At 43.8% G+C, this 72,089-nt stretch overlaps 1 protein-coding gene and 1 long non-coding RNA gene across 2 annotated transcripts; one reads left to right on the top strand and one right to left on the bottom strand.

The window, feature by feature from the left end:
* Positions 1-19,308: 19,308 nt before the first annotated feature.
* LOC140420941 (POU domain, class 3, transcription factor 4-like) lies at positions 19,309-27,644 on the bottom strand. The gene is made up of 2 exons (XM_072505128.1): positions 25,878-27,644; positions 19,309-21,816 (listed from the first exon to the last, which is right to left on the bottom strand). Exon 1 carries the CDS (start codon positions 27,444-27,446, stop codon positions 26,289-26,291), a length of 1,158 nt encoding a protein of 385 aa, XP_072361229.1. The 5' UTR covers positions 27,447-27,644; the 3' UTR covers positions 19,309-21,816; positions 25,878-26,288.
* An 18-nt stretch (positions 27,645-27,662) lies between these two features.
* Positions 27,663-57,049, top strand: LOC140420942 (uncharacterized). Its single transcript, XR_011946640.1, has 6 exons — positions 27,663-28,261; positions 28,581-28,658; positions 29,150-29,252; positions 36,965-37,117; positions 38,456-38,640; positions 50,310-57,049. It is a non-coding gene; the product is annotated as an uncharacterized lncRNA (long non-coding RNA).
* The last annotated feature ends 15,040 nt before the right edge of the window (positions 57,050-72,089 follow it).

The raw sequence follows: 72,089 nt of genomic DNA on the forward strand, positions 1-72,089 counted from the left end.
TCTACATCCCTAGAACTATTAGGAGGCCTATAAAAAACTCCCAACAGGGTGACCTCTCCTTTCCTGTTTCTAACTTCAGCCTATACTACCTCGGAAGAAGAGTCCCCATCTAGCATCCTCTCCGCCACCGTAATACTGCTCTTGACTAGCAGCGCCACACCTCCCCCTCTTTTGTCTCCTTCTCTGAGCTTACTAAAACACCTAAACCCCGGAACCTGCAACATCCATTCCTGTCCCTGCTCTATCCATGTCTCCGAAATGGCCACCACATCGAAGTCCCAGGTACCAACCCATGCTGCCAGTTCCCCTACCTTGTTTCGTATACTCCTGGCATTGAAGTAGACACACTTCAAACCACCTACCTGAACACTGGCCCCCTCCTGCGACGTCAAATCTGTGCTCCTGACCTCTATACTCTCATTCTCCCTTACCCTAAAACTACAATCCAGGTTCCCATGCCCCTGCTGCATTAGTTTAAACCCCCCCAAAGAGCACTAACAAATCTCCCCCCCAGGATATTTGTGCCCCTCAGGTTCAGATGTAGACCATCCTGTCTGTAGAGGTCCCACCTTCCCCAGAAAGAGCCCCAGTTATCCAGAAATCTGAATCCCTCCCGCCTGCACCATCCCTGTAGCCACGTGTTTAAATGCTCTCTCTCCCTATTCCTCATCTCACTATCACGTGGCACGGGCAACAACCCAGAGATAACAACTCTGTTTGTTCTAGTTCTGAGCTTCCATCCTAGCTCCCTGAAAGCCTGCCTGCCATCCTTGTCCCCTTTCCTACCTATGTCATTAGTGCCAATGTGGACCACGACTTGGGGCTGCTCCCCCTCCCCCCTAAGGACCCGGAAAACACGATCCGAGACATCACGCACCCTTGCACCTGGGAGGCAACATGCCAAACGTGAGTCTCTCACGCTCCCACAAAATCTCCTATCTGTGCCCCTGACTATAGAGTCCCCAATTACTAATGCTCTGCTCCTCTCCCCCCTTCCCTTCTGAGCAACAGGGACAGACTCCGTGCCAGAGGCCCGTACCCCATGGCTTACCCCTGGTAAGTCCCCCCCCCCCACAAGTATCCAAAGCGGTATACTTGTTTCTCAGGGGAACGGCCGCAGGGGATCCCTGCACTGACTGCTTTTTCCCAGTCCCTCTTACAGTTACCCACCTATCTCCAATCTTTGGTGTAACTAATTCCCTGAAGCTGCTATCTATGACCCCTTCTGCCTCCCGAATGATCCGAAGTTCTTCCAACTCCAGCTCCTTCTCTGGGGACTGTCTCAAACCAACCGTTATCAAGGCGGTCCAGTACATGTAAGGCAAGAACACCCTAAAAAGATCAGGCTCTCTTGAACAACACTGCAGCAGATCAGCCCACGTGGAAGCAAGCATTGAACTTTGTTTTGAGGACTATCTAAGAGACATTTTGAGGCACCCACATGGTCTCCTGCCTGTCTCAACAGTGCCCACATGTCCTTCTGTCTGGGGGAGCACAACAGAAGCCGCCTTTAATGAACAAGAGGCCTGAGTCACGTTTTGCCCCGAGACTGAGTAAAATCCAGTCCTCACTGTCTTCTCTTTTGATCGTATTTACTAGGCCACTGAACGACAAAAATATTATTTACCATAACCTCAGTATTTCCATTGAGGCTGAATCAATGTTTTTTATGAAGCAATAAAAGGTTCCTTCTTATGAAGACAAGTGTTTGGACAAGCTCCTAGTGTACTCAGAGCCACGATGAATACAGAATATTTAAACTAATTTAACCTCTCATATCTCAGCCGGCCCAATGCTGGCTGCACTTAATATAGTTTCCGAGTTACTTCAGGCACCCTTGGAGTGTGAAACTTTATCCTTTTATTTATGGATTTCTGCCAGAAAGTGGGATGCAACAAAGACCAATTTCTCTCCCCATCATGGTTTTTAATCTCTTAGCAAATGCTTGCTTTCCTCCAAATCATTCTGGTGCTGTTTAAAGCCTTCAGCAAAGACCCTTTTTGAGAGCAAAATTGAAAAGTTAGGTGGAACAAAGATCGGGAAAAGGTACAACTAATTTGTCTTGGATGATTTTTCCGATAAATTACTGAGACCAAATGACTGAAATTGAGAGCAGTTCACACAAAGATCAAAAAAAAATCTAATTGTACACCTCTACTTGCTTTTAATAAACAGTTCATATGAATAAACATTAACATCAGCAGTGAATTGGGTATGAAAATAATGAAATGATGGAAGAAATAACTAATTATATCTAATTAATGCCATATTTCATGGCTAAATAGTGGTGTTCCATAGATGGAGATGTACAAGGAGAAGGGGTTAAAAGCTGATCATGGCTGTCTGGGAGGGGTGGTGGTGGTGGTGGGGTGTGGTGGGGGGGGGGGGGGGGGGGGTTGTTGAAGACATAGGATGTAGGAATATGAGGTTATACAAGTGATTACAAAATAATAATTTTGCTTGATACAGAAACATAAGAGCCATAGATGATGTTATCTTAGTTACTGATTATTATACATTGATGGTAGCAAAGAGCTTATGGGTTGAACCACAGGGTTAAGTATTAGTGTTGAGTGGATATTTTCAGATTAAAGTGAAATATCCATTGGTGTGCTCCAGATGTCAGTATTGGAACCTCTGCCCTTTTTGATGCATATTAGTTACCTGGACCTGGGTAAATAGGGCACCATTTCAAAGTCTGAACATGACACAAAACTCAGAGAGACAGTAAACCGTGAGGAGCATTGGACCAGCTTTAGAGGATGTTGAGACCGATGTCAGTTCCTTGTTCTTGCAGTGGTGAGTCATCCTGCCTGTTGCACGAGAAATTGAGATTCAATTCCCCGATGGAGAGGGTGCCTTTTTTCCCGCGATATTAAGTGCAGCAGATAGGGTAGATAGACAAAAGCTATTTCTGCCAGCTGGGGAGTTTTGTACTGGGCAGCACAATCAAAAGGTTAGAGGCAGGCCCGTTCAGGAATGAAATTTGGAAACACCTCACAAAGGGTGGTCGCGGTTTGAAACTCTCTTCTGCAAACAGTCATTAATGCTAAATCAATTGTTAATTTTAAAACTGAGGTTGATGAATCTTGGTTAATCAAAAGGGAAATGGGCGAATGAGGTTAGGTCACAGATCATCCATGATCTCATTGAATGGTGGAACAGCTTGAGGGGCTAAATGACCAACTCATGCTCCATTATGAAATGGGTGAACACTTGGCAGATGTACCTTAATGCAGGTATGCGTGAAATTATGCATTTTGGTAGGAAGACTGAGGCAAGACAATGTAAACTGGATGGTACAATTTTAAAGGGAATACGGGAACAAAGAGGTGTATGTATGCAATCTTTGAAAGTGGCAAGACAAGTTGATAAAGCTGTTAAGAAAAACTTTGACTCTATGATGTACAAATGCAAGGAAATACTGCTGAGCTTTTCTAAATCATTGGTTAGACGTTAGCTGGAATATGACTTCAATGTAAATAAGACAGGTGGAGCCAGTGGAAATCAAGTTAAACTTTCAAATTAGATAGTTGGAAATTTTATTTATTCCAAATATTTATTGTGCAATAATTAAACTGTTAAATTCTGAGATGGGCATGTTGGTGTACAGAACAGAAAAAATATTGACTCCTTTCTTATGTTCTGAAGTACAAACCACTTTATCACCATCAAATTCTGCTCCATTAGGCTTGTTCAACCAGTGGATGTGGACCATGAAGCCCCCCATCACTAATGGACCCCGCCAAAGGTAGTTTTCAAAGTGCCAGTAAGTGCAGTTGAAGATGCTGAAGGAAACCGCTGCTCCAAGCTCATGTTTGCTGCTGATAGGCTCATCCGTGAGACTATCGGCAGTAAATGTGGGAGAGAAACAGTCAATGATTCGAGGAGCAGAAGCAATACTGGCAGCAGAGAGAGAGAGAGAGAGAGTACAGAGAGGCTATCGTGCCAGCCTGACTGGGTGGGGAGGGAGATACTCCTGTTGGGCCAATAGATGCTGAATGTGATGGTGTGGGCAGGGAAGGGACTGGTGTGCGTGATGAGAATGAACATATTCACGACCAAGAGGTGTGAGAGAGTGAGTGAGTAAGTGAATGAGTGAGTAGATAGTGAGTGAGTGATTGAGTGAGTAAGAATGAATGAATGTGGGAGAGTGAGAGAAAATGAGTGAGTGAATGAATGAATGAATGTGGGATGAAGTGAGTGAGTGTGGGAAAGATAGAGTGAGTGTGAGAGAGATGGAGTGTGTGTGGGAGAGATGGAGTGAGTGTCGGAGAGATAGAGTGAGTGTGGGAGAGATAGAGTGAGTATGGGAGAGAGAGAGTGAGTGAGTGTGGGAGAGAGAGTAAGTATGGGAGAGAGAGTGACTGAGTGTGGGAGAGACAGAATGAGTGTGGGAGAGATAGGGTGTGGGAGAGAGAGAGTGAGTGAATGTGGGATAACGAGAGAGAGTGAGTGAGTGTGCAGGAGAGAGAGTGAGTGAATGTTGGATAGATAGAATGCATGAATGTGGGGGAGATAGAGGGTGCGCTCTAATGGCCATGTTGCACCTGAAAAGCAGCTCTCTGCAGTGCAGTGTGGCAGATGAAAGCCGGTAGACCACACTTCCGGGATCTACCCAACATGCCACGCCTTGCGAGATCCAATGCTCTCTTGCGAGACCTTCTGATGTGAATCTCACCCATTGTGGGCAGGTTTACTTTTTGACAAATCTGCATATTAGAGCGAGGCAGTTAGCTGAGGCTTTAGGATTATTCCCCTTCGTCTTGGAGACCTTGGGCAAGTGTTGTTTAGCACTGGGGGATTGGAGGCGCCCAGCTGCATGCCCTTTGGGCAGGGTGGTGCCCTGGAACTGCTGGTGCAAGCTGGGCACTCTGCAAGTGCAACTTAGTATCCTGGCAGTGCCAGTTTTACACCCTGGCAGTGCCAGTTTGACACCCTGGCAGTGCCACCTGAGTGGCAGCCTGACACTGCCAAGGTTCCCAGCTGGCATTGCCAGCTGGAATGGGGACTGCCAGGGTGCCAAGCTGGCATTATTTGTGCATGTATGATCAGCCTGGGATGCCCAGTGTGGGTGTTCATTGGGAGGGGGCAGGGACCCTCCATTGTGCATTCGGCTGGGGAAGGGGGGGGAGGCTAGAGATCGTTTTGGGGGCCTTGGAGGTCAGGACGCCTTTTAAAAATGATGTCCCGATCTCTTGCTACACTTGCTACACTATAAAAAACGAGGCTATGTGTGATCTTGATTACGTGGTCCCCTTTCAGGCCCCTTATACAATGCGAGTGCAGGGGAACACGAGGCTAAAAGCGCTCATTAGGGGGCTTTGTTCCCTTTTGCGAGCATCGCGCCCAGAGTAAGTGAATGTGGGAGAGAAAATGAGAGAGTATGGGAGAGATAGAATGAATGTGGCAGAGAGTGAGTGTGATAGTGAGAGAGTGAGTGAGTGTGGGAAAGAGAGTGAGAGTATGGAGAGAAAGAATGTGGGAGTGGTAGAGTGTGACCATAGGAGAGAGTGCGTGCATGTGGGAGAGAAATAGTGAATGAGTGTGGGAGAAATATAATGAGTGCATGTGGGAGAGTGAGTGAGTGCGAGAGAGAGTGTGAGTGATTGCGACTTTCCTGACTGTGGTCCCAACCCTCAACGTGCTCCCCACAACCCCAAACTCCCAACGATCAGAATTCTGTCCAACTCAGCCCCAAATATACCCAATGACTCAGTCTTCCTAATCCCGCTGAAGATAACCCCAAAGACCAATCATAACCTCCGTGAAAAGAAACCCTTGCCCCACACCCATCCCAAATGGGAGACTCCTGTGAAAGGTTAGGTGTCAGGGTCTGTTACCTTTTCAATACAATGGCATACAGCTGCATTATTTATACTGACATTGGCCCAGTGATTGTTCACGCATAGGGGTGGCCATATTCATGTTACTAGTTGTATGTAACAAATGTAAACTGAGGTCTGTTGTTAATGGAGAAGACTGTGGCATACCAGAAATGAACAATAATCTGGGGTACACCAACGTATATTTTATTCCAGTCTAAAATATAACCCCTGCGGTTCTACTTGTGGGCTCATTGCTAGCATCAATGAACAATAATCACTAACTAAACCATTCAATAATGCACCCTAAGTGTGATGAGAGCAAGAAATACACATGCAATCTCCATGGTAAATTGAACGTGCGTTATTACATTTTTTACTGTGACGTTCCACAATGCCAAAAGGTGTGCTTTTAAATATCAGAATAACAGCAATATTGAAGGAATATATTAACTAACCAAATCAGTAAAATGTTATGGTCATATCAACCCAATTGTAAATTTTGTTGGAGAATCATCAATTCGTTGTTTAAACCAATACAAAAATCGGGGTATTTACATCCATTAAGAACTTTCCAATTCCAGTCCACGCTAATCAGCACTGTCTATTTAATATTCAAATTGTAATGTCCTTTTATACTTTGCGCTGCCAGATCTTTTCCTGCTCTGTATGCGTCTGTGTGTCTGTACGTGGTTCTAAAACCTTTCCCCCTCGTATTAAATAAGATAAATCACCAGCGCTGTAGAAACCACGCTGGATGCCTGGGTCTTTGCCCTTCTTTCCAGAAATGTTGATAGGCACCATGAACAAGAGCCCGTAGCCAAGAATATTTAACGCAGAGCGAAATCTATCTTTCCACAACTTGCTTTTGTGACAGCACAAAAATGCAATCATGCCTGAATATGCATTAAAAACACAATTTAGATCCACAGAATGATAGCGAATCAGGCAAACTGTGTACTAGTGTTCTCTCGCACTGAGAAACTGTTGAGCCATGTCTCACGTTGCCTTGTTATGCTTCTGGAGAGCCTGCTCCATGTCAGGTCACTATCAGTAAGGTGAAAAATGCTTTCTAGTTCTCATATGGCTTTAAACCAAATACTGACAATTCAATGCATTTTTAAAATTCAATGAAGATCTCTATCAAATTTTTAGCGAAGGCACATGCATAATTTTCCAGGTCCACACATTTTGAAAGGAGTCAAATGTTTTGAAAAGAGGAAGTTTGGATACAACTAAGGACATTTTTTAAAAGGTTATTCAGGCAATAGTGCGCATAATGGGACAGAGGGTGAGCTCGCCAATACGCAGCATAAATTTACTCCATTTCTAATTGTGTGGGGAGATGTAAAGATTCTCAATAGAATTTGTTTGCATGTTGGCATCTCTTTAAAATCACAAGGGGTAGTTTGATGCCTAGATTTCTAGCTGCACCGAGAATTATATTGAGGCTAATTGTAATAGTTTACTCTTACTCATGACTTTCCAGACTGATTCCCTCTTTTTCCAGTAGTGTCAGGCGGATTAAAAATGTCCTTTTACCCCAGTAATTTTCTGCTGAATTAAACACAATGGGGGACAGCAGTTCAACCGTGCCAAACTGCATCTATCCAGAAGAATGATGCCATATTGTAGCTACCATACCTCATTTACAGAACATAAAGTACAGTCACAAAAGTACACATTGGAAGAGAACAATTGCGTTTTCATCAAGTGCTGACCAGTTCTGAACTTGGGGCAATCCTGGGCTGCTAACCACTGGAGAAAGGTCAAGGCTCATTAGTACACAAGGCATGGACAATCGTTCTAAGGAAAAGGATTTGAACTGATCCAGCACCTTTCAGAAGCCCAAATCATTGCCAAGGGCTTTTCAGCCAATAAAGGCTTTCTGAAGTTTCGAAATGCTGTTGCAATGCAGGAAATGCAGCAGTCAATTTGCATGCAGAAAGTTCCCACCCTGAACCACTCCCAACCCCCCCCCCTTCCCCACAAGCCCCGCACATCCCAACCCCTGTCACCAATCCAAAAGCAATGAGATGTACAAAGAACAAAGAAAATTACAGCACAGGAACAGACCCTTCCCAGCCTGCACCAATCCAGATCCTTTATCTAAACCTGTCACCTATTTTCCAAGGATGTACTTCCCTCTGTTCCCCGCCCATTCATATATCTGTCTAGATGCATCTTAAATGATGCTATCGTGCCCGCCTCTCCCACCTCCACTGGCAAAGCGTTCCAGGCACCCACCAACCTCTGCATAAAAAACTCTCCCTTAAACTTTCCCCCTCTCACCTTGAAATCGTGACCCCCTTGTAATTGACACCGCCACTCATGGAAAAAGCTTGTTGCTATCCACCCTGTCCATACCTCTTATAATTTTGTAGACCTCAATCAGGTCCCCCCTCAACCTCTGTCTTTCCAATGAAAACAATTCTAATCTATTCAACATTTCTTCATAGCTAGCACCCTCCATACAACCTCCTCTGCACCCTCTCTAAAGCATCCACATCCTTCTGGTAATGTGGAGACCAGAACTGCACGCAGAATTCCAAATGTGGCCTAACCAAAGTCCTATACAACTGTAACATGACCTGCCGACTCTTGTACTCAATACCCCGTCCGATGAAGGCAAGCATGCTGTATGCCTTCTTGACCACTCTATCGACCTGCATTGCCACCTTCACGGTACAATGGACCTGAACTCCCAGATCTCTCTGTCCATAAATTTTCCCCAGGACTCTTCCATTGACCGTATAGTCCGCTCTTGAATTAGATCTTCCAAAATGCATCACCTTGCATTTGCCTGGATTGAACCCCATCTGCCATTTCTCTGCCCAACTCTCCAATCTATCTATATTTTGCTGTATTCTCTGACAGTTCTCCTCGCTATCTGCAACTCCACCAATCTTAGTATCATCTGCAAACTTGCTAATCAGACCACTTATACCTTTGTCCAGATCATTTATGTATATCACAAACAACAGTGGTCCGAGCACGGATCCCTGTGGAACACCACTAGTCACCCTTCTCCATTTTGAGACACTCTCTTCCACCACTACTCTCTATCCCCTGTTGCCCAGCCAGTTCTTTATCCATCTAGCTAGTACACCCTGAACCCCATGCGACTTCACTTTTTCCATCAACCTGCCATGGGAAACTTTATCAAATGCCTTACTGAGGTCCATGTATATGACATCTACAGCCCTTCCCTCATCAATTAACTTTGTCACTTCCTCAAAGAATTCTATTAGGTTTGTAAGACATGACCTTCCCTGCACAAAAGCATGCTGCCTATCACTGATAAGTCTATTTTCTTCCAAATGTGAATAGATCCTATCCCTCAGTATCTTCTCCAACAGTTTGCCTACATTGACGTCAAGCTCACAGGTCCATAATTCCCTGGATTATCCCTGCTACCCTTCTTAAACAAAGGGACAACATTAGCAATTCTCCAGTCCTCCAGGACCTCACCCGTGCTCAAGGATGCTGCAAAGATATCTGTTAAGGCCCTAGCTATTTTGTCCCTCATTTCCCTCAGTAACCTGGGATTGTTCCCATCCGGACCTGGGGACTTGTCCACCTTAATGCCTTTTAGAATACCCCAAACTTCCCCCTTCCTTATGCCGACTTGACCTAGAGTATTTAAACATTCATCCCTAACCTCAACATCCATCATGTCCCTCTTCTTGGTGAATACCGATGCAAAGTACTCATTAAGAATCTCACCCATTTCCTCTGACTCCACACATAAATTCCCTCTTTTGTCTTTGAGTGGGCCAATCCTTTCCCTAGTTACCCTCTTGCTCCTTATATATGAATAAAAAGCTTTGGGATTTTCCTTAACCCTGTTAGCCAAAGATATTTCATGACCCCTTTTAGCCCTCTTTATTGCGTGTTTGAGATCTGTCCTACTTTCCCGATATTTCTCCAAAGCTTCATCAGTTTTAAGTCGCCTAGACCTTATGTATGCTTTCTTTTTCATCTTAGCTAGTCTCACAATTCCACCCATCATCCATGGTTCCCTAATCTTGCCATTTCTAGCCCTCATTTTTAGAGGGATAGGTCTGTCCTGCACTCTAATCAACCTTTCCTTAAAAGACTTCCACATTTCAAATGGGGATTTACCCTTAAACATTGAATGCTCCCAATTCACATTCCCTAGCTCCTGCCGAATTTTGTTATACTTGGCCTTTCCCCAATTTAGCACTCTTCCTTTAGGACCACTCTCGTCTTTGTCCATGAGTATTCTAAAACTTACGGAATTGTGATCGCTATTCCCAAAGTAATCACTGACTGAAACTTCAACCACCTGGCCAGGATCATTCCCCAATACCAGGTCCAGTATGGCCCCTTCCCGAGTTGCACTATTTACATACTGCTCTAAAAAACTCTCCTGGATGCTCCTTACAAATTCTGCTCCATCTACGCCTCCAACACTACATGAGTCCCATTCAATGTTGGGGAAGTTAAAATCTCCCATCACGACCACCCTATTGCTCCTACGTTTTTCTATAATCTGTCTACATATTTGTAGCTCTACTTCACGCTCGCTTTTGGGAGGCCTGTAGTAAAGTCCCAACAATGTTACTGCACCCTTCCTATTTCTTAGGTCTACCCATATTGCCTCAGTGTTCAAATCCTCCATAGTGCCCCCCTTAATCACTGCTGTGATATCATCTCTGACCAGTAATGCAACTCCTCCACCCCTTTTACCTCCCTCTCTATCCCTCCTGAAGCATCTATACCCTGGGATATTTAGTTGCCAGTCTTGCCCTTCCCTCAACCAAGTCTCTGTAATACCAATAACATCATATTCCCAGGTACTAATCCAAGCCCTAAGCCTTACCTGCTACACTTCTCACATTGAAACAAATGCACCTAAGACCACCTGTCCCTTTGCGTTCATCATCTCTTCCCTGTCTACTCTTCCCCTTAGTCACAATGAGTTTATTATCTAGTACCTTACTGGCTTTAGTTGCTGCCTCTTTACTGACCTCTAACTTCCTAATCTGTTTCCCACCCCCCTGCCACATTAGATTAAAACCTCTCCAACAGTGTACAACCAGTTAATCTGTTTCAGTGATTCTGGTTGAGGGATAGATATTGGCTAGGACCCCAGGATAATTCACTTACTTTTCTTGGAATAGTGCTGTGATACCTTTTCTTAAATCCACCCGAGGGAGTAGATAGGACCTCCATCTGAAGTCACATTGGAAAAAGGGCATCTCTTCCAGTACTGACTGATATCTCAGCCTCAATTATGTGATTCGTATTTCTGGAGTGAGACTTGCAGTCACAATCTTCTGAATCAGATGTGAGGGTGCTACCATTGAACTGTTTGCAAGACCCAGAAAGAAGATTTCCAGTCCATCTGGCAGCTTAGATTATAACCAGAATCCAAAAGGTACAGGCATATTCAAAAACATTACAACAACAGACAAAATTGTTTTTTCTGCTATCAACTTCAGCTGATTCATCAATTACCTTCCTTCCATCATGAGGTCATGAACAGGGATGTTTGTTTATGACTGCACAATGCTCAGCACCATTCACAACTTTTCAGATAGAGAAGCAGCCCATGACTATCTGTAGCATAGAACATAGAACATAGAACATTACAGCGCAGTACAGACCCTTCGGCCCTCGATGTTGTGTCCTAGACAATATCCAGGCTTGGGCTGATAAAGTGGCATGTAATATTTGTGTCACACAAATGCCAGGTAATGATCATCTCCAACAAAAGAGAAATTAAGCATTTCCCCATGCCATTCAATGGCATTACCATCAATGAATCCCTCACTATCAACATCCTGGGGGCTACCGTTGACCAGAAAATGAACTGGACAAGTTATGTATATACTGTGGCTACAAGAGCAGGTCAGAGGCTGAGAATTCTGAAATACACCTCCTTACCCCCAAAGCCTGCTCACCATCTACAAGGCACAAGTCAAGAGTATGATGGAATACTCTCCATTTGCCTGGATGAGCACAGCTCCAATAGCACTCAAGAAGCTCAACACCATTCAGGACAAAGTATCCCACTTGATGGGCACCATCCATCACCTTAAATATTCACTCCCTCCACCACCAATTCACAGTGGCGGCAGTGTTTACCATCTACAAGCTGCACCAAGGCTCCTTTGACAGCACCTTCCAAGTTTACAACATCTGCTGCCTAGAAGCACAAGGATAGTAGATGCATAAAAACCCACACCCCAAGTTCCCCTCCAAGCCACACACCATTCTGATTTGGAACTATATGTTCAATCCTTCACTGTCATCGAAATCTTGGAACTCCCTTCCTAAGAGCACTGTGGGTGTACCTACATAATATGGACTGCAGTGGTTCAAGAAGGCAGCTCACCGCCACCTTTTCAGGGGCAATTGAAGATGGGCAATAAATGCTGGCCTAGCCTACAATGCCAACATCCTACCTGAGAATACATTTTTAAAAATAGTGCTGTGGTAATATTAGTGACTTATTTGTCTTTTTACAAGTTTATATTTCCGTATGTTAATTTCTAAGGCTGAATCTTCCCAGCTGTGCAACTTTCTACCATCTTTTGCATAAATATGCACACTTTAAGGCACAGTTGAAGTATTTTTGAGCACTTCCTATCTATTAGACAATTGCTTAGTCACAGGTTTGCTACAAATGAATTGTGTTTTAGAGGATTTATAAAGTATTGAGGTTCCTCACTATGATGTGAATAAGACTTGTCAGCACTGCTGCCCTCTCTGACTACATTGTATCAGATAATTGAATTAAAGGTGGGGGGAGAAGGTATGATCTGAATGAAAATTCACATTATCCAAATATTTTTAGCTAGCAAATGGAACTGAAGATCTAGAAGATAAAGGTGCAGTACATGTGTGTGGCAACTGGAAATGTGGGACATGGCGTGTAATGATATAATGATTGTCACAGAATGTAAATAGCTAATAGCTTTGTTGTAGTACTGAGTTAACAAGGTGCTAATTGGTTAATTGGGAGTGAACTGGATATAAAACAGACACTCAAAAGGGCTGTAGGGTGTAAGAACCAAAAAGAATGGTGATTGGTTTTGGACCTGACAACAGATAGTTTCATTCTTCACAAACAATACACAGAACTACCACCAAACTCTAGATTATGATTAATTTTTAAATTAAGGTATTGAGGGAAAGAGATCTGAATTATTTTTTAAAATCACTTTGCTTACAAGAGGCAATGAGAGATTCTGCCTATCAGAAAAGGCAAAACAGGCTTGAGGCACTTCTCTCCACGGAAGAGAATGCTGAATGAGGGGTGACCCAATATATGTTTTTAAAAATAGGAAGAAGACATTTCATAATGTATATATAGAGATGGTTCCACTTTAGTGGAGTCCAAAACGAAGAGCTACCAAAGAAAATAGTCACTAATAGATTTAAAAAGGAATCTGGGAGAATATTGATTGTCCATCGAGTGGTGAGAAGTTGAATTTGCTATCATATAAAGTAATTGAAGAGAATTGAGGGGAAGCTAAATAAGCATCTGAGGGAGAAAAAAATAGAAGGATGTGCTGATATCATTATATGATGTTGGGTGGGAAGAGGTTGTGTGGAGTATCAACCTTGTTATACGCCTGTTGGGCAGAATGATCTGTCCCTGTGCTGTCAATTCTAATTTAATAAGAGTTTTGTTTGCAAAGTAATATAACATAATGAAATAAATGGTTGACTCCACTATTGTTCATGATTGTCAAATGATGTTAAATACTATTTCATGTGCAACCTCACTAAATGCAGGGGCATTCAAGGATTCGCCAACAAACTCTGCATCGGCAGATTGATTGCCTAAGGTTTGACTCCTGAGAGGCGACAGGTAGAGGACGGCTAGTTATTAGTGCAATCAATAGACTAATGAGATAGCTAAGTGTGCCTCGCCAATTTACATAGGCTGATCTTTGGGTGCAACTTCACTATGTAGTTATTCAGAATTGATTTTTATGCTAACAAATTGTGTTTGGTGTTCTGAACCTTTGAAGCACTTCAAGGTGTACAATCAGAAAGAAGTTGAGGAGCCAATTCTTGTTATCTGTTCTTATTTTCTGGGTGCAACGAGAGAAAAATTCAAAGTTTTGTGTAGTGGCTTTATAAAGGACCTTGCAAGTAGTGAAATGTCTGTCTTCCCTTTTCAATGATGACATTATATTGTGTAGTAGCTGCATACCAAACACAACAAGGGATCATCCGACCATCTTCCTCCATTTCTTACTTGGTTTAATTTCCCTCCTCATCAGATGTTCCCCCGATGTTTGCTCCCAAAATGTTCAACCATTGATAGGGATACAGATGAAGCCAATCTTTCAGTTGGAAAGTATGATACATGAACATAAGATTTTAATCTCTCAATCATGTGAAACTGTTTATATAAAGACTGCTGTTGAAGAGAGTTGTCTAACTTTAGCTGTAATCTCATACAGATGGACAATATCAGACTTTATCGACTGCAATTATTATTGGCATGCATATTATGTTAGTGTATATGATGGGAGTTTAATATTAGTACAATGAAGTATAACATATACAGAAATATAACTTGAATTCAAATTAATAACTTGCACTCTCTTTTTGCAGCCATAAATTTGAAAATTATGTTCACTTTTATTTTCGTGGATATTAGGAATTGTTTTCTAGATCTGCCTGTGCCTTTATCCATTCACCATAGACCTTTGCTTAACCACCTGTGCATGTACCAGCCTTAGAAGGCATTAACACATCTCATTAAGTTCTGACATTTTGAAAATGTTGGAATATATATTTGTCCATGACTTTTTAGTGCTTACTTCAGTGGGCCAATATTCTTTTATTTACTTTTAATGGATATTTCAACAAAAGAGAAACCTCTATCCTTGAGATCTGCATAGATATTAAATTGCTTTTAATTTTGCTGCATTCAACCTCACTACAAACTAAACCACACTTGTTCACAAAGACCAAGTGGGCCATTTCCAGTTGTTAAGCTATTTAATGTATCCTATTACATGCTGTATTCTGTTTGATGGCTTAACTTACTACAGTGGTGGCAAATTACTATGCAAAAAGAAGACAGAAAATTATGTTCTAATGGCTGAGTAGTAAATATGTGCAATTATTGTGCTATTACTGTACAAACAGTTTTAATAGCCAAGGATTGATATAGCCGGCTAAATTCTTCATACATATGCCTCATTTATAATGAACAACACTGCAAAGTGGCTTGGAGAACTGGTTAAAATACGTTTGTGTTCTGTAAGATCATTAATTGCCTCCAAAAATTCCACCCTGTAATGGGAAGGGTCCCAACTCTTCAGCAGAATTTGTACAAATTATATTCAGGATATGTTGGCACTGAATAATATTCAGAGTGAAACAGGAAGCGAATGGAAGAAGTACAGAATGAGTGCAATCATTTGTGCATAATCCCTGCCCCCCCCTCCCCCCATTTATTTGGCTACATTAAAGCTTACAGGAACAACGATGAAACCAACCTGACTTAATATATCACCATGAAGAATCATACTAATGCTGATTTTTAAGTGACTTTGTTACCTGTTTGAAATGCATTTTTAATTACTTTTTTGCATACAATTTAAAAACAGTATTACTGTAATAAATTCATAAAGCACTAGGTATTACAAGTTTATTACTAAATATTGTTTTTTACAACATGCAATGTAAATACAAAGGAAGAAATAGTATTAAGATTACATGCAGAATGGTTATCGTTTAATAGAAGTCTTGGCATTTGCCAGGCTTGTGATAATTCTTTTGTTTATGGAACCCGTTACATAAGGAATGAATTTTAGAATGATCTCAAGGATGTAATTTGTCAAGATATTCAGTGTGGTTGAAGCAGTCAAGTCAGTTTATCTCTTCCCCCCCCCCCCCCCAACCCCACCATCATTCCCATAATGACTATCAAATCTGACAACAACAAAAATTGAGTTTCCTTCGGCTTCTCTGTATGACACAGGACACAAATTCAGAAACATCTAGTATTTCTTCCAATAAAAACCTTGAGAATGTTATTCATGAGTTTGGAGGAAGATAGCAACAGGAGTTGGCCATGCAGCCCTTTGAGGCTGCTACCCCATTCAATTAGATCACAGCTGACCATCTACGTCAATGCCACTTCCCCAGCACTATCTCCCTCTCTCTTGACGTAATTAGTACAATGCTGTCATTCGGAACAGTTTACAGCTTTGAAACGTGGGATTTCTCAGTATTCTTGATTTTATTCACGGGCTGCTAATTACCATACTGTCATATTTTAATTATTAACTGCAAATAATTTAGTGGGTATATTTTTTAAAAAATCATTCTCATAATGTGAGCGTCACTGGCAAGGCTGACATTTATTAACTTCTCCTTAGTTGCCCCATGAGGATGATGAGAGGCAACCGCCTTGAAACAAGAGCGGTTTGCTGCAACTGAATGCAATGCTAAGCTCCACTTCAGAGGGCAATTACGAGTCAGCCACTATGGTGTGAGACTGGAGTCAAATATATCTCAACTGGGTAAGGATGGCGGATTTACCTCCCACGATATAATTGGTAAGCAAGTTGAGTTTTGAAGACAATCTGACGGACTTCATGGTCAGATTTACTGATACCAGCTTTTTATTTCCAGGGGGGAAAAAAGCGGATTTCAAATACACAAACTGCCGTGGCGGGATGTCCACTACCTGGAATACAAGTTCAGATATCTTGATCTCTGTTTGCCCAGCATAACTACGGCATGATTACCCTCTATAAAATAAATTAGATGGGCCAGGGGTTGGTTAGGACCGACACAACCGAACAGGATAGAAGTAGGGACGTTTTCACAGCGGAAAGGTACATCATGAATATTAATTTCCAGTCTTGGGGGGGGGGGGGGGGGGGGGATTATGTTAATCTGGCGAAGGTGCTGTTGATAAATATAAATCAAATTCAGACAGAAGTACTTGGACCTTCCTCATTTCATTTCTTGAACGCTCTTCTGCCCATTAGTGGATAACTAGCATTTTGAAATTCGCGGCGCATTTCGTTCGCTGACTGAAGAAAGAGCTAAACTGTTGGCGGGCAGCCCTTCAGTAGATCATTACTTTAAAATGTTGGCTTATTGGCATTCATGCACTGGAGTAAACCTTGGGCTCAGGTTCCGTTTTATCATTGCTCGCTGCTTAAGCACAAGACTTACCACCTCAAGGTCTGAAACACGTTGGTTAAGTGCCTTCTATACTAATGTGCCAAGCAGTATCCGAGTAGACTGGAGCTGCAATACCGATGTAAATATGTAGAAACAATTTCACTCCTGAAAGTGACCATAATAAAAAACATACGTACATACGGGCTATTCAGACCATTGAGCTTGTTCCACCATTCAGTTCAATGGTAGGTGATCTCGAATCATCAGCTACATATTTCTTAGCTGACAAAAATCTATTGATCAATTTAAATTCTTTTGAACAGGTCGTCAGTCTTCTTTCAAGTCCATTTCTTCTATGAACAGACCTTCAAAGAGATGCTCTAATGAAGCCATGACACAGTTGGTTTAAAATCATAATCCTTTTTTTTGTGCGGAATATTATTCTTTTCCCCCCGCAAGGAATGAACCTAATGTAAAAGTGCAAGCCTCGTGTTCTTCCCTTTGAGTGAGTCATCCGCTCTGCTGAAATTCATGGAATACAATTTCCTGTTTAATCTTTTGTTGAATAGATACTGTATATGGTTTATATTATACAGAAGTTAAACCAGTGGATCAAAGTCTTGAGACAGCGGAGGATTCTGCTTCGAAACGAAACCCAGCATCAATTACTATCTTCAGGGGAGGAAGAGTCAGAACAAAGAATGAGAGGGACATGCAAGAGAGTAAGATTGGGGATGGGAATTCAAATTTCACCCAGATAAAGACATGAATAGGAAGAGAGAAAAAACTTCTGGTCAGATGTAATTAAACAACGCCATATTTTCATTTTTTCTTAGTACCGTTAAGGCCTCTCTCTTCCCTCTGTGTAATTCCCTTCATGTATACTCACTAATGAGGATGCCGACCCTAATTATTTTGTAGGGTATGTTGAAAGGCCACTTCTGCTGTCTCTTTCCCCCCCAACCTGTGCTTCAGCTTCTCTAGACTGCACGTCGACCATTTACTTTCCTTGATGTTTTAATAGATAGTTTTCATTCATAATGCCGTTACTTCACCTGGAGTAAAACAACAACAACAGGGGAGCAGTGCAATTCTGGTGCAAATTCTGTTAAAAAAAATAAACATGAATGGTACATCACAATACAGGGTCACTGAATTAACCCCAATTAAAATTTTCAATGTGCTTTTGTAAAATCATCATCTAAGTAAACACTAATGTAGCTTCTACATAAATGTGTTATGGAAAGTACTTTATACTGTTTCGGGGTAAATTGGAGTAGAAATTACAAAGCAATATGGTAGTGCTGCTTATAAACATAAAATAAACAAATTATCCAATGCATTGGGAAAAACACTAATCGGTTCATTTTCAACCCTTCTATTTATTAGGTTCTTAGGTCCTAGCTGGACATTTATGCAACTAATAAATGATATAACGCGGACCATTGGTTCTGTCCTGATTCCTGACAATTTGACCCAGATTTTGTTGATAGCTTAGAAACTTTCATCAAAACGTTGAAAGATATTTCCTTCTTATGTAAGGTCTTTAATTACAGGTTTCAATAATTGGATGTTTAATATGTTGTAAGAAAGAATGCTGCATCTTATCGGTTTACGAAATTAGAATTTGTTGAAAAGTAACCATTTCATAAGTGCAGTTAAAACGCACCTGAATAACAACAATGTTGGAATTAACGGCAGCAAATAGTGGTCCGTGGCACTTTAGGGACTGATAGATGTAATGTTCATAAACGGCAATGCTTCATTCAATGCGTAGTGTGCATTTCATGTTCGACGTGTGAATTATGTCCTGGAAGACTGTCACTTTCGGCTGAAGTTCTGAAAGAGTCATTTGCCTTTCAAGATCCAAATCTCTTTTCATCCGTATATTTTGAAAAATGATTGCTAAAAAATGTATGTGAGAACTCAACATTTATCAATTTGCAGTGCTTGAAAATAAGCAAAACAAAAGGAGCTTTGTTAGATATCCATTCTTGCTGCATCTGTGAACACGTTGATTGTTTAAAATCATGCGTTATTTATGTTTAAACTTTACCAAAACGACACGGTCTGAACAAAAATATGTTTCCTTGCTATCAGGCGTGCAATTTGCAGGGTAACATTTGAACTGCACAGGAAATACTTGGTGCTTTTGGTTGTAACTAGCCGACGACATATTATAGCATATTATAGCCTGAAGTTATCACCAACAATACATTTCAAACTCGATGCTTAATCTTATGCACCTAATTCAGCTTCATGGAAATAACAAATATTCTTAAACTCAACATCCGAATGTGTTTTTGTATTGCTCAATTTATTTGCCCTCAGATATGATGCAGAAAAATGGCGTTACAACTTGCTCTTTAATCCAACATACACTTAGTTTACAGTACAGTCGTAAAATGTGCGATCATATACGAGAGGTATTGCATGAGTCACAAGTGTATTTTCAATTCAAAAAATCTGAAAGGAGTATTATAGGGAGTCTTGAAGAGATTACTCTGTGAGACCTCGAAAATAGATTCTACATTGCAATAGTGACGATACCTTATAGGTACTTCAGGTGATTTAAAGCGCTTTGCCGTGAATAGAGTTTGGAAGGTGCTCTAAAAATGCAAGTCTATTTTTTCTCTGCAGATAATCTAATAGACCGAGTTCAACGTTGACGAAAACACATGGCAAGATGGTTAAAAACCCAAATTCTCAAAGCTATGATGGGGGAGACAATGGATCTTGTAGGAATTGAATCGACTGCTTCCAAATTGAAAAGGAGCATTTTAAAGTAATTTAAATGGTACATGGGTATTTGTATATTAAAATGGTATACTTGCAACGGCGCTTGTGAGATTTGTTCGCAAATTCTTGCTAATTGAATTCCACCCATGGTGAGGTGATTGCGAATTGTATTTGCACAGACCGCACATATAAAAATCCAGGCCCTAGAACTTTTCTTTGCTACCCTCGTATGGGCAGAATGCAGGCAGTCTCATGGGATCTGACACAAATATTTTGTGAAGTGAAATCAAATCAAAAGCAGCTAATGGAAAATATTATCGTACAGTAACTGGTGTGAAAGTCACTCTGGTTCAAAATTTGCAAAAATTCTATGAGAAAGTAATTGCCAGATGAAGCAGAAGTTGGAACAGTCTGCTCAAGTAATCCTGTTAATTCTTTCAGTGCTATTGATGATTATGATGAAGAAATCCATGTTACAAAATTAAATTGTGATGCTTTTAACATCTGGCTTTTTTTTTGCCTTGAGAGGAACTCAATCAACCTTCTTAAAAAATCTTTAAATGAGAAATTCTCCCAAATGAATAGTTCTGACAGAGTGGGTTCGCACAGTACCAGGCAGGAGTGAGATACCCGGCCAGTGCGAGGCAAGGAGAAAGAAAACGGTTTGCACTTTTTTTGCATCGTTATTTCAGTTCTCCACCCATTTGGCCAAAGTCTGACATTGGCTCAAGTTTTGGAGATATTTGCTGTCACCTGCCTCTCCTTAACCAAATTCCACAGTGGAGGCAATTTGGTCACGACAATGCAAATAATATGTGTATCAAAAATAATTATACCTGATAAAATGGATCCAAACTATAATCAAATTTAAACGCAGTAAACCAGGGATCAAGGGATATATAAAAAAAATACAGAAACAACATAGTAAGGATGGTGAAAAATTAAAATTAAATCATAAAGTGTTGGAAAGATACATGATCTGTGGAGAGAGAGAGAGATAAAGTTAATGTTTAAAATTGATAAACTTGTTGCTCACCATTTCAAACATTTGAAGTTGGAATGTTACAAACACTCAGTGGGTTAGGCAGCATCTTTGGAGAAAGGAACAGAGTTAACCTTTCAGGTCGCCGACCACCCTGCCGGGATCTTCCCGGCAAGGGATGGTGGGGGGTTGCTGAGGAGCTTCAATAAGGTGCTCTGCTGGTCTCTGGAGACCAGAGCAGTTCCATTTCCCACTCCCGCCACCGATTGTCACTGTCAACCCAGTCAATGTTCAACACCCTAGCTCCTGCAAAATAAATTATATACTTTCACAACTTGTATGTCAAAAATTGGAGAAATTAGTTGAAATGGCTTGTGCCATGTTGCATGAGCTACATTTATAAAATCGATATATGTCAAGGTTTTCTCTGCTGAATGCGGCGCTCATTACAGCCAACCGTATAGTTTTGAACATAGTTGCTTATTAAAAGACATAAAATTGGTGGAAATTGCAACAAACACAACCCCTACCCTGGACGATTTTGGTAGTGAAATGCAGACATCCTCTTCGCTCTCGAGATGAATATATGTGTTGTGGTGAATCAATAGAAGTTGACTGTGATTCTTTTAATATATTTCACTTGTGGGGAGAAAAAGCGAAGGAATTTTCCCTGTCGATAGCTTGAAGGAAATAAAGTTGCGCGAGTTTTTTTTTAAAGTCCCGTTTCCTTATTTCGTTTCCACGATAACTTGCATCGTGTTAACGGGGAACCAGAGGAATCTTTGGCCCTCAATTTGTGGCGAATGCCAACTGTCTCACCTGGCAGGGCTTCCCAGCAGGGGGAGCCCTTTGTGGGTCCCTTCTGGGGGTCATTCCGTGCAAGAAGTCTCTAGTGTGTGACTTAGAATAGTTTGTACCTTTCATCTTTTCATAGAAAGTCGGCTCGCAGCAAACAACTGCTTGAGTAAGGAGCGAAAGGGCTGTGGAAAATTGTGGGACACTTTTGCAGAGTACAATTAGTCCCAGCCCCGGGTGGCGAATAACATGGAATGTTCCGAGCTGGAGTTTTCCACAGTCTCCAGAAAACTTGGCACTGGAGTGCGATTCTTTGCAGCAAGAGCTATTGTAACTTCCCTTGAAAGAGAAAAACAAAATCTTGTTAGCGTGTGTTTGTATCCAGCTCTCCGAGGACCTAAATTTCTGTGCCCCTCTCCTAGCCAAAGACTTGCCCCAGGGTTTGAGGCTACGATCCCCCCCCCCCCCTCCCCCACCCCCACCCCCTCAGCACTAAGTTGGAATCCCACAGTGACTTAATGGGAACTTTGCCATGTCAACCTCTGGAAGACGATGTTCAGACATTTGCCTCCGATCCTCTAGTTCCCTCTCCTTCGGAGAAACGGGGAAAATATGGTCGCCCCCTCACTCGCCGCGGATCTGATTTACATTTATCAAGAGCACCTTCGCCAGAAATTAAACACGATTTGAAACCGTGATAGTTTGAGAGTAGAACGTAGAGCGGCGTGGCAGCCTTTTCCAAATACAACTCAGATGGGGAAAAAGAGAAAGAGAACATTGAGGGACTCCAACACCGCCCCTCCAAAGTGGCAGCATTATTTTGCCATAATCCTGTGAAAAATAGAATTCACGATTTTAAGATGCAGATGAAGTTATTGTGTTGACAAACCAACGCCAGCAATCGATCAATGAAAACGATCAGAAGGCAAACAAAAGCACCTCCAAACACACAAAAGAATATCTTAAATCTGCAATCTTTCGCTTCACAAATCGGACTTGACCAATTCACAAATCATTCAATCACCAATCTCTCAGTCGACCAGCCCTCAACCAAAGCATGGTCAGTCTGATTATTTTGGTCCAGCAGAAATATTTTAGGATCTGTGCTTTCGGATTTGTTTTTGTCTGTGTTCGTTTGTGTATTTTCCCCCCTTTCTAAAAATGTCGACAGCATTAATGTATGATTTCAATCATTCGGGGGAATCCTTGCCAATATTTCAATGCCTGCTGAATAAACTATCCCAGGCTGCTCGATTTAAACACAAACCAGACCCCGGCCGGTCTGATACAGCCGGGACACCATTACAATGAATTCCTAACGGAGTTCTACCCCCCTCCACCCAACAAAACAGGCTGAAAAAAGGATTTATTTTCACCATCAGGCGCCCACTCCCGATATTTAAATAACCCCTCCGAACAAATAATAGTCAACCCGTACAGTCGGCCCTCTGAAATTGCACGCACTTGTATAAAACATGAAGACAAAAAGCACGCCATAAACCAAAATTGCTGTATAAATCCAGACTTGCATAAATTAGGGATTGCTGCATCGGTACTGGGGATACAAGGAGCACATCTGGGACTCACAATGATTTGCATACATCAGAGCATTGGAGGCATTGCGTTGTCTTCCATGTGTAATCCTGATTTGAGGGCATTTTAGATACTGGGATATTTCATTATTCGGTATAATAAAGGAAGGGTTCCTTATGCGGGCAAAACAATAATAACTCATAGTTTGGTGAACGTTTGCTGAGCAGTGTGTGGATTTGACTGTGCATTGCCTAGTGTGGCAGGGACTGTGTGTTTATATTCCCCACCCCGCCTTCGAATGGACTAATTCGTATTTTGAAGAATTTTAAATTTGCGCGAATCACACAAAGCCCTGTCCCCGAAGACAGGCTGAAACACACAGTAATTATTGCTCCTAACATCGACACGTTGTACAGTGGGCGCTCTCTCCTGCCTTCAGTCACAAGGCTAGATTGGAAATATATTTTTCCTCTCCAATAATCCGGTTTCTGCTGCTCCACTGAGCGTCAGACGGGGTATCCCGATAGTAAGAAACCCTTCGTTTTAATTGAAGCATCGGTACATATTGACGAGTGCCGTTACTGGATTACACAAGAGGAAATCTTTACAATAATGATATTAGTGATTACACTTTATCCATCCCCTCTGAATACAGGCGCATGTAATTACTCTGAACCAACACAAATAACCTTCGTCCTCCAGGCTCCTCTGAATGATCTTTCAGTCAAATACATCCAGTAAAGTTTGTATCAAACAGGGTGCCGTCTGCAAGAATTAAATCCTATTGTGGATTGAGATTTAGCAACAACACTGTCAGAGCCGCTGCTGCTGCTTTTTGGGCAATTCTTTGACTTGCTATTACCCTCTCTTTGGCGCGGTTTCTAAAGCATTCGGGCGTTTAATGATAAAATAACTGAGAGAATGTACACACAAAATATCATTTCAGAACAAAACCTTCGTCCCGAAAGAGAATAGAAGGGGCTGGGGAAAGGGAATTTGCTGACGGGTTGAGCTTGCTGGGGGTTTGCGAGGCTTTACAAATGGTGTGAGAACCGCTCGTGTTAAAGGCTGTTCGGACGGGTTCGTGTTGGAGTGGGTTAGGGTGGGTTGAGGGGCGGTGGTGGTGGTGGTAAATGCCAGCGGCAGCTCAGTACAGATCAACATGACGGAGCAGCAAAAATAAAGCTCAAGACACGTGCGATACGCAAGCCTAATCTACAAAGCAACAGGAATCGCGCCATGTTATTTACCAACACGAAACACAACAGTAACAAAAAAAAACATATAAGGAAACAAGGAATTCAGCTGGGGGTTTAGAGTGGGGGGAAAGGGGGTGGGTAGTCACCAATTCTCATTTGTTTGTCTTTGGCTCGAGAACAGAATGAGATTGAAAATTAGACACTTAAATGAGGGGTGGTTCGACCTATCTGATGCATACACAACTAACTGCCTTTGAACGGGACCCTCTTTAGCGGGGATAGAACCGCTAAAGATGCGAATCTCATCATAAACTCTCATTTCGATATTAGGACTGTGCACTCTGCGTGGCCCCTTTATTCACCACAATTGCGACAGTCATTAACTTCTGCCCCCCCCCCCCCCCCCCCCCCCCACCACCACCCTCCACACGCACGCACACACACCATCTCTCCCCCTACCGCATTTGTAAAACAAAAAGTACTGGTCAAAATAGAAGGAACAAAGATTCTGATGAATTTCGAAGTCTGCACTAACCTATCAGACCCTTTCTTCCGGGTACTGGGACGGGAGGCACTAACCCAGACAGAACCGCAAACACCACATAGTTTTAATAACAAATTTATTTGAACAGATTTGATTCCCTTTGTACACCAAAAATGAAATTCTCGTCACCAAATCACAAACTTAAATCGTGTTACAATCAAATCTGACATCAAATATATAATTTATTAAACGACAAACATTATTTTTTTTAACCGTTTTTCTTTGACGCGTGATTCTTGTCTTTTAGAAACATAATACAAAATCCGAGGAAAATAAATTACTGTTCGCAGCCTCCATAAGTAATCCAAATATAATCGTTGAAAAAAGAAACATTTAAAGAAAATATCTTATATCTCGGACCAGCGACTAACTGGGTCCGTCTTTTTTTTTCTCTTAAATTTAAAAAGTTTTTTTTTAAATTATTTTTCCCTCCCTCGCCTCTTTTTAAAAAAAAATTGGCAGGTTTTCTATATTTTTTCTTCTTCCCGTTGTCGCTCTCAACTCCGCTGAAATGGGCGTAGATGCGAATTAAAAAGGGTCTGGGGTGGGGTGGATCCAGAGGCAAATCCTTCAGTGGGGAAACAAAATATTTGCCTGATTTCTTATCCCTGTACCAGCGGTTTTCACGGCAGTGTTAATGTGGGGAGGAGGAGGGAGGGGGGGGGGGGGGTGTTGGCAATCGAGACGCCAAAAGAAATTCCCTTTACATAAAAATTAGTGCTACTGAGATCGAAAGCCTTTCAAAATACCTCCCCCACCCCCTCCCCGTTGCTTGGAGTAACGAGTTGTATCTCATTTGGACATTAGCTGCCAATTCGATTAAACGGCATATGTATATATATATATATTTATTTATGTATTGTTCAAATATATCTTGAGCCTGTTGTGAAACTGTCTTCCGGGGGCCTACCTAGACCATGTGTGTGTGCATTTCCTACAGACCAGACCAGTTCAATCGACAATAATACTGCACGCTTTGATGGCAGGTCCTCCTGTTGAAAACCACTTATTAAAATAAAGGCTTTTGGGGGATTGGGGGGGGGGGGGGGGGGGGGGGAGAGAGAGAGAGGGAGGGATTCAGGGATGGGAGGGTAAAATAATGCCGTCCATAGCAACAGATTCACCTGATATAGCCGAGTTAACCAAGGCGCTGATGGGTGTTAGGCACACAGTCGGACTGCAATCTCCTTGTCTGAATAAAACAACTAAACCACGCTCGTGGCAAAACAATGTCCTCGATGGTGTTTCCTCCGCCACAGACGTGGGCAATGTCAACGTGACTGCTAACTGTACATAGTTTAGGAATTTCGCCTGCTCGCAGACTTTGTCTTTCTCTTCTATTTTGATATACAACTTCCTCTCCTCTGACCCTCCCTGCCCTCTCATTGTGACAGTCAAATATATAATTTAAGAGGAGGGAGGGAGGTGGAGAGGGAGGGGGGGGGGGGGGGGGGTGAAGCGCATCCCATTCCTTGCTTAGTCCAAGTTCCAGCGAGTCCCAAAGCAAGTGCCCCATTCTGGTCAAGGGCTCCCGGTTAAAGATCGTGGTGTGTCGATGTCTCTGGGTCAACGCTGTGGGAAAACACCTCGTCCGGTTGATGCAAGCCGGGCGGCGTCATCCTTTTCTCCTTTTGCCGCCTGTTACAAAACCAGACCCGCACGACTTCCTTCTCCAGCTGCAGACTGTCGGCCAGGCTGGAGATCTCCTGGGCTGCCGGTTTGGGGCACTTGAGGAAATGGGTCTCTAAAGCCCCTTTGACACTCACCTCGATGGAAGTGCGTTTCTTTCGCTTCCTGCCCTGCGCCGCGATCTTGTCGATGCTGGTCGGGCTGCCCGTGGTGGAGTCGGCCTCCTCCAGCCACTTATTGAGCAAGGGCTTCAGCTTGCACATGTTCTTGAAGCTGAGCTGCAGCGCCTCGAACCTGCAGATTGTGGTCTGAGAGAAGACATTCCCGTACAAGGTGCCCAGCGCCAGCCCTACGTCGGCCTGGGTGAAGCCCAGCTTGATCCGCCGCTGCTTGAACTGTTTAGCGAACTGCTCCAGCTCGTCCGACGTCGGGGTCTCCTCGTCCGAGTGGTCGTGACAGTGGTGGTGGTGGTGGTGATGGTGGTGGTGCGGATGGCCCAGCTCCCCGTCGTCCGTGAGCCCCGCCGCCGGGTGCATGCCCCCTTGGCCCACGCCGTTGGGAGGCGGAGGGGGAGGCGGAGGGGGAGGCGGCGGCGGGCCCCCCACATGGTGCTCCAGCATGCCGTTGACCGTGAAGGCGGCCTGCGAGTAGATGCTGAGTGGCTGCCCGCCGCCCACCGGGGAGGTGTGAGCGCCTCCGCTCCCGCCGCCTCCGCTCCCGCCCCAGGCATGTGGGGAATGGTGCGCGATGTGGGCCGAGCGGTGGTGCAGGCTGGCCCCGGTGTGCAGCTCCTCCCTGGCCGGCTTCACGTCCTGCTGGCTCAGCGGGCTGGCCGCCAGCGCCGCGGACCAGGGGCTGCCCTCGGGTAAAGCCGTCACCCATTGGTGGGAGAGTGGGTGCCCATTGCCGGGGAGTCCCTGCAGGTAGTCACTTTGCATGAGTTTCTGGTGACTCCGAAAGCTGGCGCCCGCCTGCTGCATGCTGGACGCCTCGCCGTGGACGATGGAGTTGGAAGTGAGGATCCCACCGCTCGGCATGTAGAGATTGGAAGCCGCCGTGGCCATGGCTCTGGCGAATCCCTCAGTAATAATAACCTGCCTCCGGGAAACAAGCTTCAGTCATTGACAACAAAGCTGAGGTAAAGGGGGTCACCAGGGGAGGTCAGTGATTGGCAACCTCCTGGACCAATGGCAAGCCACGCCGAGCTTAGGAACAGGGGCGTCATGACGTTGACGACCAATCAGGATGTTCGAGGTGGAGCACCAACTCCAAATTTGTCTGTTCTGGCTGGGGCTTTTTTTTGTCTTGTGTGTGTGTATGTGTGTGTATGTCTGTGTTTGTGTGTGTATGTGTGTATGTCTGTGTTTGTGTGTGTGTGTATGTATGTGTGTATGTGTGTGTGTATGTGTGTGTATGTATATGTATGTGTGTGTGTATGTGTGTGTATATATGTATGTGTGTGTATGTGTGTGTATGTTTGTGTGTATATGTGTGTGTGTATGTGTGTGTGTGTGTAAGTGTGTATATATGTATGTGTGTTTGTGTATATGTGTGTGTATGTATATGTGTGTGTGTATATGTGTATGTATATGTGTGTGTATATGTTGTGTGTGTATATGTGTGTATGTGTGTGTATATGTGTATATATATGTGTGTGTGTGTATGTGTATGTATGTGTGTGTGTATGTGTATATGTGTGTAAGTGTGTGTGTGTATTTATGTATGTGTGTATGTGTATGTATGTGTCTATGTATATGTGTGTATTTATGTGTGTGTGAATGTGTGATGTGTATGTATGTGTTTTAAACTCCAAACCTCGACTATCGACCCAATGAGGAAGTCAAGGGAAGCGCAGAAACCCCATTGGATTACCCGCTGGGTAACTGACAGCTCACATATTCACCCCGGGGTTAACTCTCGATGGAGCAGCGGACACCCAATTTGTCCTTTTCAATCTGGCAAAAAAAAGTTTTGACCAGAGCTTTGAAGATCGAGTCGGGGACTCCTGGCCCCACCCCGATTCATAAAGCAAAATCTAAAACAAGGTGTGGTGGTGGTGGTGGTTGGGGGAGAGCTCTTTAAAAGCAAACAATCTGCAACTTCGAGGAGTTTCAAATGATTCTGCAGCAAGTAGACGGTTGCTTCAGGTGCACGCAATGTGCTGGAGTTAATAACGAATGTTTATTTCCCATTGTCAGGTCGGATGGGACTTGGGCAAAGGCATTGATCTCCTGTACGAAGTTAAACATAGTAGCTGCTGGGGAACTTTTATTTGGGTGAGGGAGGAAGAGGGGCGGGGGGTCTTATTTAATTATTCTCATTTTGTTCCATTCGTAATGTGATCAGGGCACAAAATGCTTATTAAAAATGTAAATCCTGTGCATATTTGTGCGAGGCAACAGCGTCAGATGCATCAGCGCCGGACCCCGGCTAACTCCCTTCATGACAAAGCCTTCGGAAATCATTTATGCCAGGCAGTCTTTTCAAAGGACGGGGACTTTTCGCAAGCGGCGCGGTGCAAGCGACAAATTGGGAGCACAGGGGCGGCCACCTCGCCCGTTCGGTCCCGTATTCCGATAGGAAACTCGCTAGGAAATGGTGGGGGCACTTTATAGGCAGTTTGAGATGCTGGGCACGCGGAATAATTACATTTTGACATCGGTATAAGGGCTCCAGAGTCCAGCTATTGGTTTGAAATTCCATTAAATACAACGAGAGATCCTAGGTTAAGATTGATTTAAATTTGCATACATTTTCATATATTTAGGGCAAAATAAAGGGACGCCAGCAGAAACTCTAAGCCATTGCTGAAGACACTTTCTCTAAATTCGGCTGAGCTGACATTTCGAAGGATCTGCAGCCGGTGATAGGTGAGCATTTTTCACTTCATTATCTCGCTTGCGAAAGACAGCATTCCCGTGTGTGTGTTTTCTGCTACTGTTTTAAGAGTCACAGTTCGGTAATGCGCCCTCAACGATTAGTGATCGCAGAGGGTTGCTTTTTTATTTCGTTTTATTTTGCAACCTTTTCGCTTTAACGTCGAGAACTTCCGAAGTGCTCGGCAAATCGATTTGCGGCGTTTTTACCCAGTGAGATTCGCAATTCCAGCAGTGTCACACGGAACAGGGGCAAAACAATGCATGGATTGGAAAACAGAACCCGGCCAATTCTAACGCCAAACATCAGCACACCCCGACTGAACGTCTGCCCCCCACCCCCAACCCCGCCACCGCATGAAGGAAATCTCTCAGCCTTGCACAGTAAGTAGGCAAAAAGGAAAGAGATTCTCTCTGCGTGCCCGGGGAGCTGGTCTCGCTCCAAGTCATGTTTCAGCGCCCTTGTTCAAAGTTTCTCTTTTTATTTTTGTTGCTGCCTAGTCAGGAGCGGTGCAGAGATCCAGACTGCTTTCGCTTGTCGAACCGACCATTCTCAAGGTCATGAGGAAAAGTGGGGGTGGTGGAGTCTGTGTGTGGTGGAGGGGGTGATGGACGGGTCTGTGTGTGTGTATGGGGGGGGGGGGGGGGGGTGCTCAATATTGTGGCTCAACTCTTTCTGATCACACAACTTTCTAAAGTCAGTAGAGGCCAAGGAAAGTTATCCAACCAGCCAGCGCATTATTTCAGAGTTAAACAGTACACCCCCCCCCCAAAAAAAAAAAATGACAGGAAAACGTCGTGGAAAGCACTTTTAATTTGATAAACAGTCAAATATCTGACCTTTGAACGCTGTAATTTTAATTTATAATGTCCGCTTCCTCCAACACGGCGCTCAAAGGTTTAGAAGGATCACTTCGGGTTTGCCGGAGCTAGATTTACGGGTTGGTTGCTGGAGTTCGATTTGTCACGTTATCTGCGCTGAGATTTCTCTTTTCTCTCTATCTTTTCTTTTTGGAAAAAAAAAGAAAAAGGACTGATGGAGGAATTTCTCCCTTTGCTCTTTCATGTTAGACTAACAGGCGCTAACTTCCCAAGTGTAACAGATGCGGCTCTCAGACGCCCTTTTATGCTGATTTCCTTATTCATAGACACATTTTTGCGCCGATGATCTTCGTTACCATAGAGAGAGAAATAATAGAGAGAACAGTGGTCACATTATACCATATACCCAAGGAGCAGAATAAAAAGGGAGGACAATTCAAACTAGTAGACTGGCCGGACATGGGAGAAGGACTGAACTAGCACAGGGGTGTACTGGCCCACTGTTCACCGGAGCCCATATATATATATATATATACATACATATACAATATATAACATTTATAAATGTATGGCAAATATATCCGACTGAGAGTTCAATGCTTCAATCTGCAAGAAAAGGACATGTTTCCTGCCCCGGATTGGTGAATGGTTAGATTTACATCCCTGTCAATGGGGTAAAACAGCATAAAACCCCTGAGTACAAACTGTCAATCAGTGTCACGACCTTTTAGCTCGAACTTCACCTGCCTCTGTGAGCACTTCTGTTACAAAAAGTACATTGTGCCCCGCCAGAGCCTGTTGAAATCCATACGGCTTATAGATATATTTTTTTTGAAAGAGGGAGCGAGGCGCTCTGTGGCTCTTTTGGGCTACACCAATGTGCTTTCGCTTTTAAAAAAAATAAAAAAATAAATTGAATTCCTTAGCAATGGGGAATGGTGATTTACTGGCTGGTTAATCCGATCTTCACCCATTGGAAAAGAGCAGCGGATCGGAGGCACTTCCCCTGTCCCCTGTTAAGAGAAGGTTTGCTGGAGTTTAACTCTATCTCAGGAGAAAAGGGGGATAGCAGGAGGGTGAGAGAGACAGAGAAAGCCTGTCCGCACTCACAGATATATTAGATTAGGAAGTGAGAATAACGCGACCAGGTTTGTTCGATTTGTCTGTTCAAACTTGGATTCTTCCCCTCGGCTTGGAGACATTGCGGGCAGAGGGTCAGATTCAATTCTGTTTACATTTCCTGAACATCTTATTTAAAAAAAAACACCAATAGCTCTCCTCCTACATCTCAATGGACTGCTGCTGCTGAAACTTAAGAAATCAGATAATAGTATTTTTTTAATGAAACAAAAAAGTCCCATTGCAATTCTCCAGATTGTCAAACATCACACTCAGAGGGTGTGTGTCTGCGTTGGCAACCTTAGTTCTGAATGTCTGAGTGGCTTCAATGCATGAAAGTGATCTGAAAACACAGGAAGTTTGGCCTTAGCGATGGAGAAATATTGGGAGCGATTTGTCTTCAGTCTTCGCTCAGTTTATTGTGAAATGTCTTTGAAGAACGGCGCAATTTTGGCGGGGCCAAATGGGAATTCCAGGCCTGATTTTTCATTAGCGTTCCTGGGAGATGCCCATGTTTGTCAATGCTTTCGATGAGAATAGAGAAAGGGCGTGGCGGGTACCACAGTTAGATACATTTCTACAATGTCTGTATACACACACTGATGTCGGGTTGTGTTGCGGGTTAAATCCAGAGCAAGAGTCCCTGAGGCAACAATAAATTAAGGTGGTTCTGATTTTTCTGTGTTTAGAATTTTTTTCCCTCGAAATTAAAAGCTCCTTTGGATAGATTCACTAACCCCTGGACAGTGTAGTGCTTCCTCACATGGCCTCGAGTAGCCAGGCTGAGTGAATGTGTGTTGCCAGTGCAACGTGTTGTCAGGAGGATATTTGTTTTTAATTCAATCAGTTCCACATTTCCCGGGCTGGGAAATGGGCGTTCGACAAAGGCCTGCAGCATGTCCACACTGCCTCTTTGAGACTAGGGCCTCTCGGTTTGGACCCCGGGAAGGTGTGGAACGCCTCGTGTGTGGGTGGGGGTGTCGCTTGTACAGTCGAACAGAAATATCAATCTTTCCTGCCGCGATGTGGTGGGACTGACAGGACGCTGACAGCGGGTCCCACTGATGGAAACCAGGCTGAGCCCCTTCCTCACTCTGAAAGCAATGACACAATTCCACATCTAGTGGGAAACTAGAAAGATCACAAAAACAGAATGTGTGTGTGTGTGTGTGTGGGGGTGGGGGGGGGGGGGGGTGGTGGTGGTGGTGGGGGGCGGGGGAGGGGGTAGTTAGAACCGGTTACATATTGGAACAACATCGATACAGGACGGGGAAAGATAATTGCCTTTACATAATTTAATGGAATACATATTTATATATTGTGGCATAGACAAAGCGTCCGCCTGAAATTGTCCACAATGTAAACACATCGCCAGAAATATCCGCGGGCATTTATTGTCTATTCGCCCTGAACATTGACTCGGCCGACTGGGACACACGGTGGAGGAACCCTCTCCTTGTCAGCATTGTCCATGTTAAACCGCAAATCGTTTCATTTTAATTCAAGCAACCCACTTGCACATAAATCGCCAAGCCAGGAGTAAACGTGTAATCGATTTCATAAAGCTGCGAGTGTGGCGGGCACTTTTTGAAGTGATGTTTTTTTTTCTTTTTCTTTCCAATTTTAATTGTGGGTGCTTCAGAGCCACAGCCTGTTCATTTTAACCAGGCACTGGCTGCTTGCGAGTGGCTGTAGTGCGGCGGGGTGGGGGGTTGCTGGAGAAGGGCTGTGGTGAGTGAGATCATCTGGAGGTGAATGAAGCTTTGTGCGGGAGAGGTGTGTCCACGGACAGCCGCTCCAACACGCTGCTCAGTCAGAGACCACCGAGAACGAGATGTGGCGAATTGGGCGGGGGATTGGGGGGGGGGGGGGGGGGGGCGGGGGGGACCCAAACAGATCGCAGGGAGTCTGAGGCTAAATGAATAAATGAATGCTAAACGGACCCTGACAGGACTGGCATGAATTTTCGTGCGAGCCGAAAGAGGAGGGTCATCCCTGAGGTTGTTTACCAATATGGATAGGAACAACAGTCCGTGTGATAGAAACACACAAACTCTTGAGTAAACGGAGCTTTACACACTAAACAGGAGTGAGGTGGGGCGAAGTTACCATGCGGTGCCAATACCCCCCCCCCCCCCCCCCCCGCACTAGAAAAAGAGGACTTGAAATCTTTTCTGAAGCGAATAATCTTAACCATGATTTTTAATAGATGACACTCAGCTCCAATCTCCCACTATTGTGTGAATTCATTACGAAAGACTCATAAATACAGCATTTGTTTTAATTTTTTTTTGGGGGGGGACGGACGGACACATGCACTGTCGAGAAAGGAGTTAAACACAATTTAGGCATGAATGTAATGTCTTCTTTGGAAAACACAAGCTGAACTGAAAATTCAGCTATTGCCTCCCTCCCCAAACAAAAGAGGTCGCCGGCCTCACTCCCAGCGGGAACGGTGACAAGGTTGCGACTGTTGGCGATGCTGTGAGTTGTGGCCATTCCTGAGCAGGCCTCGGCCAGCGCGGTGCCAGCCTGTTTCTGGGTAAACTGTAGGGTGCCTTCAAACTTTCAGTGTTACTGGAGAGAAAGGAGCAAACTCCAACTTTAATATCTCAAACCTATATACGACCGTTCGAGAGCAACCCCTGTGTGTCACTCAACACTCAACAAATCCGTCCACACTGGAGAATATTCCGAACCATTGCTCAATTACACGTTTCCGTCCATTCTTATGTTTAACCATCTTTGGTCTCCATCGCCCAGCTCCATCGCTTATTCAGTTCATTCGGGTTTTATTTTAGAGAGTATTGTCTTGGAGGGTTTAAAAAGCATTCCCCGCTCGACTTTATCCGTTTGCGATGGTTTTAATGGTTAAGAATTGCCCCCGTTTTAACCTACCCCACACAACCAGATCTCTCCCTTTGAAACAAGCACCTCTCCCGTTTATAAGGAAGTGTCCCCACTCTTTGACAGTCGTTTAATTGGGAAAAGGTCTCCTCCACGAGCCAGGAAGTTTCTGAAGGAATTCTAGCGGAGGTCGGGGATGGGGGGTTAGGTGGAGGGGGGAATGGGAGGGAAACTGGTGCTGATAGTTGCTAATTATTTTTCTGTAAGCGTGCAAATCTCTGATGGACCCACGCTGGCTGCTCTCCATTACAGCAATATACCTCCAGGTCAATGAATCGATCAACATTTCCAAAATATTTCCTCAAAGCGGTTCGTTATCCGTCACAATCCCAGAAATTAGACTCAGTTAGACATTATTGGAATGGGGGCAGATTATTAGTAATCCTTAAATAAAACAAATCCACGCCATGTGGTAAGACAATGATTTCTGTTTGAATTAATATTCCTTCATGACAGAGTACACTTTTTCAAACCAAAGTTATCGAATTTGTCTTACAATATGTTGGTTTGATTTATCGATCCTAAACTATTTGCGTTGCCCAATCATGTAAGTATCATGAAAACCGGCAGGAATGTTGTAACCCCATATCGAGTCATTTCGTTGTGAACTGGACAAGGTGACTTCTAAGAGGCTACTTTATTTTGCAACTTCACGTTTCGAGGGAAGGCACCAGCACAATCAAAAGGGGGCAGTTGTGTCTCTCAGCACAGTTAGGTGCAGATGTAAAAGCCAACACACCGTTTCTCTCCCGCTGGGATCTGGACTTGGGAATCGGAAATGTGCATTGCTCGTTATTTTCAAAGCAGCTTAAATACAGCTTGTAGCTCTGCCCCAATCTTTATTTAACATTAACTCAAAACGGATGTTTTTCCCTCTCCCAGTAACCACACTGAGCTCCCCCCCCCTCCCTCCCACCACCCCGTGCATGGACTAATTGTGACATTGACAACACGTGGAAGCTGTAGAGGAAAGTCTGTTGAAAATATGACAGCCCGTGTGCCCCAGTGACATCGAGCGCCGACTGCACAGGTTCGAATCTGAACTGTGCACGCCAGGAGCGAGCAGGTTTTCTCTGAGCACCAGGTCGGCCCGTGTGGTTTATCCGGGAGGTTATCATTCCAGCTCTCTCACTGAATCCGAGTTGTCCCTGGACCTGGAAAAAAGCGAGACGTTGTTGTTTTATTAATTCATTCTTTTAAAACAAAAATCCCATTCTCCAGGAAACGATCTTTGAAACATCTGGTTTAAAATCTGTTGGTTATTAATGCCGAACGAAGGCATTTAAAATGAAACAAATGTGTTATTTTAGCGGGGGAGGGGGGAGGTGAGGTGGGGCACTTGGGTCAAGGTATGAAACGCGCCTAGGATGCCCACGTATTCCTGTGCGGAAGTTCTACTTCAGTGGTAGGAAAGTGGTTCATCGTGATAAATTATAAAATTGACCAGATCTGAAAAAAAAACTTCCCTAACTGTACGCCAGTAATATAGAACGATTTTACTTGCCCAGTTACGGTTAATATATCTAATTATATGTTATCCACAGTGTCAATATACATCAACAGTATATGATGATAATTTTGGTATTGTCAGCTGTATAGTTTATTTGGGGTTATTTTCGTCTCTCGTTTACCGGCCCAAAGTGACTATGACTGCGGTTTAAATAAAAAAAGGTCGACAAATGTTTGGAGTTTGAAGTTACTAACAGGGCAGGATGAGGCAAGAGAACCTGCCAGTCAGATATGTTTACAGAATGTTTCGGAAATACTCCCGATCGACAAACCTGTTGTCAGTCGTTTACCGAGTTCCTACTGGGCGCCAGCGAAAGTCAGAACGATGGGACCATGCCATCAAACGAGCTACCTTTGTTGAATACTGCCTGAGCAAGCATTCAACGTGACCTAATGTGTCTCAGATCCAATTAGAAATGGCAATAGTGAAATATAAAGGTGCGCATCTTATGTTTTTAAAATCTTTTTATTCGCCACATTTTCATCCAATAAATAACAAAAGAAAAGCAAACAGAAAGAACAACCAAAATAACAATCCCTCGGACCCCCCCCCCCCCCCTCATTATCCAATCCAATACATCCATTCGTGCATTCCAAGTAAAAGTCAACAATCAAATAATGCAACAATACAACAATAATAACTCCCGCAACCCTCCCCTCCCTAATGTTCAATGGCAAAAGCTGTGCATCTTAAATAGCTGGACAGAAGTGATTTAAGAATAGGTTGGAAAATATCTAAAACGTAATCATGATATGTGTGTAGATAACTTTCAGTGTAAATGATTGGGGTTTGTTTCAATTCATTTCCAATGGGGAATGTGAAAACCTCTCTCGTACTAAGCGAAGAACAACCTCGTTAGATGCTAAGGGGACGTCCTTTCTGATTCATTCTGAACGTGCCCCCACCCCCCAGGTTTTATAAAAGCAAGCAATCCGCAAAGTTAATAATTTAAGATTCGTACACAATAAAACGCGCTACAACATTGAATATCTAGGAACAGAAAAACGAATAATACCAGGTTCAACTCGTGCTGCGGTATCCTGTCAAACATCTCTCAGCAAAGTCAAAGAATAACATTAATGTGCATTAATGTGAGCCATTCAAAAGTTTCAGCTACGTGCTTCGTTACGATTTGTTAAACAATGTAGATGTTGCAGATACCGCATTATAATATCAATACACTGCCAGTCCTGTTTCTTGATGTTTAGGTTGAATTAATACACCGGTGTTTTGTTCATTATAGAAATAGTAGAAACCTAGCTTAACATTCGACACACTTTAGCAACGTCTAAAGGAATGTCTGGTCACTTGTGACTACTGGGGTTCTCTCATCACCTCCTAACTACAGCACAGTACAAGTGATGTGCGGCTACATTTGGGTACAGATCACTGCAGACGAAACATACTGAACGCTTGGGATGGTGAGATAATGGGAACCTAAATTGTTCAACACGATATACTTCGCATGTAATGATCCACAGAATAATGCGAACGACACCAGGTATTGTATATCACTGTCTCCACATTCAACAGCGCTTTACACGGCGGCTGTCTCCTACAATTAGGATTCAAGACAGGTTGGCTTTGTGGGGACTCCGTCTATCATTGTCCCATTTTCCCAGCTTTGCGTTTTCCTATTTTCCTCCTGCCCAACTCTTTTATCTCCCTCTCCCCAATATGATGAGGAATGAATACATATTTAGCTAACTCCGGGTGATGCACTGCCTCACAGTCAGAATTGCAGGTGCCGTGGCTCACATCAGCCCTCTCAGTCACAGCCTCATCAGTTTGCGCTTTACTTCCTAGGGAACAGGCAGGATAGGGGGGAACAGGGGCGAGCTGGGCGCTATCAAAATGCATTCGAAAAGAACGCGCTAAAGACGTCGTTACGCATAGTAATTCGTCCCCTCAGGGAGTCAGAAAAGATTTTTAAAGGGTGAGTATTTGTAATCCTTCATTATGATATCAAGAGCAGTGAAGAACATGTAGTGTGTAGCAGTGCAGCAAAGAGGGGAGGGGGTGGGGGGTGGGTGGGGGGGGGGAGGGCTCTAAAGAACACACTTTGAACCATTGGTAATGACAATGAAAGCTCATTACTTTTGTAGCCGGAATATCTGTCCTAATAGTGGCCGGAGAGGCCACTACTTCCCTTTTCGTTGAACAGGAGTGAGTGAGTGGCAATGTTTTGGTTCGTAAATTCAGGGCGGATGCTAGGATGTGAGAGGGCGATTTCGTACAGGTGACTGGGGAAACTGAAGTTCAGAGGCAGTAAGGATCACCAATCTCCCGTTCTGTTCATACATGGGGGTCAATGCAGCGACACATCATACAAATAAGTGGGGAGAATTCTGAAAAGCAGTCCCCTCCACAGAGGCTGTGGGCAGGAAGAGGGCGGGGGGGTGGGTGGGGGGGGTGGGGGAGGGAGAGTTGTTCTGGTGAAGCCGAGACACCAGGATCACATCCATGTTCTTTCTAAACTTCAATCCAGTTATTTAAATGAAACAAGTGCCATTCATCCAGCCACCAGGTCGAAGCCTGTGCTGATTGTGTTTTCCCTGTCAAAATTCCCATTGCTATGCGAGGAGTGAAGTTACTTTGTTCCTTCATCTGTTAACTAATGGTGTTAGTTTTGGACAAGTGTCTCCTTATATTTTGCTAAGCGAAAGTAGATATAATCGTGGCGGCGTTGTCTTTTGTGCATCTCGTTTTGTTAACCCATTCGAGCAAAGGCACTAATTTTTGACGGTCAGGTCGTTTTGCTCAATTGTCCTATAATTGTTTCACAATGAACATGAACAAGTATGTGTTCACAGCAACTTTTTATTTAACCCTTTCACAGGAATGTTTATTCTTCACTGCACGGCTGCGCTTTGCAGTTTTAAAATGAAGTTTGCAGTCGATTGAAGGTCTCTTCCGAAGACTGTTGGCCTGTGAGAGGTCACATTAGGTCAAATGTTTAAATCCTCACCCATTTCCATAAAAAAAGCTCAATACGGCCGTAAATGAATTTTTCTTGAGTTCAAGGTGAGATTTAGTTGAACGATATTTTGTGACAATATCTGTTGCAACAGGCATTCTGAAGAATCTGTCTTTGAATAATTTCGAAGGTCGGTTTTAAGTTAAAATTCGGTTCCTTTTGTGTGATGACGCATATCAAAACGATTCGCGCTCAAGTTTAACCCCACCGAATGGTGATTCGGTTGAATATCACTTTCAAACAAACACGTGAAAACAAGAACTGTTCAAATTCAAACTTTGCGTCAGTTTTGAACAGGCTAGTTTTGTGAATTCTTAGCTCTTAATGATGTTACATTGACTCAAGTGTATGAAATAATGTAATTCTTTTGGAAAAAAATACTTTTGATTTCACTTTAAAAAATTTGGCAACTGCTCACTAAAGTAATACATGGACAGATGCTAACTAAATGAATACAGTACAAATCACAGGCAGCCTTGCATGCAACACTAGTTGGGCGAAGAGCGAGGTAAGGCTATCCCTTTTTTGTGTTATATCACAAAAACAAATCATGTTATATTAATATATAGAAATTTCATAACATCCTTTATTCCATATCAGTGGTTATACGGATTGGACAAAGGCCGTTCTGTTCCCCCCCCCCCCCCCCCCCCGCCCCTCCTCCTCTCCAAATCATATCACTGAACAAGATGTCATGCAGCCAGCTGACTCAAATGATGAGGGAAGACTGATGTGCCCTTGTGCATTCTCTTCCTAATTTTTGTGTTCCGTGCAGAAATCTGGGCTTCTCTCTGGCGCATCTCCATTCTGAATCAGAAAGAGAAAACTCTGTGGAGTCCCAGCGACTTTATATATTAACCAGTTTGACATTTGATTCTGGCAGTAATTGTAATGCAAAAAGGAAGGCGGGGGGGGGGGGGGGGTTCACGAGAACGAAGTGGTGCAGGTCTGTCAGGCACTCTGGTGCATCCCTTAAAAACTGCTCCGGTGCGCGCGATATATTGTCTGTCTGTCTATTTCTCATATAGACGCATTGATATTAATTTGACCGTGTAACCAAAGATTGGTTTTGACATTCTGTTTTGAAGAGGAACACATACATCAGCAGGCAATGCAACACTTCCCAGGATGTCACTCTGCACTAAATTCAACGTTCAGCTGCAAAAACGAGGCAACTTCCTTCTCATGTTTAAAACTATCTAATGGGCGGCGGCGGGGGGATTTGCGGCCTCCTTTCACTTTGCCAGTGGATTGTTTTGTGCCTTCATCCAATATTGAATCGTTTCTCCAGGATTTTTACAACAAATTCAATACCAGCGACTGCAGATGTCCCAAAATACTGCAATTGCCTGACTTGGTCTTACTCTATGTTTCCACTGACGTACTGACCAGGTCAGATCACCAAGAACCAGTTCACACGCTTCACAAATTCTATGTGTATGAAGACGATAGATATTAACTTTGATTAGAACAGTCACACACTCACAAGGTGAAAACTTGTACAGTATTCAGACGGGATATGCATGATAATTCACAAAGATCTAAAGAACAAGCTGACGAGGGTTCAGGTAGATTTGAAATAAACTAGAATAAACAGTACATCAATATGCAAAGCTGCAGCTCCACATTTAGTCAAAGTTTAATTGGCTTGCTTTCTGTGTTTGACTATTTCCCCTCTCTGCTTGGGAGTTGTTTCAAACAGTTGTCTTGGGTTTGATGTTAGTTCATATTAATTATGCTGTACAGAATCAGAGGTCCCGTCATTACTATGGCACATTTACTCGTGTACATCCTGGAGACAATGCGGCAAAATTAATAGAATTGTATGGCAATGTCTTGGACATAGTACTTTTAGGGCTACATACAATCTGTTGATTCTTATCATGAGAACACATATTTAATTAGCAATCACAATCCATTTCAGACAAAGGCACAATGTAGGAAATTAGGAGATAACTTTGTAATTACTGGGATAGATTGTCTCCATAGGTTAAGAAGATAGCTCACCAAGCTAGCTGACATATTTGAACAGATAACAATTGTTACTAAACTAATACAAAGCACAGTTAATTTCATTGTATTTTAAATATGTCAGATTTTCAAAAGATAAAAAAAATTAAAAAGCAGAGCGAAGATATTTTCTGGATTCATTAATATTTTATGATGCCGTTCACGAGTATTTGTGTCATTTAAAAACGATCTTTAAAGCTGCTTACAAAACACATTCCTTAATTTATCTCTTCCTGTGTCCCCTTGCCTGAACGCAATAAGTCATATTTACAATGCAGTTTCTTTGGCATTGACAACCACAACACTTCATCTAAATGGCGTTTTTAGGGGGGTGAGGCTGGGCTATTTTGGCCTGAGGCTTATCACAGATGGACTTATACTCATTCAGTGTCAAAATTTACCATCCCAGGTAGTGCTTGGGCAGGGGGGGGGGGGGGGGGGGGTGGGGGGGGGGTGGATTGTTGAGGACAGTCCCTGGACACAGTCAGGAGTGGTAACTTTGGTCATATGTTCATCTTTTTCAGTATTCCTTTACCCATGCATGTTGAACCCAATTGCTGAGCCCACTGTCAACTAACTAAAGCCCACCCAGTGCGCCGATCAAATTCATGATCTGTACAGTTCACTGCTGCATCATGTATTGCATCTATACACCGAGGCTTTGGGGCCTCCAAATATACGCGTTAATCATATCATAGATCATATCATAGAATTTACAGTGCTGAAGGAGGCCATTCAGCCCATCGAGTCTGCACCGGCTCTTGGAAAGAGCACCCTACCCAAACCCACACCTCCACCCTATCCCCATTACCCAGTTACCCCACACAACACTAAGGGCAATTTTGGACACTAAGGACAATTTAGCACGGCCAATCCACCTAACCTGCACATCTTTGGACTGTGGGAGGAAACCGGAGCACCCGGAGGAAACCCACGCACACACGGGGAGAACGTGCAGACTCCGCACAGACAGTGACCGAAGCCGGGAATCGAACCTGGGACTCTGGAGCTGTGAAGCAATTGTGCTAACCACAATGCTACCATGCTGCCCACAATCTTCCCAGATATAAAAATACCAAGAGTTACAATAGGACCAAAATGTTCTGGGGCATTTCTTACAAGAGTCATTATAGCGTTCGAGATGATCAAAGGCGTTTATAAGACTACAATTTCTAGCCTTACATATCTAGACACAATTATTTTCTTGAAATCTCACAAAGCCATACCTGCCATTATTGAACAGATTTATACATTTCCTTTAACAATATTCTGGGACACGGTTAACATAGATCAAACAATTAGTTATGTTGCTTCACGTTTTTGCATCTTTGGTCCATTTTAACAAGAATTTCTTCACATTGCTTGATTTGCTCCAATGCAATAAATGATTTGAATAAGGAATCAGGCACATACCTCTGTGTTCCCCATTTTGTCCTAGTAAGCAACCAATTACTTTCCAGTTTTTCTCCATCGGTTAGCTTTCATTGTGTGTAGAACTGCAACATGTCACAATTATGACTGCCCCCTTACTAAATAGTCATTCTCCCACTTTTATGATTTTGGATGTATTCACACAATATGTCCTATATGTTTCCTTTGCCTATCACTTTAAAAAAAACTAACCTTTGCCTCATGCAGGTACTATATTATCTGCGGGAAATTGCATTCGGGTTTGCTATTATTGTGATCAGAAGCTTCTGTTTTCACGGGAAACACACAATGTAATGTAGGCAAGAGGAATGGCAGAGGACTCAAACCAATTCTCAGCATTTAGAACTTCCAGATTATTCAACATAACAATGCAGCTTGTTCATATACAGTACCATGATTGAGAATTGTATCAGAGAAACGGATTCTAGCTCTATTTACGTCCAAATTATCTGATATAACATTATCAATAAAGATTTTAAATGAACTTAGCTAATGATGTGCTTAATTTATAAAAGTACATGGTGTAGGAGTCACACAACATATCTTGATGATTAAAAACAGCAGTGGAATACTTTCCTTTGAAGCTTTAGAGTTATGCACATGACACATCTGGTTGCCCTGGTGAATCGTCTCAATGCTAAATGTACAGAAGATGGTCATATGCACCTGTAGATTTCTAGCCATGTAACAGAATATTTGTAAACGTGATCTCAGTATACATAAAAGTACACGGGCTAAGCTATCAAATACAAAAATAAACACTGCCCAGATATTACTGTAGCAGAGCATCTAACAACATCAGTTAGACCTATGCACGCACATTTAGATTTTAATATTTTTTGCGTGGCAACTTGTGAAGTACAAAATGCTCAGGGGGCATCCGGGACCCGTGAACAGGGGAAATGACTTCTCCTCAACCAATCAGATTAAAAGGTTGTGAAATTAAAAGTGAAAAGTCTGGGGAAGGAGTGGATTCAATGTCAAATCAGGTAGATAAAGCGAGGGAAACAAAGATTAAATGAAGGGATATGGGAAAAAAGAGACAGGAAGGGAAAGTAAAAACATTTAACATTTAAAAAAATGACAATTGTAAGAAGGCTAACAACAGTTAAAACCGAACGGAGGAGGAACGTATTAGGACAGGTAGAGAATTGGTTAGGAAATAGAGTAGGCACAATGGGTCATTTTCAGAATGGCAAGATATAAGTGTCATGCCACTGGGATTAGTGCTGGGGCCTCAACTATTTACAATTTATATCAATGACTTAGATGAAGGGACCAAATGGTTGTCAAGTTTGGTGATGATACATAGAACATAGAATATAGAAAAATACAGCACAGAACAGGCCCTTCGGCCCACGATGTTGTGCCGAACTTTTGTCCTAGATTAATCATAGATTATCATTGAATTTACAGTGCAGAAGGAGGCCATTCGGCCCATTGAGTCTGCACCGGCTCTTGGAAAGAGCACCCTACCCAAAGTCAACACCTCCACCCAACACTAAGGGCAATTTTGGACACTAAGGGCAATTTATCATGGCCAATCCACCTAACCTTGATACCCTACAGTGATAGGTAGGACAGTAAATTGTGAAGAAAACATAAGGAGCCTGAAAGGGATGCAGATGTGCTAAGTGAGTGGGAAAATATTTGGCAGCTGGAGTAAAATTTGGGAAGATGTGAACTTGTCTATTTTGGCAGGAAGAATAGAAAAACAGGATATTATTTAAATGGAGAGTGATTGACGAACTCTGAGGTACAGAGGAATCTGGGTGTCCCGGTCCATGAACCACAAAAGCTTAGTATACAGGTACAGCAAGTGAATAGGAAGGCAAATGGAAAGAGGTGAATTGAGTATAAAAGTAGGGAAGGTTTGCTACAGTTGTACAGGGCATTGGTGAGGCCACGTCTAGAGTAATATGTGCAGTTTTGGTCTTCTTATTTAAAATAATGGGGAGTAGCTTATAAAATAAGTATCATCTTGCATCTTTGACTTTGTCCATATATGTGTTTCTGGAACCTACCTCTTCATTCACCTGAGGAAGGAGCAGTGCTCCGAAAGCTAGTGATTTGAAACAAACCTGTTGGACTTTAACCTGGTGTTGTAAGACTTCTTACTGTGCTCACCCCAGTCCAACGTGGCATCTCCACATTATAAAATGAGGAGCATGGATGAGGTAGATAGACAACATGTTTTCCCAAAGGTAGAGGAGTCTAGAACTAGAGGGCATAGGTTTAAGGTGAGAGGAGAGAGATACAAAACATACCAGAGGGGAAATTTCTTCACACAGAGGGTGGTGAGCATCTGGAACGGTCTGCCAGAGGCAGTGGTAAAGGCGAGTACGATTTTGTCTTTTAAAAAGCAGTTAGACAGTTACATGGGCAAGGTGAGTATAGAGGGATGTGAGCCAAATGTGGGCAAGTGGGACAGCTTAGTGATAGAAACTGGGTGGCATGGATAAGTTGGGTCGAAGAGCCAGTTTCCATGCTGTAAACATCTATGACTCTATGACTCAAAGAAAGGATATAATTGAATTACAACCAGCTCAGAGAAGGTTCACTCAACTGATTCTTGGGATGAAAGGGTTACTTTATAAGCAAAGGTGGACAGGTTGGGCTTTTATGCATTGGAATTTAGAAAAATGAGAGGCAATCTTATTGAAACAGATGATCCTGAGGGGACTTGACAGGGTGGATGCTGAAAGGATGTTTCCCTTGTTGGAAAGATGAGAATAGGGAATAGTTTAAAAATAAGGGACAGGATTCTCTGATCCTGAGGATAAGTGTTGACACCGTCGGAAACGCCGTCGCGTTTCCCGACGACGTCAACACGGCCCCAGGATCAGCAATTCTGGTTCCTACAGGGGGCCAGCAGGGTGCTGGAGTGGTTCATGCCGCTCCAGCTGCTGATCCGGCCGTGGAATGGGCACCGGGGGATGCGCGCATGCGCAGTGGGTCTGGCGAGAACCCGCGCATGCTCAGCCCCATCGGCGCGATTTCCGCACATGTGCGGTGTCTCCCTTGTCCGTGCCAGCCCCAACCCAACATGGCGCAGGAGTACAGGGGCTGGCGTGGAGTAAAGGAGGCCGGGAGACAGCGAGGCTGGCCCGCCGATCGGTGGGTCCCAATTGCGGCCAGGCCACATCGGAGGGCACCCCCCCCACCCCGCATAGGCCACCCCCGGACCCTTCAACGCCGAGGTCCCGCCGGCTCAGAACAGGATAGAATGGCGCCGGCGGGACTCGTTTTTTTTTACAGCCGCTCGGGCCAGAGAATCGCGGGAAGGTCGCGTAGGGCGGCCTCTGACCGGCACCGCGCCGATCACGCCGGCTCCGATGGTGCCGTGCATCCCGGCATCAGGGCGACATGGAGCGATTTGCGCAGCCCGCCGGCGATTCTCCGACCCGGCGTGGGGTCGGACTACCCAAGGAGTCTGCAATTTAAGATGGCAATGAGGAGAATTATTTTTTCTCAAAGGTTCGTGAGCCTGTGGAAATCTCTTTTCAAGAGGCCTGAGGAGTCAGGGCGTTGTATATTTTTAAGGCATTGTTCGATAGATTCTTTTTTTAATAAATATTTTTATTCTCCATTTTCATATTTTCTTCAGAATTTACACCCCACCGACAAACAGTAAACGGTAACGAATACAATGTCAATCCCCTTATCAACAACAACGATCCCATCCTCCCACCGCCCCCCAAACAATGACCCACCTGACAATATAAGCATCAAATAAAACAAACCCTCCCAAGGTGGAAAAAAAAGGAAAAAAGAAAAAGGAATCAGGAATCGCCTATGTTCACCATTGACATATACAGTCCACTCCCCAACCTCCCCCGCCCCCCCCCAATACTCAATGCCATCTAATCCCCGAAAGAGTACCGTGAATGACACACATGAGTTGTAGACACCCCCCTCCCAGACTCCTCCCCTCCACTTCCTCTTAAAAACTCCCCCTCCAACCTCGGTTCCTTCCCCCAACCTTTCACCCCGGCTAGACTCACCGAAACCTGTTCTACCAGGCTCTGATGGCTGCAGCCCCTCCCCCACCTCACTCCCGTTCACTGGCCGGCTCAAACCGGCCAGTGTGGAGGCCCCCGCCCAGGTCTCCTTCCATCCCAGGAAAACCAAGAAATCTCCTTTAGCACACAACCCCCGCATACACATCCAAGACCTAAAGAACCATCATTGCAAATGAAAGTCCCATCTCTTGAGAAAGTGACCTGCTGGTGTACAGTGACTTCTTCACCCGGTTGAAGGCAGCCCACCTCCTCATCAGCTCCAACGTAAAGCCCTGGTATATGCGTGTACCAGCTCCAGCCCACTGCACCACCTGCTTCTGCTTTGCCCAGCACAGGACTTTCTCCTTCACGCTATACCTACGGAAACACAGAGTTACTACTCTTGGCGGCTCACTCGCCTTTGGTATAGGCCTCCATGACCGATGAGCCCGATCCAGTTCATATTGGGAGGGATCGTCCCCCTCCCCCAATATCTTCGCCAACATCGTGGCAAAATACTCCGTTGGCCTCAGGCCTTCCACCCCTTCGGGCAGACCCACAATCCTCAGATTCTGTCGCCTGGATCTGTTTTCCTGGTCTTCCATTTTGGCTCGCAGACCCTTGTTGGTCTCTATCACCCTCCGCAACTCCTTCCCCATTGAGGTGAGTTGATCACTGTGCTGCGATTATGCCTCTTCCACTTCCTTCAGTGACTCAGTGTCTCACCTTGCTCCTGCACCTCCGCCGCTGCGCTTGATACCGCCGCCCTCACCGGGCCGATCGCCTCCCCCACCAGCACTTTCAATCCCGCCCCCATCTCCTTCTTCATTGCTTCCATGTGTTTTGTGAACTGTATTTGAAGTTCCACAGCCATTACCTTGGTCATTTCTTCTGCTGTGAGCGATGCGGCCTCCCCTGATGCTCCAGCCTCCGCTTTCCTGACAGTTCCTGCGCTGACTTTTTCACTCCCGACAGACTTCCATTAACCCCCTTTTCACTTCCGTTTTTCTCTCAAACTTGGACATTTCTCCTCCCTGTGCCTTCTTACAGTCTTTTCAGCCTCCGTTACCCCCGGGACTGTGCATTAAAACCCCAAAATTCCTATTCCCGAGTGGGAGCCCTCCAGTGTGCGGCTGCCTCCCGCCCGCCGTCACCGGAAGTCTCGTTAGATAGATTCTTGATTCAAAAGAGAGCCAAAGGATGTCAAGAACAGACAACAAAGTGGAGTTAAGACCACAATCAGATCAACCATGATCTTACCAAATGGCGGAGCAGGCTCGGGTTGCTGAATGACTTACTCTTGAGTCTAATTTGTATTCTTGAAAGAAGGAATGAGGTCCCACATTTATACCGGTTAATTTTCAGGGCCATAGAAGTTGATTGGCTGTAATTAACAATTATTTGCAATCACAAGCCTTAACCTTCAATAGTGAATTTAGTTTGCGTATGCTGCACAAAAAGAGGAACTTCACATCATTCATTGGATTTTAATAGTGGGTCATTTTTGAGAAGTTGATGACTGAACAGCAACATTTGGATATTGGCAATTACATTCATGCATGCCCCTTGCCTGATGTTGCTGTCGCAGCTATACACAAATAACATTCGCCTCACTGTTATCTGACAGAAAAAAACTGGCCCAATATCAATATTGTATCAACACATTCATGGGAAGAATGCTACAATTTTAATGTTTTGACAAATAGGTACATTTCAACATCAGTAATATATGTATCTGGTGGCAATTTCCATTAATGAGCCCCATTTTGTTATACGAGTGATAGTGAAAGGATTAAAGTTAAATTTTCCTGTTAGTCTTTAGATTTATTGAGAAATTAGGCTCACATAAGTGGCGATGCACTACTGACATGGAGAGCAAACAGACCATTGATCTGTATTTTGCATAGTTCCGAGATCCCTAATCCAAATATTAATTAGCACAGTTAGAGAAAAAAAAATATTTGTGCTTCTTCAAACCATTCATGAAGAATTCATGCAGCATTGTGCATTATGCAATTGGAAAGCGTGTATTTCACTCCTGTTCAAATGTTCACTTTTTGGTTTGAATGTGTAAAAAAAAGAGAGAACCTGTATTTATATACTGTCATTCACAACCTTACAGCCAATTAAGTGTTGTTGAAGTTCTAATATGCAAATCTGTTGTAATAGTGCAAATGTGACAGTTAACTTGTGCACAGCATGATCCAACAAACAGCAACACTATAACACAGTAGGTTGACCAAGGCAGAGAGAGAACACCCCTACTCTTCTTTGAAAACTATAGAATGCAACGTGCTGGAGTTGGTAAAGAAGATTTGCAATTATCAGTGCAGCAGTGTCAGAAAGAAATAGTACCCAACATGGGCAATGTTTAATGGGGGACCTGTAAGAGCAGGAAATGTGGCAGGTTGGGGAGATTTAATTCAGGGGGAGCCAAAATCTAATCTTGACAACACTGTGCTGAGCTTGTGGGATAAAGCGGGCAGCACGTCAGCAGCAGAGCGGCCAACACTCCACCCAATGGCAGGAGCCTATTAACCATTCATTTGCATGCAATGAATACTCATTAATTGGGAAGCACAGCAAATTCAGTCCTACCGTGAAGATTAAGTCTGTGACGCACAGGAAACTCATGCTTCCTATTTCCTCATTGCTTAAAGATGGCATGCACCAGGCAAGATTGTTCAATCTTTGGAGTTGAGATTTTGTAAGGGTGGCACGGTGGCAGAGTGATGAGCATTGCTGCTTCGCAGCGCTGAGGACCCGGGTTGGATCCCGGTCCCGGGTCACTGACTGTGTGGAGTTTGCACATTCCACCCGTGTCTGCGTGGGTCTCACCCCCAACAACCCAAAGATATGCAGGGTGCATGATTGGCCATGCTAAATTGTCCCTTAATTGGAAAAAAAATAATTGGATACTTTAAATTTATATTAAAAAAAGAGTTGAGGTTTTGTCTTTGTCTAACTGAGTGGCACAGGGGATGGCATGAGGGGAAGATAATGGAACTGATCAGTTCAGGGATGGTGAATGTGGTGCTTGGATCCCCAAACAGTGCAATGTTTGGGCTGGCAAGAGAGTGGGGCTTGTACTCAGGCCCTGAAGTGGCAACAATCCACTGTCACAGTGGAGGCAGTGGGGGGAAGTGACTGACGAAGTCAGGCTCTGGCCCATAGGGTGGGGTCCGACATTGCAGTGCCCTCATTCGTCTGGGTCCAAGGGAGGCAGCTGCAACACTGCAGGCCAACAGTGAGGCCAGCAACCTTGGTGTTGAAGCAGGAAAGGTCCAACTGCAGAGTTCTACTGGCCATTAAGATGGCTGCTAAGAAATTGCTACCTTGCTAGAGATCAGGCGCTGATAGTAAACTTTTACCTTGCAGGTTGTTGTGGGAGGAGGCCACTATGGGATGGGAGGGAATGAGCTCTGTGCCATCCATTCTGGGCCATGAAGGCCATGCATTCCCCTTGGTCAAATGTGGCTGCTCTAAGACTGAAAGACATGTCAACAGAGGTGTCCATGTCATTGCCTGCTTTTTTCACGTAGTTCACTTTGTCCTGAAACAAGTCTTATATTTTTTGCAATGTCGGCTGCTGGAGGAGAGGATTTGCCAGAGGCGGCGCTAGGTCTCACAACAACATGGATGACAAAGCCATAAGCCAGCATCAACCGTGGGTGAGGGAGGTTGGAGGAAGGTAACCATGGCTGTCTTCATCACTGAAGAGCACTGATGTGACAGCATGTGTTCAGAATTTGCACCGACTACTTCCAGATGTCTGAAAGGCAATGGCACAGATAGCTAAGGTTTTCTTGGGAGGTGGTTACTGATGGTTGCATGCTCCTGCAACAAGATCTGCAGCCCCATGGCTTTGGAGGGAACCTCGTGTCAGTCGCCCACAAGGTAACTGCAGCACTTCACTTCTCGTGCTTGTCAGTGAACTCTGAGTGGCTCGTCCCTTATGGGGAGGCCAGCAGGTGCTCCTTGTGCAGCCATCTTACAATTGCCTTGAGAACACAAATCACGCCACATACATTACCATCCAATAAAGACTGACCTCTAACATACTGTGACTTTGTTACCTACATAGGTCGGTCAATCCCCTTCATTCAGCAAGTATGAAGCATGGCAAGGCAATATGAAAGGGCAATGTCCAAACAATGCACATAATGATCAAGTGACCAAAATATATTGTGATATGTTCATGTGTATACCGTGACAGTGTCTCAACACGTTGGCATCACTGTGACTCTCAAAACCTCTTCATTTTTCTTTTCCAGCCATCATTAGCAGCTGCTGAGGAGGAATCCAGCTGAGAGCCATCCTCTGCCATGTGATTGCACCGGCCCCACTGCATGCACATAAAATTTGCATTGTGATGGCTGCCGGCAGGTAACCGGAACTGGTGGACACTTCCTGTACCACAATCGGGAGCCGTGGTTTTCATAATAAATTCCAACCCATATGTGTGAGAACAAAGCTGTAGCAGGAATCCCAGTTTCCTAATCATTCTTGGAATGTAGAAATATAGGAGCAGGAGCACGCAATTCAGCCCTTCAAGTCTGGTCAGCCCAGCCATTCAATAAGATCATGGTTGTGGTCTCAAGATCATGTTGCTGTCTGCCCGCCCCAAAACCCTTGACACCCTTGTCCATCAGAAAACCTTCTAATTCTGTCCTGAATAAATGATCCAGCCTCCACTGCTTTCTGGGCAAGAGAATTCCACACACATGTGGGTGTCATTGGTAAGATTGGCATTTGCTACCACCTCACGTTGCTGGAAGCAAGTGGCTTGCTCAAATGTTACCGAGGAGAGTTAGGAGTCATGCACATTGGTGTGGGAAATGGGGTTACAAAAAGGCCAACGAAGGTAAGGACAGGAGGGTTTCTTCCCTTAAGGACATGAATGAAGAATTTGATTTTCATGGCAATCACAACATCCTTTTACTGATGCCGGCTTTAAAAAAAATATCTAGCTTTTGTAAACTGAATTCAAACGCGCAAAACTGCCACAAATGGATTTGAACTCATTCTTTGGATTATTATTCCAGGCCTCCAGATTGCCAGTCCAGAAGAATTGCAATGTGATGGAGGTAAGGAGAAAACAAACAGGTGGTATCTGAAGGACATGACCTGCCACGAATACTACCCCTGGCAGGCTACAAAGGAACCAGCTACCAGGCCGTGGCAGAATGGCAATGCATGAAGAAGCTTAGCTCGGCAGAAGGTTGTGACTGAAATGTCACGCATTGTCTGTGATGTCTTGCATGGATAGTCAGCCCCACTGACGTTCGGCAAACTGCTTTCAATTGAAGGAAGCATCAGTTTGTTTTTGAAGGGATGGTAACCAATGGATCCACGTTTATGGTAATTGGCAATAGAACCAGAGGCAGGATGAGGAGGTGTTTTCTTTTTTGAAACACAAGTTATGAAGTGGAATGTAACAATAACAACAAAATTGCCAATCAAAAGGGAATTGGACAAATCCTGGATGGGGACATTTTCAGGTCTATGAGGAAAGTGCAGCAGATTGGGACTAATTTGACAACCTATTTATGGTCAGAACTGACACAATGGATCCATCGGCCTCCTTCAATATTGTGTCATTCTGTGGTTCTGTATGATTCTATAAATGCCACTTCTGCATTTGTGCAAAAAGGAGATGAATAGTGAAATTGAACAGATTTCATTTTGTGTGGAGGTTCACCTTGTGTTCCCGATGTGTCCTCTTTCTGTCTCCAGTGCATTAGCATTGAATTTACTTTATAAGAACAGGCCATTTGGCTCAAAAGGTCAATGTTGGGGTTATGCTTCAAGCAGGTATCCCCTCACTCTATTATTGCATTTCCTCCTATCCATATTCCTTTCTATTCCTTTCTCCCTCATGTTTCCACTGGCAGGGGTCCAGTAGGGGTCACAGATTTCAGATATTTGGAAAACAATTTAACTCAGAGTTGTTATAATCTGGCATTCACTGCTTGATAGGGTGGTGGAAGCACACTGAATAGTAACCCTCAAAAGGGAAGTAGAAATGGGGGAAGTAATTGCATGGCTACAGGGAAAGTGCAGGGTAAATGGCATTTAATTGGGGTTCTCTTTCAAAGGGATGGTACAGACATACTGGGCTGAATGGTCTTCTTCTGTGCTGCAACCCCTCTCTCTTGGGAGTTACGATCTCCGTAGAGATCAATAATACTAAAAAATACACGCAAACTTCCAGTTTATAGCTGAAGGTTAACACAACAGAAAAACCTCCATCCCAGGCTGGAAGGGGGCAGGGCGATGCCTCAATCTGAAGAACCCCAAGAGCATCTTCGACTCTGCCGTCCCTGGGATGTAACTCAAGTGTGGTCCTGGGACTTAGGCTGAGGTACAGGACCACAGTACCTCTTCTGGCCACTGCAGCACTGTGCCTGGAGGGAATGGTGAGCTGTCGACAAATCAAGTTCTCCAAGGCAGGATCTCCTTCCAATGGCTGGCAGAAGTCCCGCCTGCTACCAATCAACATTCAATTGAATGTAAAATTGCAGTGGGCCTGTCAGAGTGATAATTTACATGCTGACTTGAAAATTCAGGCCTTTATCTCTGTAGGCCTCTCGTACTTTAATCCAAAAAACAGAACATCTCCTTTTTCCTCTTAGCGCAATGGAAACCACGTTACATTGTCCTTTAAGGGACCCGGGTTCAACATTCCTGCCGCGTGTAACTGTCTGTGTAGAGTTTGCACTTACTCTCTGTGCCTACGTGGGTTTCGTCCGGGTGCTCTGGTTTCCTCCCACAGTCCAAATATGTGCAGGTTAGGTGGATTGGCCATACTAAATTGACCCTTTGTGTCCAAATGTTTAGATTGGGTTATGGGGATAGGGTGGAGGTGTGGACTTAAGTCGGGTGCTGTTTCCAAGCACCGGTGCAGACTCGATGGGCGGAATGGCCTCCTTCTGCACTGTAAGTTCGATGATTCTATGATTCTAAACATTCAATTCTCCAGGACCCAGTCCAAGGTGATTCTTCCTCCTGAGAGTTTACTTCTTTTCCTTTCTCAGACTGAGAATGTTTAATCTCAGAACTGTCTTTCACAGCAAGGCCTTTTTGCTGGAGATTCTTCTTCCAAAGAACAAAGCAAGAAAAGTACATCACAGGAACAGTCCCTTCGCCCCTTCACGCCTGCGCTAACCATGCTGCCACTACATGTGTGGCACTACCACCATGCTAGATGGGACATGTCTCAGAACTGGGCATCCATAAGCTACTGAGAGCCATCATCAGCAGCAGAATTGTACTCAACCGCAATCTTGCCCAACATAACCCCCAATCTACCATTACCACTAAGCCTGGGGATCAACCCTCGTTCAATGAAGAGCGCAGGAGAGTATGCCAGGAGTAATACCAGGTATACCTAAAAATGAGGTGTCAACCTGGTGAAGCTGCAACACAGGACTACTTGTCTGACAAACAGCATAAACAGCAAGTGATACACAAGAGGTAAGCAATCCCACAACAAATAGATCAGATCTAAGCTCTGCAGTCCAGCCATATCCAGTCACAAATGGTGGTGGGCAATTAAACAACTCACTGGAAGAGGAGGCTCCACAAATATTCCAATCCTCAATGATGATGGAGCTCAGCATATAATTTCAAAAACTTGTAACAATCTTCAGCCAGAAGTGCCAAATGATTGGAGTCATATAATGGTTGTGGTTGTTGGAGGTCAATCATGTCAGTTCCAGGACATCATTGCAGGAGTTCCTCAGCCTAGTGTCCAAGGCCAAACCATCTTCAGCTGCTACGCCAATGACCTACCTTCCATCATAACGTCGGAATTGGAGATGTTCGCTAATATTTGGTGAATGTTCAGCACCATTTGTGACTCCTCAGATACTGAAGCAGTCCATGTCTAAATGCAGCAAGACAATAGGAAGTCTTAGACTGACAAGTAGCAAGTAACATTTGGGGCTCATGAATGCCATGCATTGACTACCTCCAACATCTTAAATGAAATGAAATGAAAATCGCTTATTGTCACAAATAGGCTTCAAATGAAGTTACTGTGAAAATCCCCTAGTCGCCACATTCCGGTGCCTGTTCAGGGAGGCTGTTACAGGAATTGAACCATGCTGCTGGCCTGCTTTGGTCTGCTTTCAAAGCCAGCGATTTAGCCCTGTGCTAAACAGCCCCTAAATCATCACCCCTTGACATAAAATGGCATTACCATTGCTAATCCCCCACTAGCAACACACTGGGGGTTACCGTTGATGAGAAACTGAACTGGACCAGCCTTATAAATACTGTGGCTACAAGAGCAGGACAGAGGCAAGGAATTCTACAAGGAGTAACTCGCCTCTTGACTCCCAAAGACTGTCCACAATCTACAAGGCCCAAGTCAGGAGGAGTGTGATGGAATATTCGCCACTTGTCCTTCTAACAACACTCAAGAAGTTTGACACCATCAAGGAGAAAGCAGTCCACTTGGGGGCAGCACGGTGGCACACTGGTTAGCACTGCTGCCTCACAGCTTCAGGGACCCAGGTTCAATTCCGGCCTCGGGTGACTGTCAGATGGATTGGCCATGCTAAATTGCCCCTTAGTGTCCAGAAGGTTAGCTGGGGTTACTGGGTTACGGGGATAGGGTGGAGGCGTGGGCTTAAGTATGGTGCTCTTTCCATGGCCTGTGCAGACTCAATGGGCTGAATGGCCTCCTTCTGCACTGTAAATTCTATGATCTATGAACATGACCTGGAATTTATCCTCCAAGCTACACACCATCCTGACTTGATAATATATCACTGTTCCTTCACTGTCACTGTCACTGTCCTGAAACTCCCGCTCAAACAGAAGAATGAAGTTCACCACCACTTTTGGAAGGGCAATTAAGGATGGGTAATAAATGCTGGTCTAGCCAGTGACAGCCACATCCTGTGAAAGGATAAGAAATAATATATCATCCAGCTATCAACCAACTATTTTCTTCATTTAGGCACATTTATATTTATATGCATATTTTTGTCCAAAGTGTTGAAAGTTCCCCAATTTTCTAGGCCTCCCTCTGAACTATTCCTGTGTGAGGCATAATTTTCATGTTTAGGCCGCCAAAGCAGGTTCCATGCCAATTCTATGCAGTGTTTGCCTTTGATCCTGTTATTGATTGAAATGGAATGATTTCTTGCATGGTAATTCCTTAAAGAACACAAAGAGTCCATTTGCTACATTGCACGTGTTCTGGTTCTTTGCTAGGTGGTACATGCCTTCTTCAATTATGGTTACCTTTATCTTACTTACAGCAGTGATGATATTTCTCTACATCAGCACAGAGCATTTTGCATAACAAGCCTTGGACTAATACATGTCCAAGTGTGTACTCGGCAGCCATTGTACAATAATATTTATAGCTCACTCTTTTTTGGACTTTTTACAGTCATGCGATTTCTTCCAAGACCAAAGCCAGGCCTTCAGAGTTGTTCTTGCTGTGCTTTTTCCCTGAGCTGTTGCCACACACTTGTTCTATTTTGTTCTCTCACCCACTCTCCTCATCCACCCAGAACCTGCTCATATGCAATATAGGGGTGACCATTACATTCAGGAGTGGGCTGTAAATTGAACTTTCCTCTGTGACTATTGAACCAATTGCATACTTCTCATCTTCTAACATTTGTATTGATTGGCTAGCTTGTTAGGTGCTTTAGAAGTGCTCATCACTCATTGTTTTAATTTTATTTTTTCATGGGATGTGGGCGAGGCAGGCTGCGCCAGCATTTATTGCCCATCCCTAATTGCCCTTGAGGGGGTAGTTAAGAATCAACCACATTGCTGTGGGTCTGGAGTCACATGTAGTGGTTGGTTTAGCACAGTGGGCTAAACAGTTGGCTTGTAATGCAGAATGAAATGAAAATCGCTTATTGTCACGAGTAGGCTTCAATGAAAAGCCCCTAGTCGCCACATTCCGGTGCCTGTTCGGGGAGGCTGGTACGTGAATTGAACCGTGCTGCTGGCCTACTTGGTCTGCTTTAAAAGCCAGTGATTTAGCCCAGTGTGCTAAACCAGCCCCTGTCTAATAAAGCCAGCAGCACAGGTTCAATTCCCGTAGCGGCTTCCCCGAACAGGCACCGACCGGCATGTGGCAGCTAGGGGTTTTTCACAGTAACTTCATTGAAGCCTACTTGTGTCAATAAGCAATTATTATTACATGTAGGTAAGGATGGCAGATTTCCTTCCCTTAAGGACATTAGTGAACCAGATGGGTTTTTAACCAGATGGGTCTTCTTTAGACCTTTAATTCCAGATATTTTATTGAGGTTAAATTCCATCACCTGCCATGGTGGAATTCGAACCCGGGTCACCACATCATTATCCTGGGTCTCTGGGTTACTAGCCCAGCGACAATACCAGTATGCCACCACTTCCCCATTATTGCAGGTGCATTGTATTGGCTGAATCTTTTTAAACAAGTCCCTGCTAATGGAATCATATTTCTCCAAAAAATGCATGTTTCCATTTTGCTAATTTGAAACTATTTTCTCAGACAGAGAGACAGCTATGATACTAGCCAGACTTCATGAGGTGATTACTGATCTTACTCTAAGGGAATATTTTGTTTTCCTACCCAAGGATGGCACATTTCCTCGGACTGCTTTTGTAGTAATAACAGTGAAATGGTCAGCAGTTGCTGTCATTAACCCAGTGAAATCAACGGCAACTTTGGGAGTTCGGACACAAGCCAAATAATGCAGAAATACAGAAGTTACTGCCAATGAGCCATCACTCCTACATAGGGGGTGCTGTAGAGGCTCCCATAGACAGTAAACACTCTTGAAATTATGAATTGACAAGAACTTTCACTGCTAAACTAACAAAATCCTGGAAAATGTTACACCTTATTGAATGAGGATTAATTGAGATTTTAACAGCATATTACCTACATGACTGTTGGAAATGTCCTTACTGGCGCTGGAAAGTGAATGTTATATTTGGGGGATGTGAAATTTCTCCACAATGGTTAATAAAATCTCCATGCTCTAAAATAAAATTAATGAAGTTGCTTTTTTTTTCAAAGCCTGTTTATTTTAGCTTCCCTCGTAATACAGTCATTCATGTATTGACCCATCGATCACCAGGATGCTTTGTGCTGAATGAGTGTTGTTTTAGTTTTGGAGCTGGACTGACCCATGCACAATACCTAGGCTGATGCTCCCAGTTAAGTACTGAGGGAGTGCTGCATTCTAGGAACCTTTTAAATGAGGCATTAAACCAAGTCTCCAATTGCCTTCTGAACGGGAGATATATAATTCTATGGTACCAATTTGAAGAAGAGCAGAGGATCTTGCCCCAATGTCCTGGCCAATATTCATCCCTCAATCAACATAATCAAAACAGTTTATCTATCTGCTCAAAAGTAAGTACACTAGTCACAACACCCTATGCTGCTCTTGCTCATGTATTTGCTTTGTTTGGCCCTTGTTCCACATTGTAACCAATCACTACTATTCCATGTACTATTTGTCAATGTACTTTGTCGATTATTCATTTTCTCTACTTGTACGTACTGTGTATGTTCCCTTAGCCGCAGAAAAATACTTTTTACTGTACTGCAGTACATGTGACACTAAACCAATCAATCAATCAATTAATCATTATAATATTGCTGTTCGTTGGGTTTGCTGTCTTCCTGTTAGCTACTGTGTTTCATTCATTGCAACTAGCGACTACAGTTCAACTGCACTTCACAGGCCGTAAAGCACTCTGCGATGTCCTGAGAACATGAAAGGCGCTATATAAATGCAAGTTTCTTTTGTCCTTCCTTCCATTGGCAAAAAGTAGCCTTTAGCACTGAAGTATTGTTTTATGAGGTAAAACTGAAATTGTTTTTACTTTCCCCCACCTTCTCACAATAAGCTCCCAGAAGGAGCAATCCAGCCTGAAATGTGAAGCGATGGACAAGATATCGCCAAATTCATTTTGTAATCCATGTTCCAGTGGTCGGTGAATTGAAAAAAGGTTGCGTTTCTCAGCATTAAACTTCCCAAAGAAACATTTCTTTAGCGTAGCCCCTGCCTTTTTGATTAAGGGGTAGAAATTCTTCCAATGTTCATTCACCCAGGGCAAAGCAGATGAAGCTGAGAGTTACAGCATAAGAGGAAACCCCCCACGGCTTGTATCAGCATCTGACAGACAGCTAGCTCGGCACGGTCACAGAAGTGAAGGGAAAGGTTATATAGATGCACTATTCAAACGCAGGAATTTATAGGAAAATGAAGAGGCATTTAGTGAATTTTAAGTTTAAAGTGAGACTTTGATTGCCTTCCGAGATGCCTTGCTCCCTCGGTGACGATGGGTTTGACACTTAAATCCGTTTTATCATTATGACTTAGTTTCAGTTTTATTGCAGAATAGTCATCAGGAATGGGACAACTTTATTAAAAGCCAAGGGAATGATTTGCAGATAAACAGAAACTTAGCAGGGCTAAATTGAAGAGCCCCTGAATTTGGGTGTGGAGGTGGCAATGCACGATTGCCCCCTTACCTGTTCTGAATGATGCAGGCTGTATGCAAACGTCACGCTGCCTGCTCAATTGCACGATTGTGCTGTGCAGCCCAGGGGTGGACACACTGCTGAATGGTTGCACACCTCGGTAGAGCGGCCAACGTGTTGCGCAGTTAGCTCCATTTAGCCTGCACTACTTACAGGCTGATGTTTTCTCTTCAAGGTGGGATGAATTCTGGCTGAAAGCAGGGGTTGAAGTTGCTTGAAGGAGAGGGCGAGACCGGGGGGGGCAAGCTGCAGAAATGGTGCCACAGGCCAATGAGCAGATTCTCAGATGCCACCCTGGAGGACTTTGGTTACAGGAGGAGAGAGGTCATCCGGCTGCCTAGGGAAAACCGGCAGCATAATCAAAGACCCCTCCCACCCGGGTTATTCTCTCTTCCAACCTCTTCCATCGGGCAGGAGATACAAAAGCCTGAAAACAAGCACAAACAGATTCAAAAACAGCTTCTTTCCCGCTGTTACCAGACTCCTGAATGACCCTCTTATAGACTGAACTGATCTCTTCCCACATCTTTTCCAGAATTGTTAGCACTATACTGCGAACACTCAGCAGGCAGCAGCTATGGAGACAGTAACAGCCTTGTGTTTCAGGTTGAGGACCTTTCGTTAGAACAAGGTGATTTATGTACGGATGGCCTTTAAACAAGTACAGAACCATGAAAAAGGGGGCAGGTGAAGAGCAAATTGACGAGATATGCATGGAGGGGAGGGGGAAGGGTGACTTAATGGCAGAATTGATGATGTTGAAAGACAAAAGTTAGGACAAATACATTGATCAAAGCCGAGTACAAAGGAGGGGTAAGTGGTTATGGTAGAGTAGCAGAAAGGGAGGAAAGCATGGAAAGTCTGGCAAAGTGGTGAGGATTACCATGGCGCAAATATGGCTGAGAAAGGGAGGTGGACCTTAGCACAGTGGAGCACCCCTCCAAGTTACTAAAGAATGAGTTTCCACATCACATAAACAGAGGAATGATTAGGTGGTTAAGTGGATTGGCTCTGCTAAATTGTCCCTCGGTGGGGCTACGGGGATAGGGTGGGGGATTGGGCCTAGGTAGAGTGCTCTTTCAGAAGGTGGGTACAAACTCAATGGGCTGAATGGCCTTCCGCACTGTAGGGATTCTATTATTCTATGATTTGAAAATCCGTATTTACTTCTTAATCTGAATTGGACACCATTTTATAATTAAAAATATAACGGGATACCTTTAACCCTATGGAAACCAGATCGCAAGGGTTAAAATATTAAAATCTCAAACCCAATTCAACCTGTTTTATCCTATCCAGAGAATGCTGAATTCTCCCTCAGTGTACCCGAACAGGCGCCGGAATGCGACGACCAGGGGCTTTTCACAATAACTGCAGTGTTAATGTAAGCCTACTTATGACAATAAAGGTTATTTATTTATTCACTTCCAGCTTTATTGGATAGGCAGGTAGCCCTTAAAAGAGAGGCAGGAGATACCTGCCTTTACAGTACTGTTTGTGGGCCCAGAGAAGCAAGATTCTGCTCCCACTAATGTCCATCCCAATATAAAGACCTATTGGGGCTTGGCACTGTTGTATCCTGCACCCCCACCTCTAACACTTCCTAATACAACTGCAGACTCCTTACCTCTGGATAGCTCCTAGTCTAACGGGGTCCAAGAGGTCAGGCAGACCCTCTCTGGACTGTAAACCCGTTGATGAGAAAAGATGCTTCGGCAATCTTCTCATTACTACTGATTAATTAGGGGTTACATGTTAACAGGGGAGATTAGTGAATAATTCATGACAGTTGACTAGATCCAGTCTATTTATTAATTCACACAGCATTGATACCAACATCAATATAGATCTAATGTATCCTCATTAGAAGACCATTTCAACCAATGAAGTCAGTAACTGCAGAATGGTAAACTCCTCTGCAAGACATTTGGCAGCACAAACTATGTTTGGAACTGTGCTACCATCAGTGAATAAAATTTCATTAATCAATTTCTTTTGAGGGCCCATTCATTCTTTTCCGGTCTCATAGATCATAGAACATACAGTGCAGAAGGAGGCCATTCGGCCCATCGAGTCTGAACTGACCCACTTAGGCCCTCACTTCCACCCTATCCCCGTAACCCAATAACCCCGCCTAAGTCTCGGACTTCATTTCCTGTGAAAAGAGCCACGTACAAAAATTGCTCTATTTCCAGCCTCTGCCAATGACACTCTCCTATCAGTTGTTAGAAAGTGTTCAAGAAAGATGCAATTCATCCCATGAATCTCTCCCTTTCCCCAGGGAGTGTCCCTTTCAGCTTTGTTTGTGCCTTGTCAGGTTGAGATTAGTAACCCTCTGAAGAAAATAACTCAAAAGCTACAATTATGTGCAGTGACATCGTGGGCGATAGCTGTGGCCTAGTGGTAGCATTCTTACCTCTGGGATTGTGGGTTCAAATCCCACTCCAGACACTGAGTGTATAATGCAGGTTACCACTGCATGAGGGTGCATTGTCAAAGGTGCAGGATTTCTGAGTTTCTTTGCTTTTTGTGAGGGAGGTGGTGGCATAGTAATCCAGAGATCCAGGGTAATACTCCAGGAACCTGGGTTCAAAACCTGCCACGGCAGATGGTGAAATTTGAATTCAATGAAAAATAAAATCTTGAACTAAAAGTCTAATGATGACCATGAAACCATTGTCGTACTTAGTTCACTAATGGCAGCAATATGGTTGACTCTCAAATGCCCTCTGAAATGGAGAGCAGTTAGGGATGGGCAATAAATGTCAAAGATGTTCTTGTACCGTAAATACATTTTAAAAAGACATGAAGAAAAGTCATTGCTACATTTTTAGAATGGATGAATAGGATAAAGGCAGGTTGATGGCAAGGCAAATTCAGATTAATATTTAAGTATGTTACTCTTGATGTCATCCATCTTAAATTAATCCTTTTCACCATCAAGTAACACCGGCAATATATATTTCTGAAATAAATGCAGCAATATTTTAAACCCAGCTCTTTCTCACTATAACACTTGCTAACGCAGCACTGCCTTACATAGGCTCTCTGGTTAATAAGGCAAGTACAGTATGCACTTTTACCAAATATAGTGCCCCTTTCAAATAGCTCCCAAAGGAGGCATCTTTGATGTGGCTCCTTTAATCTGCCTGGTGAAAGTAATGTGTTCTACCACAGACAAACCCCTGCTTTGTTTATGGTCTGCAAATGCCACAATCTCCATGGTTTAAAGAGAACTCCAGAGGTGCCACCGCAATTAAAATGGAACTGTTCAGAGTGTTGTTACCTGGCGTTATTATGCTGAGAAATAAATTGTGTAATTTCATCTCAGTGTTGTCTAGCCTGACCACACATAATTACAAGTCAGAGATCTGCTTCTCAACCTAGATACACAACATTATAACATTAATCTGAGCTCAGGAGCCAATCGCACTTTCCACTTTCAACTCTCTCCTTAACCCAACTTAAACAATTGCACCTAGTGTTTTATTGCGATTGCAATATTTGCAACGACAAGATTTATTTTTAATGAGATGTGGTATTCTCTTTTTACACATGGTAATGATTTCACTGCATATGTGTGCGGTGATCGTTTGCTAGGACCTATAGGCCAACAGTACAACTGCTTTTTGATATTGTGGGACATTGGTAGCTTTCTATCCATTGAAGATGTTTCTCTCTCAAAATTGCATTATAAACTAATCTCAGGCTTAGTGAATGTAATATTAATAACGGTCAGGTGTCAATTTGGGGTTTTAATTTCATAATTAGTCTTGTAGTAAAACAAATAGATTAAATAGAAACTGCGGTAGGATCTTCTGGCTCAATGTTTTTTATACTGACTGCACATCATGTTGGGAGTGCATTAAGGTGGGATGTGTAGCAGTCATAATACTGAACCCAGCTCACATGTTCTAACCTGACCATGGAAAGCTGTGAAATTGGCTTCAATGCTTCCCGCCATTTATGGGCTGGCACCAGAAAATGTGAGCATGCGTGCTGCACTTTATTGTTCGAGCCCACCTCTGAGAGACTCTATTTACTAATAATGCTTTTTGATTTGGGGCTGGAGTCTCCAGTCTCCCAGCCGCGTGTTTATCGATGGTGCACCATGTGTTGGCGGTGGGATTCTCTATTCCCGCCGCTAGTCAATGGAATTTCCCATTGGAGCCACCCCACGCCACCGGAAACCCAGAGAATTCCGGCCTTGATCTTGGAGGTCATTCAGTTGCATTAGGAAATAGGAAAACAGGACTTAGGAGCAGGAGAAGGCCATTTTGCTCCTCCAGCCTGTTTCACCATTCAATAAGATTATGGTTGTGGCCTTAACTCTACTTTACCACACCCCCAACACCCCCCCCCCCCTCAAAAACAAATCTTGACCCCTTTGTCTATCAAAAACCTGTCTAACTCTGCCTTGAAGAAATTAAATTATCCAGTCTCTACTGCTGTCTGGGAAAGAGAATTCCACAAAGTAATGACCCTCTGAGAGAAAGTAATTCTCCTCATCTCTGTCTCAAATGGTAGACCTATCGTTCTTGAACCGTGTCCCTTATTTTTAGTCTCTCCCACAAGTGAAAACATCCTACTGGTATCTAGCCTATCAAATCAATTCAGGAAAACAAGGTTTGAGGAACAAACACAGCCCTGTGAGTGTTGACTACGTATTAAGAACAACTAAAGATATAATTTAAGGATCAAGATTTCTTTCAATCACATGAACACTGCTTTGTCAGTGGTCAGCCATTTACCAGATCACGTTGGGTCCTGCTAACATTTTCTCAAGCTGTTTACTATTGCAGGATCACCCTAAATGCAAGATAGCCTCCTGCTTCCTTTTTCCAATGCAAACTATTTTTTAAAACCCATCTCCCCCTCCCCTCTGCTCTCATCTCCAACAAGCGCATGACCTTCTTAGTCACTAATGTGAAGATATCATGGTTGTGTTGTAATTCACCAACTGACCACTAGGAGTCTCACCAGTATATAAGTGAACGTTAGAGTCAGGTGACCTCAGACTGACTGGAGAGCAGGGAAGAGAGAGGTTGCTTGTGCATGTTCATAATGTTATTCATCTGTTGTTTTGTATATAGTTGACCTATAGTTAGTATTAATAAATCGTTTATAGCTTTAGCTACAAATGTTCTTGTAATATAAATCAGGCCATCCGACAAGAACATTACAACTAAGATCGAGATCATCTGACCAGCTGCCTCTTCCGTGACCCTCCTTTCCCTTTGGCCACAGAACCAAACTTCCTCTAAATCTCACCCTTGCCCCTTGCTCTTAACTTAGCTTTCAGAAATAAAAGGGGGTAGGCACAAAATATGGAAGGTAAAACATACAGGAAAGTAATTAATCTGGTTTGGGTCCCTGAGGGTTTATTAAATCACTCTTTAGGGGTTAGAGGAAATTGCTTATTGTGTAGGTCTCAATTGTGACCCTCCCAGAGTGAGGAAGACTTGATGCACAGGCATATACCAGTTCAATGTTGGACTAAAGGCCCTGTCGCTTTCTTCTGGTCCCAGATACATAGTTATAAACTGTCCAGGAGAATGGTGGCTGAAGGGACAGTCACTGATCTCTTAAATCCATGTACTCAGTCTGTTAACTTTTAACCTTTGACGCCTTCATGAAGGCAAATAATTTGCTTGAGGCAATTCTGTCAAAGTCCTTCTTAGTTTTCAGAGCTTCGAATAAGTCTCTCTGAAACCTTCCTTTCAACCGAAGAAAACTGGCCCAACGTCCCGAATATTTCTTCTTAAATATCCTAGAAACGAGGCAGCATTCGAGAAGGGTACAATGATCACCTGGGTCCATGTTGCGTGCTGTTTGGAGAGACAGCAACTCCAGACAAATGTTAGCTTTCCCACAAATGGTGATTGTACATGTGTGAAGATACAAGCAAAAAATATGCACCTTTCATGGCGTCCCAAAGTGTTATACAGCCAATTTAGTCCTTTTGAAGTAGGGAAAGGATGGCAAGATCCCACAAACAGCAGTGAGCTAAATGACAAGATAATCTGTCTTAACAATTAGGTTAAGGGATAATTATTGACCGGGACATTGGGGAGACTCCCTTCAAGCTCTTCAAATGGTGCCATGGGATCCATTACATTCACCCATGAGCACATGCTTCCTTAGTTTGACGACTCGCTTGAAAGACAATGTACAGCCAATTCAATGACATTTTAGCTGTAAGGGCTTCAGTTCTTTAATATGCACATTGTCTGTGATTCTCAGTAAAAAGATCTCCGGGGCAAATGTGAAGCAGTCTCAATGCATGAATTATTAATCCTTAGCTAGTCACTTGTTCTTGCATTATTTGAGAAGGAAAACTGATTACAAGGCTGCTTTTGGAGGAGTTCCTGATCTTGCTGTCAACCCAGGGATGTCAGCCCAATGCAAGTACAACATGGCAAGCGAAGAAGACAATCTATCAGTGAATTTCAATGCCCTCAAGCAGTGATTTCAGTGTGCTTATGGGCAGGTGGGCTGGGCGTGGGGGGTCGGGCGTGGGGGCAGAGGTGTGTGTATGGGGGTTGGTGTGGTGGAAGAAGAGCGATTCTTTTCATTGTAAGTTGCCTAATGTTTATAAAATCTTTTTGTATTCTGCTGACTTCAATATTCAAGGAGATTTCAGCCTAGACACTAGTGATCTGTCCTGTGTCGAAACTGTGGACTGCAATAATCTGCACCAACAGAGCATGAGCCACGTTAATAAATATAGATGCATCATTGTCCCAGCTATTTGGAAAGCTGCGTTGCTCTAGAATCACGCAGATGGAGGTGAAACTGAGCCTGGGCAAAGATGCAAATCGGGCAAAATTGCATTTGCTGCTTGTTATACAACTGGACTTAATATTGGAACGGGTGGTTAAAGTGTGACCAATGTGATGGCACCTATTTTGTGCCTAATTTCATGACCCACATGTGCACAAAAGAAGGGCCATATTTGAAATTGGCAAAATGTATCAATCACATGTCACATCCCGGAACAATTTGTTAATGATACAATTTCAGTTAAAATGTATGCACCCACTGTGAGTATAATTTGAGTTTTTCCTGTTTGTTTTACCCCAGATCCTGATGAAACTCTTCTTGGCATGTGCCCTGTATTTCTAATTGCGCATCTTGTTATCTTCATGTGGTGGACCGTCAGTGGTGAATACCATCATATTGAACTGAGAATTAACATGTAGGAGATCAGGCTCAAGTGCTTTCTACAATTCCACAGGGGCACAATCACCTTTGATGGTGGTGGTGTACATATAAATCGCACTTCTTAAAAGATGGCCTCAGACTGGAGACCAAATGTTTTGGCTCTGATGATCTAAGCTTTGGTCCTATGTTCTAAAGCAGCTGCAGGTGGCTATTTCCAAGAACCCTTACAGTGCAGAAGGAAGCTATTCAGCAAGTCTGCACAGCTCCTCCAAAGAGAACGCCACCTAGGCCCAACCCCCCGCCCTAGCCCTGTAATCCCTAACCCCGCCTAGCCTGCACATCTTTGGACAGTAAGGGGCAATTTTCTAGAACGGCCAATCCATCTAACCTGCACATCTTTGGACTGTGGGAGGAAACAAGATCACCTGGAGGAAATCCACTCAGACATGGGGAGAATGTGCAAACTCCACACAGACAGCGACCCAAGCCGGGAGTCAAATCTGAGTCCCTGGCACTGTGAGGCAGCAGTGCTAACTACTGTGCCACCGCACCGCCCGTTTAACCTGAGCAGTTTGGTGGCCAATAGAAAGCTCTGTCAAGGCTTTCCTCATGGTCGACTGTAAAGTTACACAAACTTTGCTTGCTTTGCAGGCCTCACATCTGAATTGATGCCGCTGTGCGTCCCAATCCCTGAGATACTAATGTTTGAAAGCAAGCTGCCATCGTGTTGGAGTGCAGCCACTCGATGGCATAACATAGCACAAGAATAGATTTTCTGTACTCCATAATCTCTGATCCAACAAAATGTAGATCCGTTAAACAGCAGTAATAGAAGCAAAAAAAAAATGCTGATAATACCTCACATCATTTCTGATTCCAAAACTAACTGAAATTGATTTCAATTAGCGTTTAGAATCTTAACAATCCGAGTAAGGGGAACTAAGGCCCAAATTCCATGGAGTCACGAGGTCCTCTCCCAGACCCTTTATATTCACTGAGGTGGGCACGGTGGTGGGAGGGTGCATGGGGTTTTCATGGGGAAACGACAGCGGGATGTGTTTCAAATGGTTCATGTAGAAACTGGCACCATTAAATGTGCAGCCATCATCTGACTAGGTCCAGGTGAGTCAGCTCTGTGCAGGGGTGGATAGAAGTGCAAGCGCTGTGCAGGGGTCCCGTCAATCATATGCATATATTCTGGTCATGTCCTAAGCTTGTGCGTTTTTCTTCTTCTTCACCATATTGGCGATTCTGAAAATTGAACTGGAGCCCTGTCCCTTAGTAGTCTTATTTGGGGTGTCAGACTCACTGGGTCTGCAGACGGGCGCGGCGGCCGATGTCCTGGTCTTCACCTCGCTGATTGCCCGAAGGCGAGTGCTGATGGGGTGGAGCTTTCCACTCAGTTCCTCAGTGTGGTTGGGAGGGCTGATGGAGCTCCTACACCTTGAGCAAGACAAGTTTCTGTGAGGGGAACAATTGAGGGGTTTTACCGAAGATGGCAACTGGTTATTTTGTATTTCAAAGAGCTGTTCACAGTTAGATCTAAAGGGGAGGTGGGGGTATAGAAAAGTGGGAGGAGTTAGATGTTTTAAGAGGGGCGGGGCTAGGGTTTGTGGGTGGTAGGTAGGATTGGACTTTATTATTCAGATTGGTTGTATTGCTTTCTCTTTGTATTATGTATAAAATGAAAATAGTTGAATAAAAATATTTTTTAAAAGTTAGCTGCCGTCAATCAGAAGCAAATTCCATTTTGGCATTTCTAAAACAAAATTTGTGAATTGAAAGAAAAAGTCTAAACCTGCCAAAGTTCCTTGGAGAGGTCAGCTACTCTTTTGGCGAGGTTCAGTTACTTCTTTGGGATGTCTATGAATAGAAATGAATGTGTGTAAAAAAAGTGGGTAAAGTCTGTCAAAGTGTCAAATGCCAAACATTTTAAATATTCTGCCCTTTAAATTTTGAAAAATAATGCAACCTGCACTGAAAAACATCAGTGCTTGCAATTTGAATAGATATTTGTTGACATACACTTGAGGATTAGCACTACAGTATTAGTGAAACTTGACTGCTTTCTCAACTTATTAATATCATGGTGGGGGCAGGAGCTTATAAATTCACAGATTAATTGACATTTTAGCTGTCTTTGATTTGAAGCTAGGAAAACAAATGTTTATTTTTATAAATGGATTTAAATGTATTGAATGGATTTTGATCAATGAGAATGTTTTTTAACCAATGAAGCCTGTAACAGATACCTAGATCTTCATTTTATTTCATCTCAGCATGAGTCCTGAGGTCTGACCTCAGTGGCGACTTGATGAGTTGACATGGAGCATAAAAGAGCAAATGGTGGAGGGGTCGGGCATGTGTTTGTGTGCGTTGCCATTAAGTTGGTATTGGGGCCAAAATGGGCCATGGGGTTAAGGAGGAGGCATGGATGAACACATGGGCAATGCATGGTGGGTATGAGGGAACATGCGGGTGGGTAGAGAGGCTTAGGTTGGCATGGAGGATTTGAGGAGTCATGGGGTGTGTAGAGGGACATATATAAGCATGGAAGGTATGAGATGCCATGGGAGTTGGGTGGGGGGCATGGGTTGACATGGATGGAACATTGGTAGTGGGTATGGTGGTGAGGAGGTATGATGACTGGAGGGCCTCACTGTTGTTATTATAATTGTAATGGAGTCCCTGAGCACCTAGGTGACGCCTTTTAACCAGCCCACCTCATTCCTTGGCATGTTGTCCTTGTGGCTGCCTCTTAAAGTTCCCCTTGGGTGGTGGGCATGCATCCCACCCCGGGACAAAATCCAGCCGTCTGGTGAGTCGGTTTTGGGGAGTTGGGAAATTTCCTGAATTTGTGTACCAGACCCAAGAATGAAATGTATCTCTAGTTGTTAGCTTCTGTCTGGAATTTTCTGCTGCTGACTTAATTGTAGCAGATTTAACAAGTTTGCTGGGCGTTTCTTGAAGAAACGTTATTTTTGTGGTGTTTCAATTATGTACTGACTCTAAACCGTGCACCCGATACATGACCGATATAACATAATATTGAGGTGGAGGTGCATTTATTTTTTAAAAAAGTTAGAGTACCCAATTTCTTTTGTCCAATTAAGGGGCAATTTAGCGTGACCAATCCACCTACCCTGCACATCTTTGGGTTGTGGGGGTCAAACCCACGCAGACATGGGGAGAATGTGCAAACCCCTCATGGACAGTGACCCAGGGCTGGGATTCGAACCCAGGTACTCAGCACCACAGTCCCAGTGCTAACCACTGCGCCACATGCCACCCTGGAGGTGCATTTATTGGTGGATAGATGTACACTTCCTAGAAAACAGGTTGTGTGTAGTGGCACATAAAGAAAAAACTTACATTTGTACAGGACTTGAAATGAGTTAGGAGTACTTCTCAAGTACAGTCACTGCTGTGATGTAAGGAACATGGCAACCGATTTTCACACAGTAATGTCCCACCTTCAACAATGAAATAATGTCACGGTTGTCTGTTGGAATATGGTTGAGGGATAAATATTGGCCAGCACACAAAGGAGAACGCCGTGCTCTTCTTTGAATTGTCCCTTGGGGTATTTTACATCTACCAGAAAGGCAACATTCATACCGCCTCCAATCATATCTTTTGGATCTTCACATTTGGTGGCATGGTAGCACAGTGATTAGCACTATTGCTTCACAGCGCCAGGGTCCCAGGTTTGATTCCCGGCTTGGTTCACTGTTCTGTGGAGTCTGCAACGTTCTCCCCGTGTTTGCGTGGGTTTCCTCCTGGTGCTCAAGTTTCCTCCCACAAGCCCCACAAGTCCCGAAAGGCGTGCTGTTAGGTAATTTGGACATTCTGAATTTTTCCTCAGTGTACACGAACAGGCGCCAAAGTGTTCCAACTAGGGGATTTTCACTATAACTTCATTCAGTGTTGATGTAAGCCGACTGTGACACTAATAAAGATTATTATAATTATTTCCCATTTTCACTCCCTTGGGTCTTGTACCATCAGCTCTCTTGCCTGTTAATCTCTCCTGCATGTCACCCTATCACAGACCTTTCCTTTGTTCTTTTTTCTTCGCACACTTTTTCACTTGCTTAACACCTATGACATCTTCAACTTGTCCCAGTCCTGAGGAAAGGTCACAGACCTGAAACATTAACTCAGTCTCACCTTTCCACAGGTGCTGCCAGACCTGCTCAGTGATAGCACTTTCAGATTTGATTTAGCACAGACTGGACCTTGGTTCAACATCTCACCTGAAAGGTCATCTCTGACAGTGCAACATGAGGAATGTATGAGGAACATTTGAGGTCTCTGGGTCTGTACCCGTTGGAGTTTAGAAGGATGAGAGGGGATCTTATTGAAACGTACAAGATACTGCGAGGCCTGGATAGAGTGGACGTGGAGAGGATGTTTCCACTTGTAGGAAAAACTAGAACCAGAGGTCACCATCTCAGATTAAAGGGACGACCCTTTAAAACAGAGATGAGGAGGAATCTTATCAGCCAGAGGGTGGTGAATCTGTGGAGCTCTTTGCCGCAGAAGGCTGTGGAGGCCAATTCACTGAGTGTCTTTAAGACAGAGATAGGTTCTTGATTAATAAGGGGATCAGGTGGTTATGGGAAGAAGGCAGGAGAATGGGGATGAGAAAATATGAGCCATGATTGAATGGCGGAGCAGACTTGATGGACCAAGTGGCCTAATTCTGCTCCTATGTCTTATGGTCTTAAGGTCTTATGCCCTCAGCACTTCGCTGCAGTAACATCCTAGACTCTGTGCTCAAGTCCCTGGCGTGGGACTTGAACATATAACCTCCTGATTTGGAGGTGAGTGTGCTAGCCGTGAGCAATTGCAAGTTTGTCAGGAGTTTCTTGAAGAAATACTATCCTTGCGGTATCGCTTCCCAAAACAAGTATGCAGTGAGTGTAGTGTTATGAGCAAAAGAACATTGCTTTGGATATTGTGAGTTGGGATATTACTGTAAGCCAGGAAGAAAATGAAACCAACTAAATTCTTTGAAGTAACCTGCATAGTTCGGAAGACAAATGATTGTTTATTGTGACCTGGGGTTTGCCTGCTCAGGCTAAGTACATACCCAACTCAGCAGCTTGGCAAAAACACATCAAAATTCCAATTTCACAATGAGAATTTTATGCTAGTACATATATCTTTCAGCATGCTTATGTAAAAATAACTTTTTTGTTCATATATTCATTCGTGTTTTATCCTACCTCTGGATCCTCCTCTTTCCCTCTGACTCTGTTATATTCTGCTCTCCTTCTGTGTGTTTTCCCATGCCGACCTACTAGCCTAGACCCATGTAATCACTCCGAGATTGAAGGCTAATCTAGTTGAAGTGTTTATGATGATCAAAGATTTTGATATGATAGATGGAAAGATACTTTTCTTTGGTGGTAAGTGCAGAAAAAGGAACATTAAATTTTAAAAATATTAATAAATTTAGAGTACCCAATTAATTTTTTCCAATGAAGGGGCAATTTAGCGTGGCCAATCCACCTACCCTACACTGTTGGGGTGAAACCTACGCAACCACGGGGAGAATGTGCAAACTCCACACGAACAGTGGCCCAGAGCCGGGATCGAACCTGGGATCTCAGCGCTGTGAGGCTGCAGGGCTAACCCACTGCGCCACCGTGCTGCCTGGAACATTAAAATTAAAGCTAGGCTGATCAGGGGTGAAGTCAGGAAGCGAAACGAAAGTCGCCACAGTCCCCGAGGGCCATAAGCAGCTCTCACCTTTGAGAGCTGGCTGTTGATGATTTAACCTGAGGGTCGCCACACCTCGGCCAAGGGGCAAGGTTGAGAAGGCGGTACGGTAATTGAACCCGCACTGTTAGCATTGCTCCACGTCACGAACCAGCTGTCCAGACAACTGAGCCAACCAACCCAAACAGGAAGTACTGCTTCACACAAACTCTCCCCACAAAAAGCTGTGGGGTCTAGGGCCCAATTTAAAATTTAAAATTTGGATGAATAGATTTTTGTTCAGCAAAGGATATGAAGAGCTATGAAACCAAGGTGGTGGGTGCATGGAATTACCATCTTGATCAGCCATGAGATAACTTAATGGCCTAGTAGGCTCAAAGGGCTGAATGGCCTACTCCAGTTCCAATGAATCATAGAATTTACAGTGCAGAAGGAGGCCATTAGGCCCATCGAGTCTGCACCTGCCCTTGGAAAGAGCACCCCACTTAAGCCTACACCTCCACCCTATCCCCGTAACCCAGTAACCCCACCTAACCTTTTTGGACACTAAGAGGCAATTTAGAATGTCCAATCCATCTAACCTGCACATCTTTAGACTGTGGGAGGAATCTGGAGCACCAGGAGGAAACCCACGCAGACACGGGGA

Source organism: Scyliorhinus torazame, chromosome 5, assembly GCF_047496885.1.
Source record: "Scyliorhinus torazame isolate Kashiwa2021f chromosome 5, sScyTor2.1, whole genome shotgun sequence".
NCBI classification, from domain to species: domain Eukaryota; kingdom Metazoa; phylum Chordata; class Chondrichthyes; order Carcharhiniformes; family Scyliorhinidae; genus Scyliorhinus; species Scyliorhinus torazame.

Excerpts from the sequence above, each read along its gene's own strand:
- LOC140420941 (XM_072505128.1), bottom strand. The coding sequence starts at position 27,446 with ATGGCCACGGCGGCTTCCAATCTCTACATGCCGAGCGGTGGGATCCTC.